We start from the raw sequence: 72089 nt of genomic DNA, 5'->3' as shown, positions 1-72089 counted from the left end.
ATATACCTATAAAACTTGGAAAGATTCCATGGCACAGCTATTTGAGGACTCTGAAAAGTAAACATGGAGATCTGAGAGCAACATTAGAATTCCAAGTACCATAGTAGTGGTTTACCTTTTCTGTTTTCATTGTTCTGGTCTTCCCTGGCCTGAAAGCAGCAGCTCAAAATGCAGAGTTAAGCAGTGTAGTGTAGAGATCCAGGAGATGCTTGGCTCTGCAGCAGGAAAGGCCTTGCTAGAGTTCAGAGAGGGGGAAATGTCACATTTTCTCCTCTCCTTTTTCTACATTTTTCATGCTATGGCACTTAAGTAATCCTATGGCCACCAAATGGAGCCAGCAGGAACAAAACATCTGAGGGAAGACTTCATTTCCATTTGGTAGAGCTGCAGCATCAAGAGGATGGGTCCAAATTTACTTGCTTTTTATCTTCTCTGCCTCCTGCCAGTTGGGCCAGGGCATGGCTCACATAGAGGAATGGGCTATTTCTGGCTGGAGGGAGGACCAAAAAAGGGAAGCTCCAAGGCACAAGAAAGTGCTGGAGACATAGTAGAAAAGGAATAACTCAGAAAAGTGCCCCCATAAAGTCATATATGTATTCTGGTTTTACCCTCCGCATCCACACCTGGCTCCCATCTGGAGCTGATCATAATTAGCATACTAAAGACTATGAGAACTGAGCTAACATGTAGACCTCCAACCAGTCTGAAACTGACCACAAGATAGTGCACAGGTGGGACAGAACCAAGTAGCACTGCAAAGGCTTTATAAGCAACTGACATTGGAACTAACATGTTACACATTAGGTGGAACTTGTGGTCTTAACCTAACCAGATCAATTACCTATTAAAACAAAAGTATCACCATTCTCCATAGGATTTAAAGATAAGTCTGGATCTCATAATGTCTAAACACTGTTCTAATTAATAAGCATATGAAGAACTACTGAATAATGGGAAAAGACAATCAACAGATGCCATCACTGTGATGACCAATGTTGGAGTTATCTGACACATACTTTAAGTAGCTGTAATAGAAATGTTCAAAAGAGCAATCACACTCTGAAAACATATAAATAAAATTATCAATAAAGAAATGAATGATTTGAAGGAAAGCCTACTCAAAGATTTAGAACTGAGAAATACTGTAACAAGATATCACTGGTTGGGCTCAATAGCAGAACAGAGATGACAAAAGAAAGAGATGAATAGAAATCATTCTGTCTGAACAGGAGAGAAAAAGATTGGTAAAAATAGAGTCTTGAAAAACTGTTGACACAATAACAAATGTTGTCATATGTCACAGGATAATACAAGACAGGGCAGTGCTTAAAAAAATACTTGAAGAAATAATATAAGAACTTCCTGAGTGAGATTGAAGACATAAACCTAGACTCAAGAAGCTGAGTGAAACCCAGGCAGGATAAACACAAAGAGATCCATGCCCAAACACATCACAATCAAATTGATGAAAACTAAAAGACATCTTGAAAGATGCCATCACTGTGATGACCAATGTTGGAGTTATCTGACACATACTTTAAGTAGCTGTAATAGAAATGTTACACATTACATTATATTACACATTAATTATAAGCAAATATCTCAAACAATGGGGGGGGGTTATCATCAGAAAGCATCAAGTCCTGAGAAAGTGACCAACATTTGCTAAAGTTCTGAAAAAAAAATTTTCAACTCAGAATACTATATCCAGTGATATAGCCTCAGGAATTAAGGTGAAACAAAGACTTCTCATATGAAGGAAAACTAAGAGTATTCATAGCCAGCAGACTTGCTCTGAAAGAATTGCTAGAGAAAGTTCTTTAGAGAGAACAGAAATAATACCAGAAGGAAACCATTTAGGCAATTTGATGGAGGGAAAAGAAAAGCCTGACAAGAAATGTGTAAGATCTTTTTGATTAAAACTGTAAAACTTTACTGAAATAAATGTAAGAGCAACCTAAATTTAGACATGCTTTGGAGATAAAAAGAATCAACATCACAAATGTGTTAGTCTTTCACAAACTAGTCAGTAAATTAAATGCAGTCTAATAAAAGACTCAAACAATTCTTAGATATGATTTACCAATCTTATTCTGTAGTTTATATGAAAAAGGAAATGTGCCAGTTTGTATACATTTTGTCCCCCCAAAAAAGCCATATTCTTTAATGCATTCTTGTGGGAGCAGACATATTAGTGTTGATTAAGTTGGAACATTTGGATTATGTTCTATCCATGGAGATGTGACCCACCCAACTGCAGGTGATAACTCTGATTAATTTCCATGGACTTGTGGCCTTGCCTACTCAGAATGAGCCTTGATTGGCTTGCTAGAACACTATATAAACTCAGACAGAAGGAGCTAGCTTGCTACAGCCAAGAGGGACACATTGAAGAATGCACAGAGGCTGAGAGAGAAGATGCAGCTTACACAGACATTTTGGAGAACCCAACCTGGGAGCAAGCAGATGCCATCCATGTGCCTTTCCAGCTAACAGAGGTTCTCTGGATGCCAGTGGTCTTTCTCCAGTGAAAATGCCCTAGTTTTGATGCTTTACTTGGACACTTTATGGCCTTAAGACTGTAACTGTGTAACCAAATAAACCCCTTTTATAAAAGCCAATCCCTCCAGAAAGGACAAGGGAAGGGGACCCCCAGCCACCTTCCTAACTGGGCCTTCCCATTTAGGCCTTCTCAGCCATCCCAGAGCCAATAACGGTGCTTGGTCTTGGTGGAATTGCACCTGGTGGTGGCTTGTTGCCAGCCAGGGTTCGGTCCCCTGCTTCTTTCCCTTTATCTAGTGTATGGATGAATGAGTAGAAAAATGGGGACAAAAACTAAATGAAAAGTAGTTTGGCATGGGGGATGGTTTGGGTCTTCATTTATACTTTTAGTTTTTATTCTTATTCTGATTTTTTCTGATGTAAGGAAAATGTTCAAAAATAGATTGTGGTGGTGAATGTATAACTATATGATGGTATTGTGAACAGTTGATTGCACACCATGGATGATTGTATGGTATGTGAATATATTTCAATAAAACTGAATTCAATGTAAAGAAAAAGCATCATGAAGGCCCACCAAGGGTGATGATGCAATTTGATTTCTGCTGTCTCTGAATGCCAAAGTGAAGAAAGTCAATGAAGTGCAGGTAAACAGTGGGAGAAACTACAACTCTTAAGGTTGCCAATGCCTTATCATCTAATTAGTGATATGCATGAATGAATGAAGATTCCCACTGTCCCTATCTGTTATCCAGGAAACCACAGCCAAAGGAATGTGATTGGTGGAATCTGCAGGGAAAGAAGACCCTGTTGAGCTTAACTCTAGTCTGGCACAGTGAAGAGGCAGGAGAGGTGTAGAGTAAGTGGGAGGCCCCTGTGTCCCTCTTCCCCCATTACTTGGGCCTTGTGGGCTGCCAGTGAATTGACACTAGTCTTATAATTTATACACTGACCTGGTGAGGTGGGGGTGGAGGTGTCAATCCCCAAGTAGCTCTCACTTTTGGTGGCAATAGCCTGACCTCACCAGTGGGGCATGAACCCCTCTGGGGGAATAATGCCAGGTGAGAAGTTTGACTGGGGTGGTACCCTTGTCAAAAGGTAATGCAGGTGTCCTCATATGAGCTCAAGAAGGACAGAAACCTCCTGTGGAGGAAAGAGTCAAAACTCCTTTGATCTTGATTTTCAGTATGAATACACACTGTGAAAGTGGGGCCTCACAATCCTTCTGACCTTTTGGGTTTTAAGCAGGAGGTGTCAGAAAAGTTACCACAGGGATAACTTGCTTGTGGCAGCCAAGTGTTCGTAGCAACAATGCTTTTTGATCCTTTGATGTCGGCTCTTCCTATCATTGTGAAGCAGCATTCACCAACTTTGGATTGCTTACCCACTAATAGGGAACTTGCTGGATTTAGAGGATCATGGGACAGGTTGGTTTTACCCTACTGATGATGTGTGGTTGCCATGGTAATCCTGCTCAGTATGAGAGGAACTGCAGGTTCAGACATTTGGTATATATGCTTGCCTAAGGAGCTAATGGAGAGAAGATACCATCTGTGACTGCAGGCCTCTAATTCAGAAACTCACCTAGGCTGAATGCTTCTGTTGGTCTGGGATAGCCAGTTCCACACCTTCTCAGCTGGCCAGTCATCCTGTCATGCTCTGCACAAAGGTGGCATCCCCCACCCCCACCGAGTGTGTAGGGACCAGGATCTGGTGCAGAGAGCCCCAACTCCCAGGAAACAGGGTGCATAGTGAAAGGAGGTCACCCTCTTGCCAGTCACCCACTGCAAGTTTGTGGGGAACCTGGGACTAAAGCATTAGTAGATGACCTGCTTCTGGATTGGGGTTTCATATGTAGCAATGGAGCTCCATCACTGCAGTCTATTGAATGTCAGCTCTCAACACAAGGGTTTCTCCTGAGTGGCGGTGGGGGGTGGCTTGTCTACCTCACTCTTCTTCCTCCTCCAGCTTGGTCTTGGGTCCCCCCTGCTCCAGCATAGTTCAGAGCAGTGGAGTGTCATGCACACCCACCAGCTGCCATTGGGAGGCACCCTTCCCACCCAGGGCCTTTCTTCCACTGGGCCAAGCCACATGCTTCCCTGGGCTGGTGCCTCACCCACTAGCCTTCCTCTCATTTCTACCAGGGTCCTTGACCTGGAGTAGAATTGAGCCGGGGAACTACCAGTAGGGGATGATGCCAGGTGCCAGGATGGTAGACCACAGCCCCTTTCACAGTGGGGGTCATGGACCTGGGGATGGAGGCCACGCATAGAGCCTCTGTCCTGGAACTCACCTTCATGCCTGGTCATGGGTTGACCAGATGCCCATTGCAAATGTGGACTTGAGTTCTGGCATAGTGTGCTTGGTTTGACTAGTATTCTGTGACCCCAGTGTCCAGGGTTCAACCAGATGTCCTGAGGAATGTGGTGCTGCCCAAGCTCCTCATGTGATGATTGAACTAACATCAGAGTCTGTTCTTTTTTCCTTTTCTTACCTCCCATCCCCCTTCCCCCGCTTTTGACACAGATCTCTGAGGTACATCCATTGGGAAGAAAGCAAGGCCCCTGTTAGCTGCACATGAGGAAGCCTGCGAAAGACTCAGACAAGCCTTGTCTGAGGATGACCATAACCCAGCAGTGAGATCCTTCCCACTGTCTTCCATTGGGGTGGATGACAAGATGTCCACTGAAATGGCAAGGGAGGGAGGGGCTGTCAGGAGGTGGGTAGACCCTAATGTGGGGGGAGGGCTTCAGTTCTAAATGGGCAGGGCTCTCCCTCCCCATCGGGATTAGGAGTCAGTACTATTGTGTCATCAATGAATGAATGAATAAGTTTGTGTTCTTTTGTTGTCATCATCCTCATCCTCAACTGACCTTGCAGTTGGTCATTCATCCCATCACCATGGTTGTTAAGAATATCATTCATGACCTGATAGGACTGACTCCTAACATTGCAGTTGTGCTTCTGACAAACAGAATAAAGTTGGTATTTACCATCATCACCATTGTTTGGCCTGAGACCCTGAATCTAATCTTCTTCGATCTGTGGGCAGGGTGTGATTTTGCAGAGAGGATGATCAAGGGCTCCCCTCCTTAAGCACATCTCCCTCTAGCCATGCCTCCCCTGCCTTCAAGGGACTTTGGGAGCTTGCCCACAGGGCTGGTTTGTTTCATTTGTGCAACCTGCCTGTCAGTTGGATGTGGTTCCAGAATGGATAATAATCTTCCTTTCCAAAAGAGGAAATACAGCAATAACACATGCATCCTCACTAGCCCCGAATGTGTTCCTCCCCAGAAAGGCTTCCAAGTCCCTCTCCCATGCCCCAACACCAACTCTACCCTGAAACAGACCTGAGCTGACCAGGAAGGCCTGACAGGGAATCTGTCTCCCAAAGCCATTTTATAAGCCTCCCTCCCCTACCTGATACCACCAACTCCAGTGGTGAACACAGATGATCAAGTTGGGGGCCAGACCTTCCTGCTGCCTGTGTATGCCAGTTGCCAGGCACCACACAGTGGCTGCTTTTATCTGGTCCTGCAAGGCCAACCTTCTGGGGTGTCCAGGCAGGGGTGGGTGTGGCCCTGTCAGGGAGGGGTTGAGGTTTGGTTTGTTGCATGGGTGGGGCTCTGGCATGCCAGGTCTGGGGGAGGGATGGGGCAGTGGAGGTCTCATCTCCTTAGCCTAGGGGTGGGGCTTTCAGGGGTGAGGCAGGAGGAAATATCAGAATGTGTCTCTCTTGAGAGAGGGAGGCAGAGCCAGAGCGGGTCTTCCAAGAACCTGGGTTGGGGTCAGCCACCTGGTGGGAGTTGCACAGGACAAGGGCAGGACCCTGGCAGGGCGGGACTGCTAGTGGCCTTCTGGAAGGTGCCACCCACCAGGTCATTCAGTCTTGGCTTACCTGACACAGACTTGTCTCCCTTCTCCCTCTTGATTCAGAGTTTCCAATATTTCACGATTTGTGAGTGAGGGTGTGTGTGTGTGTGTGTGTGTGTGTGTGTGTGTGTGTGTCTGTGTGTGCACGCATGTGTGTGTGTTGGTTTTGCAAGCCTGGCTTGTTTTTCAAACTTGGTATGCATTTTGATCTACGTGGTTGATTTCATAGAATGCATAGTGGCTGGTTGGGGTCTGCTGGCTCTGTAGAGAAGGAGCCTGCTTCAAGTCCTCATTTGGTTAATATTCTCTCCCTCATTGGTTGGATGAGTGGTTTCTGACTTTTATTCATTAACACAAATAAATAATTTTTGAAAAGGCTTGTGGTTTAGTTCATTTAATGCTTCTAGGGTGTGCTCATTTTTCCTTTCATGCACTTTGCCCCTTTGTATTGTTGCATTCTTTCTCTCTTGTGTGTGTTTTTTAAATCTTAAGAAAGAAGCAGAGATGAGTGACTTTCTTTTCCAGTCTTCAGTGGAGCTTTCTCAAAAGAACTGCCCCTCCAGATAAAGGGGAGGAAATTTTGTGGACAATACATCATTCCAGGACTGGGTCATACCAAGTAAAGGTGGCCATTGAAAAGCTTTAGTGGGGGGCAGGGAGGTGCTAGTTGGGAATAATTTTAATCAAAATTTTTTTAAAAAAGTAAATCAAGATAAAAAAAGGAAATGGCAGTTGATAGGCAAACAGGCCTCTTTTGGTCTGTGTGTTTGTTTGGGTTCTGGGCTATTTTTTCAGGATCATTTATTGACTGCTATATCCAAAACTATATTTTCATTCATTATATATTTCTTCAGATTATTTATTTCCTCTTTCTACAGTTTCAGTAATTTGTGTCTTTCTATGAATATCTCAATTTCATCTAAGTCATCTAATTGGCTGATATTAAGTTGCTTGTCACATTCCTTTGTGATCTTTTTTATTTCTCTAACCTTGATGGTGGTGGTGTGCCCTTTTTCATTTCTGACTGGTCATTTGAGTCATCTTCCTGTTTTTCTTGGTCAATGTAGATAAAGGTCTGTCCATTTCTTTTATCCTTTCTGATAAACACCCACAAGTTTCCTTTGTTTTTGGTGTTATTTTTCTGTGCGTAGTTTGTTCTACTTAGTTCTGTGCTTAGTTCAGGGTTTAGTTTGTTCTATTTATTACAGTGCCTTGGGGTTTAAGGTTGGGTCATTGAATTGAGCTTGATACCTTCTCAATCCAGGCATTGACATCCATAAATATCCCTCCAAATCCTCCTTTAGGTTCACCCCACCCATGCATTTTTGGAGGTTGTGACTTCATAGTCATACCTCTCAAGGTGTTTTCTGATAGTCCTTTGGATTTCTCATTTGACACATTGGTTATTTAGAGGTGTGCTGTTTCAAGTCTACTTGTTTGTCATTTTCTGAATTATAAAGACGGATTCCTGCTTTCATTGCATCATGATCAGAAAACACACCCTGTGTTGTTTCCCTCCTTGTAAGTGGATGGAGGTTTGTTTTCTGGCCTAGCTTCAGGTTGATCTTGGAGAATGTTTTCTATGCACCTCAGAAGAATGTATGTTCTGTCTTTGCTCAGTGGAGTATTCTCTAGTTGTCTCATAGTCCTAGTAATAGCTTTCTAGTGCTGTTCAAGACTTCTGTTTCCTTTTTTATCTTATTTCTAGTGTTTCCATCCATTATCAAAGGGGAGAGGGTGAAGTCTTCACACACTACTGTCAAATGGCATATTTTCTCCCTTTTTTACACCCTGAATTTTGATATTCTGTTTTTTTTTTTCATTTTTATCGAGATAGTTCAGATACCATACAATTTTCCAAAGATCCAAAGTGTACAATCACTTGCCCCTGTGTAGCCTCATACAGCTGTGCATCCATCACCACACTTAATTTTTGTTCAATTTTTAGAAACTTTTCATTACTCCAGACAAGGAATAAAGTGAAAGATGAAAAAACAAAAAAAGAAAAGGAAACTCTAATCCTCCCCTATCCCTAACCAACCCCCCTCGATTGTTGACTCATAGTATTGGTATAGTACATTTCTTACTATTTATGAAGAAATGTTGAAATACTACTAACTGTAGTATATAGTTTGCAATAGGTATATATTTCTTCCCTATATGCCCCTCTATTATTAACTTCTAATTGTATTGTCATACATTTGTTCTGGTTCATGGAAGCAATTTCTAATATTTGTACAGTTGATTTCCAAACATTTAAGTTCATCCTAATTGAACATTCTGCTCATACTAAGCAACCACTCCCCATTCTTAAGCCTCATCCTATATCTTGGTAACTTATATTTCATGTCTATGAGTTTACATATTGTAACTGGTTCCTATCAGTGAGACCCCGCAATAATTGTCCTTATGTGTCTGGCTTATTTCACTCAGTATATTGCCCTCGAGGTTTTGTCATCAACCCATTTTTTTTTAATATGGTTTTTTTCACTCACCATACATTCCATCCCAAGTAAATAATCAATGGTTCTCTGCATGGTCATACATTTATGTGTTCACCACCTTCACCACTATCTATTTAAGGGCATCTACATTTCTTCCACAAGGCAGGAGAGAGAGTCAGAGAAGGTAGAGAGGCAAAAGAAAGAGGAAAAAAAAATGACACCCAGGAAGCAACAAAAGGAAAAATAACCTTAAATCAAAGTAGAATAAAGAATCAGACAATACCACCAATGTCAAGTGTCTAAGATGCCTCCCCTATCCCCCCCTCTTATCTGCATTTACCTTGGTATATCACCTTTGTTACATTAAAGGAAGCATAATGCAATGATTCTATTAGTTACAATCTCTAGTTTATATTGATTGCATCCCTCCCCCAGTGCCTCCCCATTTTTAACACCTTGCAAGGCTGTCATTTGCTTGTTCTCCCTTGTAAAAGAACATATTTGTATATTTTATCACAATTGTTGAATGCTCTAGATTTCACCAAGTTACACAGTCCCAGTCTTTATCTTTCCTCCTTTCTTGTGGTGTCTCACATGCTTCCCACCTTCCTCTCTCAACCATATTCATAGTTACCTTTGTTCAGTGTACTTACATTGTTGTGCTACCATCTCCCAAAATTGTGTTCCAAACCATGCACTCCTGTCTTCTATCACTCTGTAGTGCTCCCTTTATTATTTCCTGTAGGGTGGGTGTCTTGTTCACAAAGTCTCTCATTGTCTGTTTGTCAGAAAATATTTTGAGCTCTCCCTCATATTTGAAGGACAGCTTTGCTGGATATAGGATTCTTGGTTGGTGGTTTTTCTCTTTCAGTATCTTAAATATATCACAGCACTTCCTTCTTGCCTCTATGGTTTCTGCTGAGAGATCCACACATAGTCTTATTAAGCTTCCTTTGTATGTAATGGATCACTTTTCTCTTGCTGCTTTCAGGATTTTCTCTTTGTCTTTGACATTTGATAATCTGATTATTAAGTGTATTGGCATAGGCCTATTCATATCTCTTCTGTTTGGAGTACGCTGCGCTTCTTGGACCTGTAATTTTATGTCTTTCATAAGAGATGGGAAATTTTCATTAATTATTTCCTCTATTATTACTTCTTCCCCTTTTCCCTTCTCTTCTCCTTCTGGGACACCAATGATACGTACATTATTGTACTTTGTTTCATCCTTGAGTTCCCGGAGACATTGCTCATATTTTTTCATTCTTTTCTCCATCTGCTCCTTTCCATGTAGGCTTCCAGGTGTTTTGTTCTCCAGTTCCTGAGTGTTTCCTTCTGCCTCTTGAGCTCTGCTGTCATATGTTTCCATTGTGTCTTTCATCTCTTGTGTTCTGCCTTTCATTTCCATAGATTCTACTAGTTGTTTTTTTGAACTTTTGATTTCTGCCTTATATATGCCCAGTGTTTCCTTTTCAGCCTCTGTCTCTTTTGCAATATCTTCTCTAAACTTTTTGAATTGATTTAGCATTAGTTGTTTAAATTCCTGTATCTCAGTTGAAGTGTACATTTGTTCCTTTGGGCCATAACTCTGTTTTTCTTAGTGTAGGTTTTAATTTTCTGTTGTCTAGGCATGGTTTCCTTGGTTATCCAAATCAGGTTTTCCCAGACCAAAACAGGCTCAGGTCCCAGAGGGAAGAAATATTCAGTATCTGGTTTCCCTGTGGGTGTGTCTTAGAAAATTGCTCCACCCTGTGATGCCTCAGGTCACTGTGCTTTTCTGCCCAGCAGGTGATGCCTGTTAGCCTATAATTCTTGACTGGTGTGAGGAGGTATGGCTGTGTTCCCTCAGGCTCTGGGGTCTGGTTCTGAATGGAAAGGGCCCCACCTCTTTCCTCCTAGAGAAGACAGACCCTCCAAGCAGAGGTCATTAGCATTTCAATGGTCTCTCTCTCTGCTTGTGCTGTCTCCACCCTTACCCGTGTCACAGCCCTGGAAACTGAAAATGACTGGGGCTTTCTCCACTGAGCCAAAAAAGAAACAGATAGTCCCCTTCAGACCCAGTCCAAGGTGACCCTCCAGCTCTCCAAGGTCAGTCATCACCCAAATCCTCTGTCTGTTTTTTGGGGATTCGTACCTGTAGTGAGTAGTTCACACTCGCTACTTAAAACCCCAGTTGGAGCTCAGCTGAGCTATATTCACTTGCTGGGAGAGAGCTTCTCTCTGGCACCACGAGGCTTTGCAGCTCAGGCTATGGGGGAGGGGGTCTCACAGCTTGGATCCACAGGTTTTACTTACAGATTTTATGCTGTGTTCTCGGGCATTCCTCCCAATTCAGGTTGGTGTGTGATGAGTGGATGGTCTTGTTTGTCCCCTCACAGTTATTCTGGATTATTTACTAGTTGTTTCTGGTTTTTTGTAGTTGTTCCAGGGGGACTACTTAGCTTCCACTCCTCTCTATGCTGCCATCTTGCCCAACTCCCGGCATTCTGTTATTAAGTGCCTAGGTGATTATCTATATTTTAAATTTTATTTGCTTGCTATTGGAATCACTACTCCAGCTTTTCTGTGGTTGGTGTCTGCAATATTTTCCCTCCATCCTTTGACTGCAGTTCTGCAAGTCATTTTTATTCTAAAGGATGTCTTGTGCAGACACCATAAGCTTGGGAGTACAGAACTCCAGTCTGATTGTCTCTGACTTTGGCTTGGGTCATTTAATCCATTCCTTTTTATGCTATTATTGATAGATTAGACTACATCTTCCCTTCCCTGGTGTGTTTACTATTTGCCTCATATGGATTTTGTTCTTCTCTTCTTCCTTTCTGATCTCTTTGGCATTAAGTGAGTGCTTTAACAAACACGTTGAATCCCTTTCATGATTTTTAGATAGGTCTTTGAGTGTCTATTGAGTGGTGGCTCTAAGGTGTAACATAGACACCACAACTTATTAGGATCTGCTTCAGATTTATACTTAGACATTCTGGAGATACAGAAACCTTCCTCCTATGTAGCTCTGCCCCCCTTACCCCTTTTGGGTGTGATTGTTATACAGACTATGGTGACTAATGATAAGGATCTAAAGAACATTGTTGTGAGTAGTATTTTCCCAACCATAGTTGATTCCTTAGGACCACAGACCTCTGCTCACACCAACTTCTGATTTAATGTTTTGGCAGATATATTAAATTACTATTCCTTATGGAAGGAGTGAATAACATTCTGTAAAAATCAATTCATTAAATTTATTTTCAGTCAGTTAAGAGAAGGGTGGAGTCAAAGCAGAGACTCACACTTTGTGTTGTGTATTCAAATATACTTCCTGCAGTCACTGGCTTTCAACTGAAGATATTGTGTATTGCTTCTTGCAAGGAGGCAGGTCTGAAAGCCACACTTGATTGTTCAACTGAGAAAGTCTTTTTTTCCCCTTCAATGTTGAAAGCTAGCTTTCTGGATGAAAGATTATTCATGGACAGTTATTGTCTCCCTCTCCTGCCTTTGAACTCTTTGAACATGTATCATTTCCACTCATGTTCATGGTGTGGGGTCTGCTGGCTCTGTAAAGAAGGCGTCTGCTTCAAGTCCTCATCTAGTTAATATTCTTCACCTTATCAGTTGGATGGGTGGATTCTGATTTTTATTCATTAAAATAAATAATTTTTGAAAAGGCTTGTGGCTTAGTTAATTTGCTTCTAGTTGTGTGCTTATTTTCTCTTTCACACACTTCAGCCCTTTATAGTGTTGCTTTCTTTATGTTGTGTGTTTCTTTAGTCCTAAGAAAGAAGCAGAGTTGCCTGAGTTCCTTTTTCTAAAATTTTCAGTGGAGCATTGTCAAAAGAACTGTAATCCAGAGAGAGCAGAAGGAGCTTTGTGAACAGTATGATGGTTTGCCAACCAGGCCACACCAAGTAAAGGCAGCTGTTCCCAAAGCCTTCAGGGATCACTGAGAATGATTCATAGTCCAAAAAAATAAAATAAAATAAAATTTTCTTAAAAAGAAGGGAAGTGGTGGTTGTCAGGTGAGGTCTCTTTTCTAGCTGCCTATTAGAACATGGAGAGAGATAGAAGGAGATGCATCTGAAATGGATGGTTCCAAGCTTAGCTTTTGGTTAATGTGTTTGTTTGGGGTCCTGTTTCCTGCATGTCTCATTCCTGAAGTCTGATAATCATGGTATGGGGTTCCCCTTCCTTCCTTTTTGGGCCTCCTTTGCTGGGAGATAGTTTGCATCTGTCTAGACCTGAAGGTCCATATGGAGTTCCTTTCATGGTTATGAATTTCCTTCTGGGAACTGGTTTCTCTGTCAGCCTATAAGTGTGCATGGACTCTCTCTTCATTGAGTTCAAACTCTTTTCTAATTTTTTTGTTTCACTGCTTCCTTGACACCAAGAGAAACTTGATTCTCTACAGCTTGATGTTTCAGCATTGGGGTTTTTCTAGTGAGCCCCTTTCTGTCACTTTTCAGTTGCCTTCTGGGGTCTTCTGAGATCTTCTGAGAATGTATTCTAAGTGGCTCAAGTGATTTGAAATTACAATCTTTTTCATTTGTTTGTTTATTTGTTTAAACAGACAGATAGAAAGACAGACAGACAAACCAACAGCAACAAAGAAATCACAACTGCCTAACACTCAAGCAGCCTATTTCTATGTTGGTTCATTTTCATTCATACTTCTGAAAATGCCTGGGCTTCTACTTACAGTATGTAGTTGATTTGCTTTTCATACCATTGCTAATGTAGGGGAGTATTATTCCTTCCTTAAATGGAAGGTTTTTCTCAGTCTGGGACACTGACATTGGAAAGCTTAATTTTTGGCTGTTTTTTTTTTTTTTGGAGTTTTTAAAATAATGGCTTCAATTCATCTCACTAAATGTGTTTCCCACATTTCATGGTTTGTGTTAGCATGCATGTGTTTATGTGTGTGAGTCTAGGTTGTGCAAACTGGTTTTCAAACTTGGTGCATTTCAATATCCATGTTCCAATGGCAGCAGGCCTAAGGATTTCATAGAACCCCATGCGAACTGTTGCTGTCTGCAGGCCCTGTATGGAGTGTGTGTCTTTCAAGTCCTTTTTGGTTAAAATTCTCTCCTTCATTGTTTAGAGAAGAGGCTTATTACATTTATTCATTAAAAACAAATAAATAGCTTTTTTAAAAAAAGTATTGTGGCTTATTTCATTTGTTTCTGATATGTGCTGGTTTTCATTCATTCATTCATTCATTCATTCATTTTCCCATTTCTTAAATCTTAAGAAGGAAGCAGAAATGACTGGGTTTGTTTTCTAAAATCTTCAGTGGAGCTTTGTCAAAAGAACAATTACTCCAATGAGAGAGAGGAGGGAGCTTTGTGAACAGTGTAAGGATCTGAGAACTGGGCCAAGTGAAAGCTATTGCTCTGAAGCTTTCAGGGGGTTCCCTGGGTATTCATAATCAGAATAATAATTATTATTATAATAGTAATAATAATAATAAATTTACAAATAACAGAAAATGGTGGTTGTCAGGCAAAGTCTGCTCTAGCCCCAAATTGCAAGGTGGAGACAGAAGACTCATCAGAAACAGATTGTTCAGAGTTTAGGCCTCTTTTACTTGTTCACTTTGGATATAATTTCCTATAACTCTCATTCTCAGAGCTGTGCGCTCCTGAAGTCTGATTGCTGAGGTGTGGGGCACTGCTTTCTTCCTTTGTGAGCCTCCCTTGCTGGGAGGTATTTTGAATCCTGGGCCTGAATGTCAACCTGGATTTCCTTTCACTGGTTATGAATTTCCTTCTGAGCACTGATTCCTCTCGTGGCCTATAAGTGTTCAGGTTCTGTCTCTTCATTGAGTTCAAACACATTTCTAAATATTTCTGATGCAGCTTCCTTGATCCCATGGGTGATTCTGATCTGTATATACAGCTTGGTGTTTCAGCATTGGTGTTTTTATAGTGATTCCCTTCCTATCATTTTCCAATTGCCTTCTGTATTCTTTTGAAAATGTAGTCTAAGTGGTTTGAGTGATTCAAAATTAAAATCTTTTTTGATTTTTTTTTTTGTTTAAACAGACAGATGGACAAACAACAGAAAAACAACTGCCCACACCAAAGCAGCCTATTGCTGTATTGGTTTGTTTTCATTCATACTTCTGAAAATGCCTGGGCTTCTATTTACAGTATTTGGTCAATTTGCCTTTTGTGCCATTGCTAATATAGGTGGGCATTTTTCCTTCCTTAAGAGGAAGGTTTTTCTCAGTCTGGAAAGCTTAATTTTTATGCTGGTCATTTGGATTTTTTGAAAAAAATGGCTTCAGTTTCCCTCACTAATAGGAGTTTCCCACATTTCATTATTCGTGTGTGCATGCTTGTGCATGTGTGTGTCTGTGTGTGCATGCATGCATACAGGTGAGTCCTGGTTGTGCAAGCTGGATTTTCAAACTTGGTGCATTTCAATCTCTGTGTTCCAATGGCATCAGGCCTAAGGATTTCATAGAACCCTGACTGTTCCATTGCTCTCTGCAGGCCCTGTAGGGAATGTGTCTGCTTTGAGTCCTCATTTGCTTAATATTTTCACCCATGGAATGAGTAGTGGCTTATTGATTTTATGCATTAAATAGCTTTTTCTTGGATCATGGCTTTGTTCATTTGCTTCTGATAAGTGCTTATTTTCTATTTCATTCATTTCTGCCCTTTTAATTTTGCCCAGCAGGTCTCATGCATTGGACAGCCCACCCAACCCTGACTGGGTTCCCTTCTCCCTCTTTTGAAACATCCCTCCTTACACCTGGTAATGGATTGGCTTCCTGTTTAAATAGTCTCCCTTGTAGGATGTTACCAGAGCTGTCTCAGCTTTTTTTTGGCTTAGGGATCCCATGGTCGACCATGACCCAACATTTTTTTAAAACAACTTCTTGTGTTCTATCCTGCCTGACATTCAGGCAGCCTCTATCTGTTTTGGTTTTTGCTCATACTTCTGGCAATGTCCAGCCCTCTACTGACAGTTTTTAGTCACTATGCATTTCATGGCAGATTACTCTGGTTGTCATTCAACTAACTTGTTTTCATTTCACTTTCTCTATTTTTGTGCTTTCTTTCAGATTTGCTCTTTATGGATTGTTCTGTGTATAGAATATAATTATTCCATGTTTCACATGTATTTTCTTTGTTCTTATATTTGCCAACTTGTTGGTTTTCCCTCTCATCTTTTTCACTTTGGATAGATATCCCAGATATATGGGATATGTTGTGCATGGGACTGGTTCCTGTCTTGTCCACCTCATGGCTTTTTCTGCTTGTTATTTGAGACTGTGAGACCTCTGTACACTTGCGGTGCATCTTCTCTTCCATTGCATCCTGCAATGCTTGTGTGATTCCCTCCCACCTACACCCCCACTGGATGAATTTCGTCTTCCACCCATCTGGCCACTTGTCCTCTGCCTCTGTGGAACATGCTTCATTGTGCTTGCCCATCAGATCCATGGAAGCCAAGCCTGGTGGGCTTCCATGACGTCAGCTCATCTGTCCATGCATACCCTCAGACCCAGATAAACACAGATGATCTCCAGCTGGTGTGGCAGATTCTCCTTGGTCTGTGTCCCTCCTACCTGCCTGATGCTGAAGTGGCATCTCTGCTTTTGTGGACACATGGTTTCTCTTCCTGGGGGCACAGAGTCATTCCCTCCATGCAGTGACTGATCTCATTGCTTTATGCACTTTAGACCTGGTGCCTCATTCTTTCTTATTGAGTCCTCTGGTTTTAGTTTTGCTTTCTCCAACTGGATGCTTTCTATTAGGGGAATCTAATAGGATCTCTTTCCTGTGCCCTCCCCCTTCTCTGAAACTGTCATCTGCACATTCTCACAGTAGTCCTCCTGTGGATGACTTCTAGATCCAGTGAGCACTCCCACCTGACTGGTTTCTGTGTGGTCCACCACATTGTGGCCATGACTGCTTGGTAGAGTCCAGGGAGCCCTTTCTGTCTTTGTGCTCAGGGTGCATCTTCACAGACTTAAGAAATGGAGGGAGGGAAGCCCACCTGGTGTTCCATCAAGTGTCCCTTTCCTCCACCCCCTAGAAACCTCCAGTTTCCTTGACACTGAAGTCTCTGTCTCAAGGGTCCAATATCAGGGTTCCCATGGCTCTCTTGGTCTGAGTTGTCTCTTCTCTCAGGGTGGATTCTCTTTTCTACTCCTCTACTTCTGCTTGTCTTCATGTGAGGAGCTTGCATCAGAAAGATTCTCCTCTCTAAGAGGTGCCTGAGGATGTCTTGAGGGGAGACTTTTCCTTGCTCCCAGAGGGCCACTTGCTCCCGAGCACCCTCCTTGGGAGACCAGGAACTGCTCACTTGGACAACTGCTCTGGAGGCCCCGGAAGACCAGGGAACCATGGTTCCCAGTGGCCCAGGCCCAGGCAAAAGCTGTCTGGGTCCATTCAGGTGTCCTCATGCTACTGCCCATGACTCAAAAATTTTCCATTCCTGTCCACTGACTGAGCTGGGGATCAAGCCCAGAGACCACAAGGACCCCCAGAAAAGTGTCTCAAGTCACATTTGGTGAGCATGTGCGAGCCAGGCCAGGGATCCCAGCCCCCAGGGAGGTGGAAGGGAGAAGCCATGTGTCTGGCCAGGGTGAGCTCTGGCTGATCGGCCTGAGCTGATGAACTTGGAAATGGACCAGGACAGAGCACAGCATCTGGGTGACTGGCAGTGTGACCTCTGCAGCCTGCAACTCACATCTGTCCTGCTGTTGCTGGCACTGGTTCTCAGATGCCAGCTGCTGGCTGCTTTTATATCATTTCCTCTGGAGCTTTTGAGAAACTGGCATGGAAGGAGACCCAGCCACCATGATTGGGATGCAATTCCAGGTGGCTAGCAGCATTGGCTAGATTGTCCCGGGCTGTGGTTTTGTGATGACAGCAAGGTTGTCACCTAGAAATTTTACTTTCAGTTCTACAGGATGGTGACAGTAGCCACACTGCCCGCCAGGTTCTGGTGGCTGCCTGGGTGGGTTGACCAGCAATACACCAGGCTTTGCTGCCACCACCACTTCCGCCACCAACACACCCATCACCCTTCTGCCCACAGGCACTGATGCAGGCCATCAAGGGTGATCAGAGAGGCTGTCTTGCACTCAATCGCCATCCTGTCCACTTGTGTCACTGTCAGTGGACTGGTGTCCCAAAAATGTCAAAGTCCCACTAGGGAGGTAAGGATGGGACCCTGTCACCTGGAAGAGGCCCAGGGAGGACCCTTTGGGCCCAGTCTCAGTCCTGCATGGGTCAGGTCGGTGGGCAGGCCTCCTGTAAAATGTCCAAGTCCCACTCAGGTGTAAGGATTGGCCTCTGCTGCTTGGGAGAGGCCTGGAAAGATGCTTCAGGCCCAGATGCAGGCTCGCATTGGTCTTGGTTGGTGGACTGGCCACCTGGAACAAGTCTGTTCTGGAAGTGGGGATTGGACTGAGGCATCTGGAAAGCATGGTGGAGAGTTGGCGACCTGGCTGCTGCTGCTGCCTTGACCCAATCCACCCCATTCTGAGCAATGCAGTCTGAGGGTGGAGCAAGTTGGAGTGGCTGTCCCATGGGCTAGATCCCTCCTGGCACCTCCTGAGACCACTTTGGTGCACCCCATGGCAACCAGTTTGAGGCACCTCATGCCATGGCTCCCAAGCCTCCCACACAGATGGGAAATGGGACCCTGCCCTTCTTCACTCACATGGTTGTGGAGGGCCCAGCTAACCAGACATACATCCCTAACTTGATATCCACCCCCAAAGTCCAGTAGTTGACCAGATGTCCCTAAGAGTTCCTGAAGATGCAGCCATGGAAATGTCATTTGGGCAGGTGGCCATGTGGCTGTTCTAGGAGGTGGGCATGGTCTGTGGTTCACCCCCACTTCCAGGCATGGTACATTTGTTGCCAAAAATGGGCATTTTGGGCAACCAGATTGGTGCTGACATGCTCTCCCTCAGTGGTAGCCACCACTGGGAGGGTGCAGCTGGGGCTGTGGATGCCATGTGTTTGTAGGGCCCTGGACTACCAAAGGACCACTGCCCAGCCCATTCCTGCTCTTGAGCCACCAGGGTCAGGCACCAGATCTTGGGCCATCTGAGTCTAATGACTGAAACCATGCCACTTTTGGACTCTTGCACTTAAGGGCAGAAGGGGTAAGGCTGTGTAGGATCTTTTCTCCCATGTGCTGCCTGCTGTAGGTGCCAGGGTGGCCATGATATGATATCCCTGCTCCTTGGACTAGAGCCACATGTCATGCCTCTTGTTCCCAGGATTGTTGACGACCCTTTGCCCATGCTGTGCTGAAGTGGGCCCCCTGTGATCACTGACCTTGCCAGAGCACCCTGGACTGTGTGTCACAGGATTGAGGTATGGCATTGTGCTCTCCTGGGCCAGGCCTAAGCCATGCCAGATGGGGAAAGGGGCATCCATGGTGAATGGGACCCACTCTCCTCGCTCTGTCTGTGGTGCCTCACATCTTCCCCACCACCCATCAGCAGTGTGGCAGAGGCAGTGCTGCAGATTTGGTCAGACCTGGCTCCTGTGTGTGGTTCGTCCTTTTGCAGAGTATGGCATTGGTCTTCTGACAGAATGCTTATCCTTTGAATGCCTCACCTGTCTCTGTTTCCTGCTCAGTCATTCTCAGTATTGGGGATGGGCCTTTCTGCTGCCATGGCAGGTGAGCATGTCTCACCAACCCTTTGTGGTGCTCCTGGAGCATTCCAGGTCATCTCTCAGGCACCCGAGACTGAGCAGCAGTGTCCTTCTTGTTTCCACCATCCCATTTGGCTCTCTGCTAAAAGGGCTTTGGTGTGTGCAGAGGAACTGGGGGTCTTGGTGTTAACTGGAACTCCTCAGTGCAGGAGGATATCCATGTTCACTCTGGCCAGTCCTGGACTGCCTGCCAGGGATCCTACCATTTTGCCAAAGATTGAAGGAAGTGGCACAGAGACCCCTACCTAAATTATGTCACAGGAGTAAAAGGTCCCATAAGTGTAGTAACAGTGGGGAAAGACCAAGAGGCAATTGAGGGCAGGCCTCAAGCAGTATTGGGCACTTGAGATGAGGGCAGTGGATAATGGCTCTAGCTAGAGAATGCTCAGATGAAAAAAAAAAAATCCAGGCTTAGCAGTAAGCAGAACTTTCCCTACCCCACAGGATACACTGAATGAATAGCAGGGACACAAAGGAGGCAATTGATGGGGCAACATGCCCTCAGTGAGAAAGCCTAGTGATCCCCAAGGCTGTGTTGGGATAAGAGACTTCCAAGCCACAGGCCATCTTCTGCTTGTAGCCACTGAATATGATTCATGTCGCATGGGGGCAGGTGCCCTCTCCTTACCAACAAGGGTTAGCAAGGCCAACTAAGGGACAAGCACCACTTGTCAGCTAATTCTGCTGAGGATTCTCATATCTGAGTTACAGGATAAGAGCTGGATTTCAGGTTGGTTTCCACTTTGTGCTGCAGTTGATCTTCAGAGTAATAGATCAGTGCAGTTGCAGGGATGTGAAACAACTTCACACTTTTAAACTTTAAGGAGATGAGATGGTACAACCTTGATGGGTGCACATCCATCTTGAGGGATCAGTGGGAAAAGTGAAGAGAATAGGACAATGAGTTACACATCAATGAGGACATTACACTCAGGAAGTCTTGTTAGTACTCACAAGCATAAAACTAGAGAGAAAGGACACAGGTTAATTAGGCAGAGAGAAAAGCATTTGAGTCTAAGCTAATGGGCATAATATCAAATCTTGCATGGCTGTCTGGAGTAGGGGATGGCATTCTATGACAATCTACTCTGGGCATAGGGAAGATCTGATAGCAGAGAAGAACTGTTGTTTCAGACTGTTGTTGTAAATGCCTCTACTCATCACAACCATGTTAGTTTGATTTTTGCAGTGAAGAGCTTTCTTTATTCTAGATTTTTGACTATGTCTGATGCTGGAATTGGGGTAGTATTATCAGAGTATTCTATTCTTTCTACCAGTGTAGAAATGTTGTGATTATTTTCCTAGTGCTGTCTGTTAATTTAGAGCATCAGAGACTGCCAGAGCAGGCATTGAAAGGTGGTGATCTCAGTTCCACATTGATAAGTTGCAAGTTTTGATTGACCCAGTGTGCCAGTTTGGATATCTTATGTCCCCACAAAAAGCAAGCTTGTGGGGTGGATTTATTATGTGTGATGGTTAGGATCATGTGTCAACTTGGCCAGGTGATAGTACCCAGCTGTCTGGTCAACCAAACACTGGCCTAACAATTGCTGTGAGGATGTTTGAGGCTGGTTAATAAACTGACAGGCTGGTTTATTAAATCATCAGTCAATTGACTGCAGCTGTGACTGATGACTCACCAAAGGGCATGCCTTCCAAAATGAGACAATGCAATTGGCTGGATTTAATCCAATTAATCAATTGAAGACTTATAAGCAAGACAGATAGAGGACCTTCACTTCTTCAGCTGCCCAGTGAAGCATTTCCTGAGGAGTTCATCAATGTTGCCAGTTCATTTCCTGAGGAGTTCATTGAACACATTCATCAAAGATCCCAGTTCATTTCCTGAGGAGTTTGTTGAAGATGCTGGTTCATTTCCTGAGGAGTTCATCAAACATGTTCGTCGAAGATCCCAGTTCATTTCCTGAGGAGTTTGTTGAAGTTGCCAGTTCATTTCCTGAGTTCATCAGACATCTTCCTTGGAGTTGACAGTTAGCTGACTGCTCTACAGAATTTGGACTCATGCATATCCTTTTACAATTTGATAGTCAGAGACACCTGTCATTGATTTTGTTTCCCTAGAGAACCCTAACTAATACAACTTGGTACCAGGAGTGGTTCTGGAGAAACAGAATCTTAAAATGGGCTTTTACAATTTGTTTTCTACTCTGATTAGATTCAGAGGAACTAATGACTCTATTTTCAATAATCAAGAGGGCACTGACAGTCCATGGCAAGAGTTGGCAAAGGAGATACACAAAATAGCACCATTTGATTCTCCTAATCATGCTCTAGTACAAAGCAAAGCTCTGGGTGACAGTGTTTTTGACACCTTCACAGAGTTTTACAGAATTAAGAGGTATAATGATGTTGGCTGGCTGCTCTTAGACACTTTGGATAAAGTTGTAAGAGAAAGGGATGAGCTAAAGGCTTCAAATTCAAAACTTAAATGCTGTGTGACAGACGTGAAGGTTTCTATGTGTGCCCTGAAAGAAAATCTTATTTCCTGTTCCCACAGACTGGAAGTTTCTGAAAACCAGATGCAGACTTTCATTATGTGAGTAGCAGATTTACAACATAAACTAAAATCTCAACCTCTCATGTTGTCTGATGTTAAAGTAAAGGCATTGATTGGAAAAGAATGGGATCCAGAAACTTGGGATGGGGACATATGGATTGATAATAATGGCAGTGAGGACATTGGAACCCTGGATTCTGCTGAGTTGTTGTTAGATTCACCTGTAGAGAGCTGTCCTGAGGAAACAGCTTCCCCACCTCCAGTCAGCCCTAAGGAGCCTGCCATCCAACCCCCACTTAAGGAGATTAACCCTTCAGTGCCTTCTAATCCTGTAATCACCTCCCCTGAGGAAGCAGCCCCTGCTCCTCTGTCTGGAGAGATTAATCCTGTTTTAAGAGATGAAAATGCAACAGAATGTCCTGAGGTAAATGGCTTGAGGGATCATTCTAACTCTTTTCATGACCCACACCCACCACCAGTTTTTGCTTCAAGACATATAACTAGGCTAAAGCCCCAACAGGCCCCAAAGGGTGAGATACAAAGTGTGAACCATGAAGAGGTACACTATACTCCAAAGAAACTGTACGAGTTTTCCAACTTATACAGACAGAAACCAGGGGAATATGTATGGGAAAGGATATTAAGGGTGTGGGATAATGGTGGAAGGAATATAAGGTTGGATCAGGCAGAATTTACTGATATGGGTCCACTAATCAGAGATTCTGCATTCAATGTTGTAGCTTGAGAGATTAGAAAGGGTGTTCACAGTTTGTTTGGGTGGCTGGCTGAAACATGGATCAAAAGGTGACCAGCATTACCAGAGGCTGAAATGCCAGAACTGCCCTGGTACAATGTGGAGGAGGGGATTCAAAAGCTTAGAGAGATTGGAATGTTAAAGTGGATTTATCATGGAAGACCTGCTCACACTGCCCTAGAATGTCCAGAGGACACACCTTTTACCAGGACTGTAAGAAATAAATTTGTGAGACTAGCTCCATCATTCCTGAAGGGCTCTATAGTTGCCCTTCTCTGTAGGTCAGATATTACTGTAGGAACTGCTGTCACTGAGCTGGAATCCTTAAACACAATGGGAATAATTGGGTCCTGAGTTGGTAGAAGCCAAGTGGCTGCAGTTAATTGCCACAGAAAAGGTGGGCATGGCTACCATAATGGAAAACAGGCTCAAAGCAGCAATCAAAACAATATGACTCGCAGAGACTTATGGCATTGACTAGTGGATCATGGAGTACCAAATAGTAAAATAGATGGGCAATCGACTAAATTCTTCTTTGACCTATATAGGCAGAAGAATTCTAGGTCACATAAACAAAAGTCTCCCTCAAATTACAAAAACAGAGAGTCATGGCCCCTTAATAAATTACCAGACTTGAGACAGTTTACAGATCCAGAGCCACTTGAATGAAGGGAAGGCCAGGTACACTTGGGGAAGGACCCTGTTACACCACCACAAATTTATACTGTTAATCTTCCTCCCAGCCTTCCCCAGGGGGACTTATGGCCTTTTTCCAGGGTAACTGTGCATTGGGGAAAAGGAAATTATCAGATATTTCATGGATTATTAGACACTGGTTCAGAAGTGACATTAATACCCAGAGACCCAAAATGTCACTCTGGTCCACCAGTGAGAGTTGGGGCAGATGGAGGTCAGGTGATTGATGGAGTTTTAGCTCAGGTCCATCTCAGTGAGTCCAGTGGGTCTCGGTCCCATTCTGTGGTTATTTCCCCAGTGCCAGAATGCATAATTGGAATAGGCATACTCAGCAACTGGCAGAATCCTCACATTGGTTTCCTGACTCCTGGAGTGAGGGCTGTTATGGTGGGAAAGGCCAATTGGAAGCCACTAGAACTGCCCCAGTCTAGCAAAATAGTAAACCAGAAGCAATACTGAATTCCTGGAGGGATTGCAGAGATTAATGCCACTCTCAAGGACTTGAAGGATGCAGGGGTGGTGATTCCCACCACATCCCCATTCAACTCTCCTATTTGGCCTGTGAAGAAAACAGACAGAACTTGGAGGATGACTGTGGATTATCATAAGCTTAACCAGGTGGTGACTCCAATTGCAGCTGCTGTTCCAGATGTGGTATCATTGTTTGAGCAAATCAACACATCCCCTGGTACCTGGTATGCAGCTATTGATCTGGCAAATGCTTTTTTCTCAATTGCTGTCCGTACGGACCACCAGAAACAGTTTGCATTCAGCTGGCAAGGCCAGCAGTTTACATTCACTGTGCTACCTCAGGGTTATATCAACTCTCCAGCCCTATGTCATAATATTGTCTGCAGGGATCTTGATCATTTCTCCCTCCCACAAGACATCACACTGGTCCATTATATTGATGAGATCATGTTGATTGGACCTAGTGAGCAAGAAGTAGCAACTACTCTAGATTTGTTGGTAAAGTATTTGCATGGCAGAGGATGGGAGATAAATCCAACAAAAATGCAGAGGCCTTCCACCTCAGTAAAATTTCTAGGTGTCCAGTGGTGTGGGGCCTGTTGAGATATTCCTTCTAATGTGAAGGATAAATTATTGCATCTGGCCCCTCCTACAATGAAAAAAGAGGCACAATGCTTAGTTGGCCTCTTTGGGTTTTGGAGACAACATATTCCTCATTTAGGTGTGTTACTCCAGACCATTTACTGGATGACCAGAAAAGCTTCTAGTTTTGAGTGGGGACTGGAACAAGATGAGGCTCTGCAACAGGTCCAGGCTACTGTGCAAGCTGCTCTGCCACTTGGACCATATGATACAGCTGACCCAATGGTGCTGGAAGTGTCAGTGACAAATAGAGATGCTGTTTGGAGCCTTTGGCAGGCTTGTATAGGAGGATCACAACGCAGGCCCTTAGGATTTTGGAGTAAAGCTTTACCGTCCTCTGCAGATAACTACTCTCCATTTGAGAAATAGATGTTGGCCTACTACTGGGCCTTAGTAGAGACAGAATGCTTAACCATGGCTCACCAAGTTCCATGAGACCTGAGTTACCTATCATGAGCTGGCTACTGTCTGACTCACTAAGCCATAAAGTTGGGTGTGCACAGCAGCACTCCATCATAAAATGGAAATGGTATATATGAGATAGAGCTCAAGCAGGTCCTGAAGGTACAAGTAAGTTACATGAGGAAGTGGCCCAAATGCCCATGTCCCCACTCTTCCACCTTACCTTCTCTTTCCCAGCCCACAGCTATGGCATCTTGGGGAGTTCCTTACAGTCAGTTGACTGAGGAAGAGAAAACTCAGGCCTGGTTTGCAGATGGTTCTGCACTATATGCAGGCACCACCCAAAATTGGACAGCTGCAGCACTGCAGACCATTTCTGGGATGTCCCTGAAGGACAGTGGCGAGGGGAAATCCTCCCAGTGGGCAGAAATTTGAGCAGTGCACCTGGTTGTTCACTTTGCTTGGAAGGAGAACTGGTGAGAGGTGCATTTGTATACTGATTCATGAGCTGTTGCTAATGGTTTGGCTGGATGGTCAGGGACTTGGAAGGAACATGATTGGAAGATTGGTGACAAAGAAGTCTGGGGAAGGGGTATGTGGATAGAACTTTCTGAGTGGGCAAACAACATGAAGATGCTTGTGTCCCATGTGAATGCTCACCAGAGGGTGTCTTCAGCAGAAGAATATTTTAATAACCAAGTGGATAAAATGACCCATTTGGTGGATACCAATCAGCCTCTTTCCCCAGGAACTTTTGTCATTGCCCAATGGGCTCATGAACAAAGTGGTCATGGCAGTGGGGATGGAGGTTATCCATGGGCTCAGCAACATGGACTTTCACTCACCAAGGCTGGCTTGGCCACAGCCATGGCTGAGTGTCCAATATGCCAGCTGCAAAGACCCACACTCTGTCCCCGATATGACACCATTTCCCAAGGTGATCAGCCTGCTACCTGGTGGCAGGTTGATTACATTGGACCACTTCCATCATGGAAGGGGCAGCAATTTGTTCTAACTGGAATAGACACATACTCTAGATGTGGGTTTGCCTTCCCTGCATGACATGCTTCAGCCAAAACTACCATCTGTGGACTTATAGATGCCTTATCCACCATCATGGTATTCCACACAGCATTGCTTCAGACCAAGGAACCCACTTCACAGCAAATGAAGTGAGGGAAAGGGCACATGCTCATGGAATTCTCTGGTCTTACCATATCCCCTATCATCCAGAGGCAGCTGGGTTGATAGAATGGTGGAATGGCCTGTTGAAGTCTCAATTACAGTGCCAACTAGGTGGCAACACCTTGCAGGGTTGGGGCAGTGTTCTCCAGGAGTCTGTGTATGCTCTGAATCAGCATCCACTCTATGGTGCTGTTTCTCCCATAGCCAGGATTCATGGATCCAGGAATCAAAGGGTGGAAACAGGATTAGCACCACTCACTATCCCTCCCAGTGATCCACTAGATAAGTTTTTGTTTCCTGTCCCTGCAAGCTTAAGCTCTGCTGGTCTACAGGTCTTGGTTCCAAAAGGAGGAGTGCTTCCACCAGGAAACACAATAATCCCGTTGAACTGGAAGTTAAGACTGCCATCTGGTCACTCTGGGCTTCTTATGCTTCTGAATTAACAGGCAAGGAAGGGGATTACTGTACTGGCTGGGGTGATTGATCCTGACTATCAAGGGGAAATAGCACTGCAACTACACAATGGAAGTAAAGAAGAGTTTACCTGGAATACAGGAGATCCCCTAGAGCATCTCTTAGTACTACCATGCCCTGTGATTAAAGTCAATGGAGAACTGTAACAACCCAACCCAGGCAGAACTACCAATGGCCAAGAAACTTCAGGAATGGAGGTTTGGGTCACCCCACCAGGCAAAGAACCAAGGCCACTGAAGTGCTTGCTGAAGGTAAAGGGAACATGGAGTGGGTAGTGGAAGAAGGTAGTGATAAATATGAACTATGGCCACATGACCAGCTACAGAAACAAACACTATGATGATGTGAATATTTCCTCCTCATTTTGTTATGATTATGTTTGTATTTGTCTGTAAAGCAAATATCTTTGCTTTCTTTGCTGTCTTATCCCCTTATCATATGGCATAACCCATACTGCTCATTTTGCTGTACTTAAGCTAAAGGAAATCAATTTTAAGAGCTAATATCACCCAAGGACTTGCACCCTATTCTGGAGAGATTTAGTGCATTTCCAGATGTATGCTGCACAGCAGAGTATTGTTAGGCAAAATATATGTTATTGTTATCTACTTAGAGATAAACTATGGTTTTAGGTGAAGTGTGTAACTTCCAAGTTGACAAGGGGTGGACTGTGATGGTTAGGTTCATGTGCCAACTTGGCCAGGTGATAGTACCCAGCTGTCTAGTCAAACACTGGCCTAACAATTGCTCTGAGGATCTTTGAGGCTGGTTAATAAACCAACAGTCTGTTTTATTAAATCATCAATTGACTGCAGCTGTGACTGATGACTCACCAAAGGTCATGCCTTCCACAATGAGAGAATGCAGTTGGCTGGATTTAATCCGATTAATCAATTGAAGACTTATAAGCAAGACAGAGGACCTTCACTTCTTCAGCTGCCCAGTGAAGCATTTCCTGAGGAGTTCATCGATGTTGCCAGTTCATTTCCTGAGATCATTGAACATGTTTGTTGAAGATCCCAGTTCATTTCCTGAGGATTTCATCAAAGTTGCTGGTTCATTTCCTGAAGAGTTCATCAGACATCATCCTTGGAGTTGACAGTTTGCTGACTGCTCTACAGAATTTGGACTCGTGCATACCCGCAGTTGCATGAGTCACTTTTACAATTTGATAGTCAGAGACAACTCTCATTAATTCTGTTTCCCTAGAGAACCCTAACTAATACATTATGCTTTTGATTAGTCTGGAAAATGTTCTTGGAACTGTAAGTTTGCAGCCTAATCAACCCTATGTAAAAAAGGTAATCCATTTCTGGTATTTTGCTAAAGGCAGCACTAGCTCTCCAGAACACCTGAGATTCCATTAAGAGGGGAACTAATCATTGCAGCTGGTGTTCAGTGTCAGAGTAAGGGACATCACTTTCCAAGAAGAGCAGAACAAGGGATGTATTAACTCTTACCCACTGGGAAAATTGAGGGAGGTTTTCTGTATGTGCCATCTGCTGACTCACCATTTTTTCCTCTGCCCACAGGTAAAGTGCAAGGACTGTGGTGCTTTGGGGCACACCACAAGAAGCATACAGTACCCCAAGAAGTGCTGGGCTCAGACACTCAGCCTCCAGCTACTGGCTGCAAAGAGGAAAGACAAGGAAAACCTGGACCACACAAAGCTCTGGAACTGCAGACCACCACATCCGTGAAGAAAACAGAGAGGGGACAGACCAGGACAAAGGTGAGGCACTTGGAGGCTTGTGACACAACTTTGCACTTTTAAACTATAAAGAGATGGGGTGGGTCCACCTTGATGTGTGCACATCCATCATGAGGCATGGGCAGGAAAAGTGAAGAGAATAGGACAATAAGTTACACATCACCTGGGGCTCTACACTCAGGAGTGCTTTTTAGTCCTAACAAGCAGTAAAGTAGAGCAACAGGGCACAGGTTGCATGTGGCAGTGAGAAAAGCATTAGACTCTAAGCTAAATTGCATACTATCAAATCCTGCATGGTTGTGTGGAGTAGGGGGGATGGATCTCAGATGATGAGAGGAGCGGTTTGTCCAAACTCACAGGGGCTTCAGTGGCTCTTTCAACCCAGGCATCTGAAGAGGATTGGGTAAGGTGTATCCTTCCCAAGTGGGTGCAGGAAGTAGAGGACAGACCACATCAAACTATTTGTTTTGCAGGGATGAAGAGTTGCTTGGGCACCTTCAACTCTAGGAAATTCTTGGGATACACCAAAGGAAGAAGCAACAAACTTGGAAGGATTTGACAGAATCTTGTGACTATGGCAGGGTAAGGCTCATCCCTGGTTCCTGTCTCAACTTCTCTTCTGGGTACCCTGATTGGCTTCCCTCCCATCCCCATTCGGTTGAGGATTGCTGAAATTCCATCATGGGTGTTGGAATTCCAGTTAATTTGTGTACATTTCATATGCATCCCTTTGTCTTGATTCTTTGCTTCTCTGCAATTAAGAACCACATGTTAGTGGGGGCATTCCCTCAGATGTGTCCCCAAAGCTAGAATGTTATGTGCAAAAAGATGAATCTTTAGTTTGGGCTAGAAATGCTCAGTTGGCTTCTGAAATTGAATTAGCCTCCAAAGAGATTGCAAAGAAGCATGAGCCAGGCCAGTTCTATGGAAGACAGCATGAAAGAGCTTGTATTTACTTAATTGAATGAGAGGTAATATTCAGCAACTGTGTATTTTTGATTATGATAGGTAAAATATATCAACTTGATATAAACTTTAACTCTCTCTCTTCAATGCCATTGTGTGTGGTTGATTTTACATCCCATTAAGAGGGAACCCTAAGATATGTTCCATGATTTTGTGTCTTTCCCACAGAATCCTTGCAGGCCAATGCCTCTCCAAACTGCCAATGAGAGAGATGGACTGGACCCTTCTCCCACAAATTTGACTTCTCTTGAGGTGCCTGTCATGAGATCCATGGGCACTTCAGTGCCCTTCTCTCAAACAATTGGACTGAATATCTCTACCACTCATGATCCATATGAAGCATGGGAGGAGGACATACCAGCCTCCCACCAGCCAGCAACAAAGCACTTTTGCCAGGAACCTGCATTCATTGTCCAGCTGACAGACAAGAGGCCTGGAGTTTGCCACAGGGAGGATCTCCATCTGGCCTGTGAAACATTTAGACTGTCCCATGCCCTCAACCTCCATGCACAGACAAGGAATTGATGTGAACTCAATATGCAGCACACCACCTGTCACAAAGAGATTGGGCTGGTGATCCAAAATCGGCAACCTGGCCCCAGGCAAGAGACCTACCCAGTTCTCCAACCAGATTTGCCAGAATCCCCCAGAGAGACTGAGACCCAGCCAATTCCTTGGACCCCAGCAGAGCACTCAGTTGCCTGATCAGGAGAAAGCCCAGATTCTCAAGTTTCCCTGCATTACATCTGGACTATAACACAGAGAGGCACCCCAAGTGATCATGAGGACACCTGTACAGGAGTCGGGCATAGACCTCCAAGTTCCAATCAACAGAACTCAGCTGAGTGCTGTGCAGGCCTGAAGCACATCCCAAATTCCATCATCAAGCCAAGGCCTAGAGCAACCCCTCAGAATTGTCTTCCCCAGACTGGAAAATGGATGATGGAGCCCAGGTTTAGAACCTCCCCCACATCCCAACATCCTGAGTAGATTGGGGTTGCAATTAAAAATGTAATGAAGAAACTGTTTTATTTTGAACTGAATCCACATGAAAATGGAATGTGAATCCCTTGATGTGAATTTGTTCCATAATTCCTGTACAGTTGACTGAAGTTTGCAAAACCTTGGGTTAAGGACCGCCCATGTGATCTGCATCTTCTAACCATCCTTACCATGGAATGACAGATTCTGTGCCAATCATTAATGGCAAGATTTTCTTGGCTTTTGATTGTTCATTGACATTGAAATTCTGGATTGAACCATTCATTCAACATTAGTAAATTTTTCTCAATTATGATATGTTGTTCAGGTGTTCTGAAATCTGTGTACTTGGGATCATGTTACACATTTTTCATCAGATATCCTTTCCTTGATAATGAAGAAGAGCTTGGTAACACTTTGGTGCCAATGTTCCCGAGAATGTTAGGTACTCCAGCTCTCAGGGAATAACACCAGGGATCCATAAATAAGGCATCCCTGCAATAGCTCCAATGTATACTTATGCATATTATGAGGGAAGAGTAGCACTTTTGACCATTTCCCTGTTTGGCTGCCATTGGAATCACCTGATAGGCATTTAAGAATTCAAAATCCAGAGTCCAATTAACTGAGATACAAATGCATTATGTCTTATTTGAGGCTGGGGTATGGGGATGGTTTGGATGCTTCTGGATCATTCCATGCTTCAGCCTAATTTGCTAATGTCTGGAGGGTTGGGCCAAGATGTTGCAAGAAGTAGGCAATAGATATCCACAGGCAGATTTTTCAGAAGTAATAATTTCATGGAAAAGGCAAAGGGTGGAATGATCCAGCAATGATGCTTACATCCATACATGTTTTCAATTACACTCCTAAAATGTACACTGTAGAAGGACACACACGCTGTGTACACAAGTGCTTATAGTCTTGGATATGGTAAAGGAATATACTGTGTTGCAGTTTCAGGGTGTGATCCTAGGCAAGTTGAGTGGATTTGGTTGACTGGATTAGAGAGCATCCAATCACGTGACAGTCTTCAACATAAGGTTGGCCCCAGGAGGAAACTGACACCACTGACTTATACACACAGATCCTTGAAGTCACATCCATACAAGTTGGGTTTGCCCGTCACCTAACTGCCTGCACTGTAGCAGCAGACAGCAGAATTGCAGCTGGATTTCAGGTTGGTTTCCATTTTGGTCCTCAGTTCATCCCTCAGAGAAATAGTTCAGTGGGAGAAAAATGTCATGTTTGTTTCTACATATTTTGGGTAGCATTGGGGGTTGGATTTAGGATTCTTCAAGTCTTCAAACTACTATTCCTTAGTTGAGACATGGACCAAATATACAATTCTGAATGCCAGATAATCTGAGAAGATACAGATTTCAAAGACACCTGGCTTAATAAATTGGGTAGGACAAAGAATGTGAAGCAAAGGAAAGGATATTTGGTCCAAAGGACTTTAAAGAATAAACACTGGATTCCTTCCCCTTACTTCAACTCTCTTTATGATACTTATCAGAGAAACCAGTTAAATAATAGGTGATGTGTTTAAAGCCACCAGTGTCACAATCTCCTCCCTCCATTGGGAAGATCTTGTAGCAGAGAGAAGAATTGTTGTTTAGTCTGTTGTTGTAAATGCCTCTACTCATGTCAAGCATGTTAGTTTGAATTTTGCAGGGAAGAGCTTTCTTTATTCTAGATTTTTGACTATGTCTCAAGCTGGAGTTGGGGTGGCATTCTCAGAGAATTCTAATCTTTCTACCAGTGTAGAAATGTTGCCCTTATTTTCCTAGTGCTGTCTGTAAATTTAGAGCATCACAGAGACTGCCAGATTAGGTGTTGAAAGGTGGTGATCTCAGTTCCACATTGATAAGTTGCAAGTTTTGATTGACCCAGTGTGCCAGTTTGGAAATGTTATGCCCCCACAAAAAGCCATGTTCTTTAGTGCAAGCTTGTGGGGGTGGATTTGTTATGCGTTTGATTAATTTGGAAAACGTTCTTTGAATGATTCCCTGGAGATGTGACTCACCCAGCTGTGGGTGATGATTATGATTGCATAATTGACCTGGAAGTGTGTCCCCACCCATTCAGGGTGGGTCTTGATTAGTTCACTGGAGTGTTTCAGACAGAAGCTAAAGCTGACACAAATCCAGAGGCTTGCTGAGTATTAGAGATGCTTGCAGTTGTGGACAGAAAGGTATTTGGATATACTAAGCTAAGAGGTGAAACAGTGTTTGGGCACAAATGGCTAGTGCATGCAAGTCTTGGGCCTTCCCAGATGAGAGAGCTCTTCCAGATGCCATCAGGTTTTCCTCAGTGAAGGTATCTTCTCATTGATGCCTTAGCCAGTAACCTTTGAAACACTTGGAACTGTAAGTTTGCAACCTAATCAACCCCCTATAAAACAGCCAATCCATTTCTGGTATTTTGCCTAGTGGCAGCACTCGCTCTCCAGAACACCAGAGATTCCATTAAGAGGGGAGCTAATCATGGCAGTGGGAGGTCAGTGTTGTAGAAAGGGACATCAATTCCCAAGGAGAGCAGAACAGGGTATGTATTAACTCTTACCCTTTGGGAAAATTGAGGGAAGTTTTCTGTATGTCCATGAAATATCTTTTCCTTTTCTTTTTGTTCTGGAAATCCAGCAATGCATACTGGACAAAGACTGAGGTGAGGCCCAAACAGATTAGGCTAATGGCAGGCTGTCGGACAGAGTCTCACCTCCACAGTTGCCATGAAGCCCAGAACATGAAGAAACAACAGAAAGGACTAGTGCAGCAGATGGCTCCGCCACCAGTGGAGGAGGATCCCAGAGTAAATGGAGGCTTTGCCCTTTCAGGAATCAGGGCCCCAAGAGAGTGTGTTAGAACATTGAGACTCCTGTTGCCCAGAACCCACTTATCCCTGCTGACCCAATACTGGCCTGCCTTTTTGTCTCACCAGATAGACATAGTGATCCAGAGCATCTTGCAGGGCAGCCTCAGAGTCTATTTCCTTGTCCACCCAAGTGATAGTCTGAGACTTTAAAAGTGACCTACTACTCAAATGAAAGATGTTCCAATCCTACATATGGGCATCCATCTCCCACCTTGGCTGTGGTCAGGGGCAAAATATCTTGACACCCCTTTCACCTCACAGGTCAAATCTCTAGGTCTGCCCACACAAACCTATATTTGGCTCCCTAAATCGGTCCTTAGAGTGAAATTTTGAAGCTGCCTTTGCCTTCTGCTGACTCACCATATTTTTCCTCTGCCCACAGGTAAAGTGCAAGGACTGTGGTGCCACTGAGCACACCACAAGAAGCACATGGTGCCCCATGAAGTACTAGGATCAGAAACACTGCCTTCAGTCACAGGCTGCAAAGAGGAAAGACAAGGAAAACCTGGAACCACACAAATCCCTGGAACTGCAGACCCCCACATCCATGAAGAAAACTGAGAGGGGACAGACCAGGACAAAGATGAGGCACTTGGGGGCTTGCTACCCAACTGTTCACTTTTTTTTTTTTATCATCATTTTATTGAGATATATTCACATACCACGCAGTCATACAAAACAAATTGTACTTTTGATTGTTTACAGTACCATTACATAGTTGTACATTCATCACCTAAATCAATCCCTGACACCTTCATTAGCACACACACAAAAATAACAAGAATAATAATTAGAGTGAAAAAGAGCAATTGAAGTAAAAAAGAACACTGGGTACCTTTGTCTGTTTGTTTCCTTCCCCTACTTTTCTACACATCCATCCATAAACTAGACAAAGTGGAGTTTGGTCCTTATGGCTTTCCCAATCCAATTGTCACTCCTCATAAGCTACATTTTTATACAACTGTCTTCGAGATTCATGGGTTCTGGGTTGTAGTTTGATAGTTTCAGGTATCCACCACCAGCTACCCCAATTCTTTAGAACCTAAAAAGGGTTGTCTAAAGTGTGCGTAAGAGTGCCCACCAGAGTGATCTCTCGGCTCGTTTTGGAATCTCTCTGCCACTGATGCTTATTTCATTTCATTTCACATCCCCCTTTTGGTCAAGAAGATGTTCTCCGTCCCACGATGCCGGGTCTACATTCCTCCCCAGTAGTCATATTCCACTTTGCCAGGGAGATTCACTCCCCTGGGTGTCTGATCCCACGTAGGGGGGAGGGCAGTGATTTCACCTTTCAAGTTGGCTTAGCCAGAGAGAGAGGGCCACATCTGAGCAACAAAGAGGCATTCAGGAGGAGACTCTTATGCACAAATATAGGGAGGCCTAGCCTCTCCTTTGCAGCAACTGTCTTCCCAAGGGTAAAACTTATGGTAGAGGGCTCAACCCATCAAACCACCAGTCCCCTATGTCTGTGGTCATGTTAGCAACCATGGAGGTGGGGTAGGCGAATACCCCTGCATTCTCCACAGGCTTCTCAAGGGGGCCCTACATCTTTTTTTTTTTCTTGTTTTTCTTTTTTTCTTTTTAACTTTCCCTTCTTTTTTAAATCAACTGTATGAAAAAAAAAAGGTAAAAAGAAAACAAACATACAATAAAAGAACATTTCAAAGAGACCATATCAAGGGGGTAAGAAAAAGACAACTTACCTAAGATAACTGCTTAACTTCCAACATATTCCTACTTTACCCCAAGAAAGTTACATAATATAGCAACATTTCTGTGAACTTGTTCCTACTATATCCATCAGAAATTAACAGACCATAGTCATTCCTGGGCATCCCCAGAACGTTAAATAGCTTATCTGTTCTTCTTGGATTATTGTTCCCCCTTCCTTAATTGCTCTCTACTGCTAGTTCCCTACATTCTACATTATAAACCATTTGTTTTACATTTTTCAAAGTTCACATTAGTGGTAGCATATAATATTTCTCTTTTTGTGCCTGGCTTATTTCGCTCAGCATTATGTCTTCAAGGTTCATCCATGTTGTCATATGTTTCACGAGATCGTTCCTTCTTACTGCCGCGTAGTATTCCATCGTGTGTATATACCACATTTTATTTATCCACTCATCTGTTGAAGGACATTTGGGTTGTTTCCATCCCTTGGCAATTGTGAATAATGCTGCTATGAACATTGGCGTGCAGATATCTGTTCGTGTCACTGCTTTCCGATCTTCCGGGTATATACCGAGAAGTGCAATCGCTGGATCGAATGGTAGCTCTATATCTAGTTTTCTAAGGAACTGCCAGACTGACTTCCAGAGTGACTGAACCATTATACAGTCCCACCAACAATGAATAAGAGTTCCAATTTCTCCACATCCCCTCCAGCATTTGTAGTTTCCTGTTTGTTTAATGGCAGCCATTCTAACCGGTGTTAGATGGTATCTCATTGTGGTCTTAATTTGCATCTCTCTAATAGCTAGTGAAGCTGAACATTTTTTCATGTGTTTCTTGGCCATTTGTATTTCCTCTTCAGAGAACTGTCTTTTCATATCTTTTGCCCATTTTATAATTGGGCTGTCTGTACTATTGTCATTGAGTTGTAGGATTTCTTTGTATATGCAAGATATCAGTCTTTTGTCAGATTCATGGTTTCCAAAAATTTTTTCCCATTGAGTTGGCTGCCTCTTTACCTTTTTGAGAAATTCCTTTGAGGTGCAGAAACTTCTAAGCTTGAGGAGTTCCCATTTATCTACTTTCTCTTTTGTTGCTTGTGCTTTGGGTGTAAAGTCTAGGAAGTGGCCGCCTAATACAAGGTCTTGAAGATGTTTTCCTACATTATCTTCTAGGAGTTTTATGGTACTTTCTTTTATATTGAGATCTTTGGTCCATTTTGAGTTAATTTTTGTGTAGGGGGTGAGGTAGGGGTCCTCTTTCATTCTTTTGGATATGGATATCCAACTCTCCCAGCCCCATTTGTTGAAAAGACCATTATGGCTCAGTTCAGTGACTTTGGGGGCCTTATCAAACATCAGTCGGCCATAGATCTGAGGGTCTATCTCTGAATTCTCAATTCGATTCCATTGATGTATATGTCTATCTTTGTGCCAGTACCATGCTGTTTTGGCAACTGTGGCTTTATAATAAGCTTCAAAGTCAGGGAGTGTAAGTCCTCCCACTTCGTTTTTCTTTTTTAGAGTGTCTTTAGCAATTTGAGGCATCTTCCCTTTCCAAATAAATTTGATAACTAGCTTTTCCAAGTCTGCAAAGTAGGTTGTTGGAATTTTGATTGGGATTGCATTGAATCTGTAGATGAGTTTGGGTAGAATTGACATCTTAATGACATTTAGTCTTCCTATCCATGAACATGGAATATTTTTCCATCTTTTAAGGTCCCCTTCTATTTCTTTTAGTAGAGTTATGTAGTTTTCTTTGTATAGGTCTTTTACATCTTTGGTTAAGTTTATTCCTAGGTACTTGATTTTTTTAGTTGCTATTGAAAATGGTATCTTTTTCTTGAGTGTCTCTTCAGTTTGTTCATTTCTAGCATATAGAAACATTAGTGACTTATGTGCATTAATCTTGTATCCCGCTACTTTGCTAAATTTGTTTATTAGCTCTAGTAGCTGTATCGTCGATTTCTCAGAGTTTTCTAGATATAAGATCATATCATCTGCAAACAATGACAGTTTTACTTCTTCTTTTCCAATTTGGATGCCTTTTATTTCTTTGTCTTGCCGGATTGCCCTGGCTAGCACTTCCAGCACAATGTTGAATAACAGTGGTGACAGCGGGCATCCTTGTCTTGTTCCTGATCTTAGAGGGAAGGCTTTCAGTCTCTCACCATTGAGTACTATGCTGGCTGTGGGTTTTTCATATATGCTTTTTATCATGTTGAGGAAGTTTCCTTCAATTCCTACCTTTTGAAGTGTTTTTAACAAAAAGGGATGTTGGATTTTGTCAAATGCTTTTTCAGCATCTATTGAGATGATCAATTGATTTTTTCCTTTCGAGTTTTTAATGTGTTGTAATACATTGATTGTTTTTCTTATGTTGAACCATCCTTGCATGCCTGGAATGAACCCCACTTGGTCATGGTGTATGATTTTTTTAATGTGTCTTTGGATCCGACTTGCAAGTATTTTGTTGAGGATTTTTGCATCTATATTCATTAGGGAGATTGGCCGGTAGTTTTCCTTTTTTGTAGCATCTTTGCCTGGTTTTGGTATTAGATTGATGTTAGCTTCATAAAATGAGTTGGGTAGTGTTCCCTTTTCTTCAATGTTTTGAAAGAGTTTGAGTAAGATTGGTGTCAGTTCTTTCTGGAAAGTTTGGTAGAATTCCCCTGTGAAGCCATCTGGCCCTGGGCATTTTTTTGTGGGAAGATTTTTGATGACTGATTGGATCTCTTTGCTTATGATGGGTTGGTTGAGGTCTTCTATTTCTTCTCTGATAAGTCTACGTTGTTCATATGTTTCCAGGAAATTGTCCATTTCTTCTACATTGTCCAGTTTGTTGCCATACAGTTGTTCATAATATCCTCTTATAATTTTTTTAATTTCTTCAGGATCTGCAGTTATGTCACCTTTTTCATTCATTATTTTGTTTATATGGGTCTTCTCTCTTTTTGATTTTGTCAGTCTAGCTAGGGGCTTGTCAATCTTGTTGATCTTCTCAAAGAACCAACTTTTGGTGATATTTATCCTCTCTATTGTTTTTTTGTTCGCTATGTCATTTATTTCTGCTTTAATCCTTGTTATTTCTTTTCTTGTACTTGGTTTAGGATTGGTTTGCTGTTCATTTTCTAGCTTCTTCAGTTGATCCATTAGTTCTTTGATTTTGGCTCTTTCTTCCTTTTTAATATATGCGTTTAGTGCTATAAATTTCCCCCTTAGCACTGCTTTTGCTGCATCCCATAGGTTTTGGTATGTTGTGTTCTCATTTTCATTCGTCTCTATATATTTAGCAATTTCTCTTGCTATTTCTTCTTTAACCCACTGATTGTTTAGGAGTGTGTTGTTTAACCTCCAGGTATTTGTGAATTTTCTAAGTCTCTGATGGTTATTGACTTCTAATTGTATTCCATTGTGGTCAGAGAATGTGCTTTGAATAATGTCAGTCTTTTTAAATTTACTGAGGCTTGTTTTATGTCCCAGCATATGATCTATTCTGGAGAAAGTTCCGTGAGCACTAGAAAAGTATGTGTATCCTGGTGATTTGGGATGTAATGTCCTGTATATGTCTGTTAAATCTAATTCATTTATCAGATTGTTTAGGTTTTCAATTTCCTTATTGGTCTTCTGTCTGGTTGATCTGTCTATAGGAGAGAGTGATGTGTTGAAGTCTCCCACAATTGTTGTGGAAACATCAATTGCTTCCTTTAGTTTTGCCAGTGTTTCTCTCATGTATTTTGTGGCACCTTGATTGGGTGCATAGACATTTACGATTGTTATTTCTTCTTGCTGAATTGCCCCTTTTGTTAGTATGTAGTGGCCTTCTTTGTCTCTCAAAACATCCCTGCATTTGAAGTCTATTTTATCTGAGATTAATATTGCTACACCTGCTTTCTTTTGGCTGTAGCTTGCATGAAATATTTTTTTCCATCCTTTCACTTTCAGTTTCTTTGTGTCCCTGTGTCTAAGATGAGTCTCTTGCATGCAACATATTGATGGTTCATTTTTTCTGATCCATTCTGCGAATCTATATCTTTTAATTGGGGAGTTTAATCCATTTACATTCAACGTTAAAACCGTGAAGGCATTTCTTGAATCGGCCATCTTATCCTTTGGTTTATGTTTGCCATATTTTTCCCTCTCTCTATTAATATCCTTTATTGTACCCATACCGAATCTCTTTAGTACTGAACCTTTCTCCAAGTCTCTCTGTCCTGTCTTTGTTTCTCTGTCTGTAGGGCTCCCTTTAGTATCTCCAGTAGGGCAGGTCTCTTGTTAGCAAATTCTCTCAGCATTTCTTTGTCTGTGAAAAATTTAAGCTCTCCCTCAAATTTGAAGTAGAACTTTGCTGGATAAAGTATTCTTGGCTGGAAATTTTTCTCACTCAGAATTTTAAATATATCGTGCCACTGCCTTCTTGCCTCCATGGTGGCTGCTGAGTAGTCACTACTTAGTCTTATGCTGTTTCCTTTGTATGTGGTGAATTGCTTTTCTCTTGCTGCTTTCAGAACTTGCTCCTTCTCTTCTGTGTTTGACAGTGTGATCAGTATATGTCTCGGAGTGGGTTTATTCGGATTTATTCTATTTGGAGTTTGCTGAGCATTTATGATTTGTGTATTTATGTTGTTTAGAAGATTTGGGAAGTTTTCCCCAACAATTTCTTTGAATACTCTTCCTAGACCTTTACCCTTTTCTTCCCCTTCTGGGACACCAATGAGTCTTATGTTTGGACGTTTCATATTATCTATCATATCCCTGAGGTCCATTTAGATTTTTTCAATTTTTTTCCCCATTCTTTCTTTTATGCTTTCATTTTCCATTCTGTCATCTTCCAGGTCACTGATTCGTTGTTCAACTTCCTCTAGTCTTGTACTATGAGTGTCCAGAATCTTTTTAATTTGGTCAACAGTTTCTTTAATTTCCATAAGATCATCCATTTTTTTATTTAGTCTTGCAATGTCTTCTTTATGCTCTTCTAGAGTCTTCTTGATTTCCTTCATATCCCGTACTATGGTCTCATTGTTCATCTTTAGTTCTTTGAGTAGCTGCTCTAGGTGCTGTATCTCTTCTGGTCTTTTGATTTGGGTGCTTGGGCTTGGGTTATCCATATCGTCTGGTTTTTTCATATGCTTTATAATTTTCTGTTGTTTTTGGCCTCGTGGCATTTGCTGAACTTGATAGGGTTCTTTTAGGGTTTGTAGACCTATTGAAGTCCTTATCTCTCATTTATCAGATCTACAGCTTTGTGGAGTACACTTTCTCTAACTAACCAGCAGGTGGCGTCCACGAGCCCCCTGTTCTCCACAAGCCAGTTCTCTCCTGCTTAGCCTTTTTGGTGAGTGGGGGAGTGAGTCTTGTGGGGCCCAATTGGTGTACCAAGCTTGCGTGTGTAGTTGGTGTTGCCTGCCCTGTATGTGGGGCGTGTTTCTGGGCAGTCGGGGAGGGGGGGTGGCCCTAACAATCAAATCTCCCTGATGATCCTAGAGTTTTAAAGCTGCTGCAATAGTCTAATCCTTCAGTTCAGTCCTGCCACAGTTTGTCTCTGCCACTGACCCACAAGTCTTTGGTATTGGCGTATGGCTCCTGAGACTTGCAAGTGGGCCCCTCTTCCAGGCTGTGCACCCCGGGTCCTCTGTTGAGGGATGACTGTGCTGTGTCACAGGTGAGTGCCGTCCCCCCAGGGCAGTTCTGGGCTGCTGGGCTGTGTAGGGATGCTCCCAGTCTGCTGAAATGATGGCTGAATGGGGCTTTGTTAATTCACACTGCTCCACCTTCCCAGCTCTGGGACAATCAGCTGAGGTTGCAGGGAAGGCTAATGTCCATGCCCAGTTTTGTGGTGTGTGCCTGTTATTTGAAGCACTTCCGTCACACTGGGTTGTCTGGGGCAGTTCTGGGCTATGGGGCTGGCGATGGGCAGGAGTGTTTCCTGTCCACCAGGATGGTGGCTGTGAGCGGACACCCCCCTTTTCTTGGGAAGTTGTGGTGTTTAGTGAATTTTCTCAGCCACTGGATTATTGCCTTTTGTCTCAGAGCTCTCTTAATTCTGCTCTTGACTTGACGTGCCCAAATTGCAATTCTTTGAAGCTTTCTGTATTGGGCTTCTTAGAGTAATTGTTTTAGAAAAGGAAAAAAGGATAAAAAAAAAAAAAAAGGTCCCTCCTCAGAGATCTAATGGGTTATTGAAATGCTAATAGACAAAGCAACCAGGGCCATTAAGGAAAGGTCCACAGGGCAGAGAGATCAGCTTTTCTTCGGGATTTGCATATGCGCCTCAAGGCCTGAGCTCCGCCCTTCCCCTTTCTGTGTTCACCAGAACTCCAAAAATCCTCTGCTTTTATTTTGGAGTTTTTCGTGTTATTTTTTTTTTCTATGCCTGTCTCCTCTCTGCTGGGCTGGCAGCTCTCAGATTCTCTGGTGTCTGGTCTCAGTCTATCTATGGTTGGAGTCTGGATCAGTAGAATGAGTTTCCGAGAAGGGCTACCACTGCAGTTCTCCCTTCTCCTTCCCAGAGCTGGCAGCCCCTCCTCCCATGGGACTGAGCCTGGCAGGGAGGGGCGCGGGTCCCCTGGCCGCAAAAACTTACAGATTTCGCTGATCTCAGCAGTTCGACATTTTCATGAGTGTTGTATGAAGTATGCCCAAAGACAGATTGCTCTGTGGTGTCCAGTCCACGCAGTTCCTGGCTTTTTACCAACTTTCCTGGAGGAGTAACTAAAACTTACAGCTCACCAGTCTGCCATCTTGCCCCGCCTCCCCCAACTGTTCACTTTTAAACCATAAGGAGATGGAGTGGATACACCTCAATGTATGCTCATCAATCTTGAGGCACCTGTGGGAAAACTGCAGAGAATAGGACAATGACTTACACATCACCCAGGGCTCTAGAGTCAGGAGTGCTTTTTAGTCCTGACAAGCAGTAAAGTAGAGTGACAGGGAACAGTTTGCATGTGACAGTGAGAAAAGCATTTGACTCTAAGCTAAAGTGCATACTATCAAATCCTGCATGGTTGTGTGGAGTAGGGGGGATGGATCTCAGATGATGAGAGGAGCAGTATGTCCAAACTGACAAGGGTTTCAGTGGCTCTTTCAACCCAGGCATCTGAAGAGGATTGGGTAAGGGGTATTCTACCCAAGTGGGTGCAGGAAATAGAGGACAGACCACATCACACTATTTGTTTTGCAGGGACAAAGGGTTGCATGGGCATGTTCTACTCCAGGAAATTCCTGGGATACACCAAAGGAAGAAGCAACAAACTTGGAAGGATTTGACAGAATCTTGTGACTATGTCAGGGTAAGGCTCATCCCAGGTTCCCATCTCAATTTCTCTACTGGGTTCACTGATTGGCTTCCCTCCCATCCCCATTCAGTTGAGGATGTGCTAAAATTCCATCTTGGATGAGGGAATTCCAGTTAATCTGTGTACACTTCATATGCATCCCTTTGTCTTGATTCTTTGCTTCTCTGCAAATTAAGAACAGCATGTTAGCAGGGGCATTCTGATACCCAGGTGGCGGTGATTCCCTCAGATATGCTCCCAAAGCCACATTATGTGCAAGAAGATGAATCTTTAGTTTGTGCTAGAAATGCTTGGTTGGCTTCTGAAATTGGATTAGACTCCAAAGAGGTTGCAAAGAAGCATGAGCCAGGCCAGGTCTGTGGAAGACAGCATGAAAGAGCTTGTGTTTACTTAATTGAATGAGAGGCAATATTCAGCAACTGTATTTTTGATTATGATAGGTAAAATATATCAACTTGATATATACTTTATCTCTGTCTCTTCCATGCCTTTGTTTGTTGTTGATTTTACATCCCATTGATTAAGAGGGAACCCTAACATATTTTCCATGGTTTCATGTCTTTCCCACAGAATCCTTGCAGGATGATGCCTGTCCACACCACTGATGAGAGAGATGGACTGGACTCTGCTCCCACAAATTTGACTTCTCTTGAGGGGCCTGTCATGAGATCCATGGGCACTTCAGTACCCCTCACTCAAACAACTGTACTGAATATCTCTACCACTCATGATCCGTACGAAGCATGGGAAGTAGAAACCCTGGCCTCCCACCAGCCAGCATTAAAGCACTGTTGCCAGGGCCCTGCATTCATTGTCCAGTTGACAGACAAGAGGCCTGGAGTTTGCCACGGGGAGCATCCCTATCTGGCCTGTGAAACTTTTAGACTGTCCCATGCCCTCAACCTCCATGCACAAAGGGAACTGATGTGAACTCAATATGTAGCCACCACCTGTCACAAATAGATTGGGCAGGGAATCCAATATCAGCTTCCTGGCCCCAGGCAAGATGTCCTCCCAGTTCTATAACCAGATTTGCCAGAATCCCCCAAAGAGTCTGAGGCCCAGCCCTTACCATGGGCCCCAGCAGAGCACTCAGTTGCCCGATCAGGAGAAAGCCCAGATTCCCAAGTCTCCCTGCATTACATCTTTACTAGAACACAGAGAAGCACCCCAAGTGATCATGACCTCCAAGTGGGCATAGACCTCCAAGTTCCAATCAACAGAACTCAGCTGAGTACTGTCCAGGCCTGAAGGGCATCCCAAATTGCACCACCAAGCCATGGCCTATAGCAGCCCCTCAGAATTGTCTTCACCAGACTGGAAAATGGATGGTGGAGCTCCAGGTTTAGAACCTCCCCTACATCTCAACATCCTGAGAAGACTTCATTAGCTGGGCAGAACCCTCCTGTCTTAGAAGGGACCCAGGCACACTGTCCCCAGTGCTCCCTTGAGTATCCCATATAAGGAAGTTATGGTTTCCTCTTCTGAGGAGAGTGACTGTGAGTGAGACTGCACAGGGCATGGTAGACTAGCCTCTCCCATCACATGACTTGGTGGCCACTGAAGGCCTGAGGAGGGAAAGGATGCAGGGGGCAGCTGTGTCCGGAGAATCAGACTTCCCCAGATGTTTTTGGTATGCCCTTTCTGGAACCACAGATCATATTCTGGATGGACACACAGGCACTGCCGAATTTAACTTTGTTGACTGGAGTTGCATTTAAAAAGTAATGAAGAAACTGTTTTATTTTGAACTGAATCCACACAAAAATGGAATGAGATTCCCTTGAAGTGAATTTGTAGTATATTTGGTCTGCTGTTCACTGAAGTTTGCAAAACGTTGGGTTAAGGACCACCCATGTGATCTGCATCTTCTAACCATCCTTACCTCGGGATGACAGATTCTGTGCCAATGATTAATGGCAAGATCCTCTTAGCCTCTGATTGTTAATTGACATTGAAAATCTGGATTGAACCATACATTCAACATTAGTACAGTTTCCTCAATTATGATATGTTGTTCAGGTGTTCTGAATTCTGCATATCTGGGATCATGTTAAATGTTTTTCATCAGGTATCCTTTCCTTGATAATAAAGAAGTGCTTGGTAACACTTTGGTGCCAATGCTTCTTAGAGTGTTAGGTATTCCAGCTCTTGGGGAAAACCACCTGGGGTCCATAAATTAGGCATCTCTGCAATAGCTCCCATGAACAATTATGCATATTAGGAGGGAGGAGTAGCACTTTTGACCATTTCCCTGTTTGGCTGCCATTGGAATCACCTGGTGCACATTTAAGAATGCGGAAGACAGAGTCCAATTAACTGAGATACAAATGCATTATGTCTTATTTGAGTCTGGGGTATTTGATTGTTTGGATGTTTCTGTATCATTCCACGCTGCAGCCAATTTTGCTAATGCCTAGAGGGTTGAGCCAAGATGTTGCATGAAGTAGGCAATAGACACCCACAGGCTCATTTTTCAGAAGTAATTTCATGGAAAAGGCAAAGGGTGGAATGATCCAGCGATGATGTTTGCATCCATACACATTTTAAATTACTTTCCTAAAATGTACACTTTAGAAGGACACACACACTGTACACAAGTGCATAAAATCTCAGATATGGTAAAGAAAGGTATTGTGTTGCAGCTTCAGGGTGTGATCCTATCCAAGTTGAGTGGATTCAGTCAAATGGATTTGAGAGCACCCAGTCATGTGACAGTCACCAGCATAAGGTTGGCCCAAGGAGGAAACCAACACCACTGACTTTTACACACAGAACCTTGAAGTCAGGTCCATTCAAGTGGGGTTTGCCCACCACCTAACTGCCTGTGCTCTAGCAGCAGACAGCAGGATTGCAGTTGGATTTCAGGTTGGTTTCCCTTTTGTTCCTCAGTTCATCCCTCAGAGAAATAGTTCAGTGGGAGAAAAACATCGTTTGTTTCTACATATTTTGGGTAGCTTTGGGGGTTGGATTTAGGATTCTTCAAGTCTTCAAACTACTATTTCTTAGTTGAGCGATGGACCAAATATACAATTCTGAATGCCAGATAATCTGAGAACATACAGATTTCAAAGACACCTGGCTTAGTAAATTGGGCAGGACAAAGGATGTGCAGTAAAGGAAAGGATATTTGGTCCAAAGTACTTTAAAGAATAAACACTTGGTTCCTTCCCCTTACTTCAACTCTCTTCATGATACTTATCAGAGAAACCAGTTAAATAATAGGTAGACATGTTTAAAGCTGGCAGTGCAGCAGTCTCCTCCTGCTGTTGGGAAGATCTCGTAGAAGAGAGAAGAATTGTTGTTTTAGTCTGTTGTTTTAAATGCCTCTACTCATGTCAAGCATGTTAGTCTGAATTTTGCAGGGAAGAGCTTTATTTATTCTAGATTCTTGACTATGTCTCATGCTGGAGTTGGGGTGGCATTCTCAGAGAATTTTATTCTTTCTACAGGTGTAGACATGTTACCCTTATTTTCCTAGTGCTGTCGATTAATTTACAGCATCACAGAGACAGCCACGGAAGTCATTGAAAGGTGATCTCAGTTCCACATTGATAATTTGCAAGTTTTGATTGACCCAGTGTGCCAGTTTGGATATGTTATGTCCCCACAAAAAGCCAAGTTCTTTAATGCAAGCTTGTGGGGGTGGATTTGTTATGCTTTTGATTAATTTGGAAAATGTTCTTTTGGTGATTCCCTGGAGTTGTGACTCATCCAGCTGTGGGTGATGATTATGATTGCATAATAGACCTGGATGTGTGGCCCCACCCATTCAGGGAGGGTCTTGATTATTTCACTGGAGTATTGCAGACAGAGGCTAAAGCTGACACAAATCCAGAGGCTTGCTGAGTCTTAGATATGATTGGTGCTGTGGTCAGAAAGGTGCTTGGATGTACTAAGCTAACAGATGAAACCCAGGATTTGGGCACAAGTGGCCAGTGAATGCAAGTCATGGGCCTTCCCAGCTGAGAGAGCTCTTCCAAATGCCATCAGGTTTTATTAGTGGAGGTATCTTCTCATTGATGCCTTAGCTGGGAACCTTTGAAACCCTAGGAACAGTAAGTTTTTAACCTAATCAACCCCCTGTAAAATCTCCAATCCATTTCTGATATTTTGCCTAATGGCAGGACTAGCTATCCAGAACACCCAAGATTCCATTACATGGGGAGCTAATCATGGCAGAGGGTGGTCAGTGGAGGACAAAGGGACATTGCTTCCCAAAGAGAGCAGAACAAGGGATGCATTAACGCTTACCCACTGGGAAAAATGAGGGAGGTTTTCTGTATGTGCATGAAATACCTTTTCCTTTCCTTTTGGTTCTGGATATCCAGCAATGCATACTGGACAAAGACTGACATGAAGCCCAAAGAGATTAGGTTGATGGCAGGCCATGGCACATACGCTGTCCTCCACAGATGCCATGAAGCCCAGAACATGAAGAAATGACAGAAAGGGTCAGTGCAGCAAATGGCTCCCCCACCAGCGGAGGAGGATCCCAGGGTAAGTGGAGGATTTGCCCTTTCAGGAATCAGGGACCCAAGAGAGTGAGAATATGGAAACTCCTGTTGCCCAGAACCCACTTCTCCCTGTGCATCCAATACTGGCCTGCCTTTTTTGTCTCACCAGGTAGACACAGTGAATCAGAGCATCCTGTGGGACAGCCTCAGATTCTATTTCTTTGTTCACCCAGGTGTTAGTCTGAGACTTTAAAACTGGCCTATTACTCAAATGAAAGATGTTCCAATTCTTCATATGGGTATCCCTCTCCTGCCCTGGTTGTGGTCAGGGTCAAACTATCTTGACCATCCTTTCACCTCATGGGACAACTATCTAGGTCTGCAAACCCAAACCTATATTTGGTTCCCCAAATCAGTCCTTAGAGTGAAATTTTGAAGCTTCCCGTACCTTCTGCTGGCTCACCATTTTTTTTCCTCTGGCCACAAGTAAATTGCAAGGACTGTGGTGCCTTCAGGCACACCGTAAAAACAAGAGGTGCCCCATGAAGTGCTAGTCTCAGACCCTCAGCCTCCATCCACTGGCTGCAAAGAAGAAAGAAAAGGAAAACATGGAAGCACCCAAAATTTTGGAAATGCAGACCCCTGCATCCATGAAGAAAACAGAGAGGGGACAGACCAGGACAAAGCTGAGGCATTTGGAGGCTTGTGACCCAAGCTTGCACTTTTAAACTAAAAGGAGATGGAGTGGGTCCACCTTGATGTGGGCACATCCATCTTGAGGCATGGGCAGGAAAACTATAGAGAACAGGACAATGAGTTATATATAACCCGGGGCTCTACACTCAGGAGTGCTTTTTAGTCCTGACAAGCACTAAAGTAGAGCAACTGGGCACAGGTTGCATGTGGCAGCGAGAAAAGCATTAGACTCTAATCTAAAGTGCATAATATCAAATCCTGCATGGCTGTGTGGAGTAGGGGGGATGGATCTCAGATAATGAGAGGAGCAGTTTGTCAAAACTGACAAGGGTTTCAGTGGCTCTTTCAACCCAGGCATCTGAAGAGGATTGGGTAAGGGTTATTCTACCCAAGTGGGTGCAGGGAATATAGGACAGACCACATCATGCTGTTTGTTTTGCAGAGACAAAGAATGGGTGCTTTCTACTCCAGGAATTTCCCAGGATGCAAGAAAGGAAGAAGCAACAAACTTGGAAGGATTTGATAGAATCTTGTGACTATGTCAGGGTAAGGCTCATCCCTATTTCCTGTCTCAACTTCTCTTCTGGGTACCCTGATTGGCTTCCCTCCCATCCCTGTTTAGTTGAGGATCTGCTAAAATTCCATCTTGGATGATGGAATTCCAGTTAATTTGTGTACATTTCAGATGCATCCCTTTGCCTTGATTCTTTGTTTGTCTGCAACTAAGAACAGCATGTTAGCGGGGGCATTCTGACACCTGGGTGGTGGTGGTTCCCTCAGATGTGCTTCCAAAGCCAGAACATTATGTGCAAGAAGATGAATTTTTAGTTTGTGGTAGAAATGCTTGGTTGGCTTCTCAAATTGAGTTAGCTTCCAAAGAGATTGCAAAGAAACACGAGCCAGGCCAGTGCTGCTAAAGAGAAAATGAAAGAGCTTGTGTTTACTTAATTGAGTGAAAGGCAATATTCAGCAACTGTGTATTTTTGATTATGATAGGTAAAATATATCAACTTGATATAAACTTTAACTCTCTCTGTTTCATGCCCCTGTGTGTGGTTGATTTTACATCCCATTGATTAAGAGGGATCCCTAACATGTATTCCATGGTTTTGTGTTTTTCTCACAGCATCCTTGCTGACTGATGCCTGTCCACACTGCCAAGGAGTGAGCTGGACTGGAACCTTCTCCCACAAATTTAACTTCTCTTGAGGTACCAATCATGAGATCCATGGGCACTTCAGTGCCCCTCACTCAACCAACTGGACTGAATATCTCTCCCACTCATGACCCATATGAAGCTTGGGAAGAGGACACACTGGTCTCCCACCAGCCAGCAACAAAACACTTTTGCCAGGAACCTGCATTCATTGTCCAGCTGACAGACAAGAGGCCTGGAGTTTGCCACAGGGAGGATCCCCATCTGGCCTATGAAACATTTAGACTCTCCTATGCTCTCAACCTCCATACACAGACAAAGGGAACAGATGTGAAATCAATATACAGCACACTGCCTGTCACAATGGGATTGGGCAGGGAATCCAAAATCAGCATCCTGGCCCCAGGCAAGAGACCCGCCCAGTTCTCCAACCAGATTTGCCAGAATCTCCCAAAGAGACTGAGACCCAGCCCGTTCCTTAGACTCCAGCAGAGCACTCAGTTGCCCAATCAGGAGAAAGCCCAGATTCTCAAGCCTCCCTGCATTACATCTGGACTAGAACACAGAGAGGCACCCCAAGTGATGATGAGGACACTGGTACAGGAGGTGGGCATAGACCTCCAAGTTCCAATCAACAGAACTCAGCTGAATACCATCCTGGCCTGAAGGGTATCCCAAATTCCACCATAAAGTCACAGCCTACAGCAGCCATTCAGAATTGTCTTCACCAGACTGGAAAATGGTTGGTGGAGCTCCAGGTTTAGAACCTCCCCCACATCCCAAAATCCTGAGGAGACTTCATTTGCTGGGCAGAACACTCCTGTCTTAGAAGGGACCCAGGCACACTGTTCCCAGTCCTCCCTTGAGGTTCCCATATGAGGAAGTTATGTTTTCCTCTTCTGAGGAAAGTGTGAGTGAGACTGCACAGGGCATGGTAGACTAGCCTCTCCCATCACAAGACTTGGTGGTCACTGAAGCTCTAAGGAGGGAAAGGATGAAGGGGGCAGCTGTGTCTGGAGAATGAGGCTTCCCCAGCTGTTTTCAGTGTGCCCTTTCTGGAACCACAGATCACATTGTGGATGGACACACAGGCACTGCCGAATTTAACTTGGTAGACTGCAACTGCAATTAAAAATGTAATGTAGAGAAACTGTTTTGTTTTGAACTAAATCCACAAGAAAATGGAATACAAATCTCTTGATGTGAATTTGTTCTATTTTGGTGTGCAGTTTACTGAAGTTCACAGAAACTTGGATAAAGGACCGCCCATGTGATCTGCACCTTCTAACCATCCTTACCCCGGAATGACAGATTCTGTACCAATGATTAACAGCAAGATCCTCTGAGCCTTTGATTGTTCATTGACATTGAAAATCTGGATTGAACCATTCATTCAACATTAGTAAAGTTTTATCAGTTTTGATATGTTGTTCAGGTGTTCTGAATTCTGCATACTTGGGATCATGTTAAACTTTTTTCATCAGATATCCTTTCCTTGATAACAAAGAAGAGCTTGGTAACACTTTGGTGCCAATGCTTCTGAGAGTGTTAGATATTCCAGCTCTCAGGGAAAATCACCCAGGATCCATAAATTAGGCATCTCTGCAATAGCTCCAATGAATACTTATGCATATTAGGAGGGAGGAGTAGCACTTTTGACCATTTCCCTGTTTGGTTGCCATTGGAATCACCTGGTGCACATTTAAGAATGCAGAAGCCATAGTTCAATTAACCAAGATACAAATGCATTATGTCATATTTGAGGCTGGCATATGGGGATGGTCTGGATATTACTGGATCATTCCATGCTGCAGCCAATTTTGCCAATGCCAGGAGGGTTGGGCCAAGATGTTGCATAAAGTAGGCAATAGACATCCACAGGCAGATTTTTCAGAAGTAATAATTTCATGGAAAAGGCAAAGGGTGGAATGATCCAGTGATGATGTTTATATCCATACACATTTTTGATTACTTTCCTAAAATATACACTGTAGAAGGACACACACACTGTGTACACAAGTGCTTAAAGTCTCAGATATGGTAAATGACTGTACTGTGTTGTGATTTCAGGGTGGGATTCTATCCAAGCTGAGTGTGTTCAGTCGATTGGATTAGAGAGCATCAAATCACGAGAGAGTCATCAGCATAAGATTGGCCCCAGGAGGAAACTGACACCACTGACCTTTACACATGGATCCTTGAAGTCACGTCTATTCAAGTGGGGTTTCCCAACACCTAACTGCCTGTGCTCTAGTGGCAGTCAGCAGGATTGCAGCTGGATTTCAGATTGGTTTCCATTTTGGTCCTCAGTTCATCCCTCAGAGAAATAGTTCAATGGGAGAAAAACATCGTGTTTTTTCTTACATATTTTGGGTAGCTTTGGGGGTTGGATTTAGGATTATTCAAGTCTTCAAACTACTATTCCTTAGTTGAGTGACAGACCAAATATGAAATTCTGAATGCCAGAAAATCTGAGAGATTCAGATGTCAAAGACACTTGGCTTAGTAAACTGGGTAGGACAAAGAATGTGCAGCAAAGGAAAGGATATTTGGTCCAAAGGACTTTAAAGAATAAACACTGGGTTCCTTCCCCCTTACTTCAACTCTCTTCATGACACTTATTAGAGAAACCACTTAAATAATAGATGATGTGTTAAAATGTGTCAGTCTCCAATCTCCTCCTGCCATTGAGAAGAATCTCATAGAAGAGAGAATTGTTGTTTTAGTCTATTTTGTAAATGCCTCTACTCATGTCAAGCATGTTAGTTTGAATTTTGAAGGGAAGAGCTTTCTTTATTCTGGATTCTTGACTATGTCTCATGCTGGAGTTGGGGTGGCATTCTCAGAGAATTCTATTCTTTCTACCAGTGTAGAAATGTTGCCCTTATTTTCCTAGTGCTGTCAGTTAATTTAGAGCATCATAGAAACTGCCAGAGGAGGCATTGAAAGGTGGTGATCTCAGTTCCACATTGATAAGTTGCAAGTTTTGATTGACCCAGTGTGCCAGTTTGGATATGTTATACCCCATACAAAGCCATGTCCTTTAGTGCTAACTTGTGGGGGTGGATTTATTATGCTTTTCATTAATTTGGAAAATGTTCTTTGGGTGATTCCCTGGAGATGTGACTCACCCAGCTGTGGGTGATGATTATGATTGCATAATTGACCTGGAAGTGTGGCCCCAATTCAGGGAGAGTCTTGATTTGTTCACTGGAGTATTGCAGACAGAACCTAAAGCTGACACAAATCCAGAGGCTTCCTGAGTCTTAAATACAATTTGTGTTGTGATGAAAAAGGTGCTTGGATATACTAAGCTAAGAGACAAAACCCAGGATTTGGGCACAAATGGCCACTGAATGCAAGTCATGAGCCTTCCCAGCTGAGAGAGCGCTTCCAAATGCCATCAGGTTTTCCTCAGTGAAGGTATCTTCTCTTTGATGCCTTAGCCATGAACCTTTGAAACCCTTGGAACTATAGGTTTTCAACCTAATCAACCCCCTGTAAAAATGCCAATCCATTTCTGGTATGTTGCCTAATGGCAGCACTAGCTATCCAGAACACCCAAGATTCCATTAAGTGGGGAGCTAATCATGGCATAGGGGGTCAGTGGGGGAGAAAGGGACATCACTTCCCAAGGAGAGCAGAACAGGTGATGTATTAACTCATCCATTGTGAAAATTGAGGGAGGTTTTCTGTATGTGTATGAAATACCTTTTTCATTTCTTTTGGTTCTGGAAATCCAGCAATGCATACTGGACAAAGACTGACATGAAGCCCAAAGAGATTAGGTTGATGGCAGGCTGTGGCACACAGCCTTGCCTCCACATTTTCCATGAAGCCCAGAAAATGAAGAAATGACAGAAAGGGCCAGTGCAGCAGATGGCTCCCCCAGCAGTGGAGGAGGATCCCAGGGTAAGAGGAGGCTTTGCCATTTCAGGAATCAGAGCCCCAAGAGAGTGAGTTAGAACACGGAAACTCCTGTAGCCCAGAAATCACTTCTTCCTGCCCATGAAATACTGGCCTGCCTTTTTGTATCACCAGGTATACATAGTGATTCAGAGCATCCTGTGGGACAGCCTCAGAATCTATTTCCTTGTCCACCCATGTGTTAGTCTGAGACTTTAAAACTGGCCTATTATGCAAATGAAATATTTTCCATTCCTTCGTATGGGCATCCCTCTCCTGCCTTGGCTGTGGTAAGGGGCAAAATATCTTGACCTCCCTTTCACCTCATGGGACAACTCTTTAAGTCTGCCCTCCCAAACCTATATTTGGCTCCCCAAATCCATCCTTAGAGTGAAATTTTGTAGCTGCCTGTGCCTTCTGCTGACTCACCATTATTTCCTTTGTCCACAGGTAAAGTGCAAGGAATATGGTGCCTTCAGGCTTATCACAAGAAGCATGCAGTGCCCCATGAAGTGCTGGGCTCAGACCCTCAGCCTCCTGCAACTGGCTGCAAAGAGGAAAGACAGGGAAAACCAGGAACAACACAAAACCCTGGAACTGTAGACTCCTGCATCCATGAAGAAAACTGAGAGAGGGGACAGACTGGGACAAAGGTGAGGCACTTGGAGGCTTGTGACACCACTTTACACTTTTAAACTATAAGGAGATGGAGTGGGTCCACCTTGATGTGTGCACATCCATCTTGAGACATGGGCAGGAAAAGTGCAGAGAATTGGAGAATGAGTTACACATTACCCAAGGCTCTAAACTCAGGAGCACTTTTTACTCCTGGCAAGCAGTAAAGTAGAGCAACAGGGAACATGTTGCATGTGGCAGTGAGAAAAGTATTTGACTCTAAGCTCAAGTGCATAATATCAAATCCTGCATGGCGGTGTGGAGTGGGAGTATGGATCTCAGATGAGGAGAGGAGCAGTTTGTCCAAACTGACAGGGGCTTCAGTGGCTCTTTCAACCCAGGCATTTGAAGAGGATTGGGTAAGGGTATCCTTCCCAATTTGGCACAGGAAGTAGAGGACAGACCACATCACACTGTTCGTTTTCTAGGGATGAAGAGTTGCATGGGCACCTTCTACTCCAGGAATTTCCTGGGTACACCAAAGAAGAAGCAACAAACTTGGTAGGATTTGACAGAATCTTCTTTGTCAGGGTAAGGCTCATCCCTGGTTCCCATCACAACTTCTCTTCTGGTACCCTGATTGGCTTCCCTCCTATCCCTGTTTAGTTGAGGATCTGCTAAAATTCCATCTTGGATGATGGAATTCCAGTTAATTTTTGTATGTTTCAGATGCATCCCTTTGCATTGATTCTTTGCTTCTCTGCAACTAGAACAGCATATTAGTGGGGCATTCCGATACCTGGTTGGTGGTGGTTCCCTCAGATGTACTCCCAAAGCCAGAACATTATGTGCAAGAATAAATCTTTAGTTTGTGCCAGAAATGCTTGGTTGACTTCTCAAATTGAATTAGACCCCAAAGAGATTGCAAAGAAACATGAGCCAGGCCAGTTCTGTGAAAGACAGCATGAAAGAGCTTGTGTTTACTTAATTGAATGAGAGGCAATATTCAGCAACTGTGTATTTTTGACTATGATAGGTAAAACTTGATATAAACTTTAACTCTCACTCTTCCATAACTTTTTGTGTGGTTGATTTTACACCCCATTGATTAAGAGGGAACACTAACATATATTCCATGGTTTCATGTCTTTCCCACAGCATCCTTGCAGGCTGATGCCTCCACTCTGCCAACAAGAGAGCTGGACTGGACCCTTCTATCACAAATTTGACTTCTCTTGGGTGCCTGTCATGAGGTCCATGGGCACTTCAGTACCCCTCACTCAAACAACTGGACTGAATATCTCTACCACTCATGATCCATATGAAGTTGGGAAGAGGACACACCAGCCTCCCACCAGCCAGCAACAAAGCACTTTTGCCAGGACCCTGCATTCATTGTCCAGCTGACAGACAAGAGGCATGGAGTTAGTGAGAGGGAGGATCCCCATCTGGCCTGTGAAACATTTAGACTGTCCCTTGCCTTCAACCTCCAAGCACAGACAAAAGGAACTGTTGTGAAATCAATATGCAACCTACTGCCTGTCACAAAGAGATTGGGCATGGAATCCAAAATCAGCATCCTGGCCCCAGGCAAGAGACCCACCCAGTTCTCCAACCAGATTTGCCAGAATCCCCCAAAGAGACTGAGACCCAGCCCATTCCATGGACCCCAGCAGAGCATTCAGGTGCCCGATCAGGAGAAAGCCCAGATTCTCAAGTCTCCCTGCATTACATCTGGACTAGAACACAGAGAGGCACCATAAGTGATCATGAGGACACCTGTACAGGAGGTGGGCATAGACCTCCAAGTTCCAATCAACAGAACTCAGCTGAGTACCATCCAGGCCTGCAGTGCATCACAAATTCCACCACCAAGCCATGGCCTAGAGCAGCCCCTCAAAATTGTCTTCACCAGACTGGAGAATGGATGGTGGAGCTCCAGGTTTAGAACCTCCCCCACATCCAAACATCCTGAGAAGACTTTATTTGCTGGGCAGAACCCTGTTGTCTTAGAAGGGTCCCAGGCACACTGTCCCCAGTGCTCCCATGAGAATCCCATGTAAGGAAGTTATGGTTTCCTCTTCTGAGGAGAGTGACTGTGAGTGAGCCTGTGCAAGGCATGGTAGACTAGGCTCTCCCATCACATGATTTGGTGGCCACTGAATGCATGAGGAGGGAAAGGATGCAGGGGGCAGCTGTGTTTGGAGAATCAGGCTTACCCAGTTGTTTTCAATGTGCCCTTTCTGGAACCACAGATCACATTCTGAATGGACACACAGGCACTGCTGGGTTTAACTTTGTAGATTGGAGTTGCAATTAAAAAGGTAATGAAGACACTGTTTTATTTTGAACTGAATCCACCAAAAAATGGAATGCAAATCCCTTGATGTGAATTTGTTCTATATTTGTTGTACAGTTGACTGAAGTTCACAAAACCTTGGGTTAAGGAACATCTGTATGATCTGCATCTTCTAACCATCCTTACCATGGAATGGCAGATTCTGTGCCAATGATTAATGGCAAGATCCTCTTGGCCTTTGATTGTTCATTGATATTAAAAATCTGGATTGAATGATACATTCAATATTAGTACAGTTTTCTCAATAATGATATGTTGTCCAGGTGTTCTGAATTCTGTGTACCTGGGATCATGTTAAATGTTTTTCATCAGATATCCTTTCCTTGATAATAAAGAGCTTGGTAACACTTTGGTGCCAATGCTTCTTAGAGTGTTAGGTATTCCAGCTCTCAGGGAAAACCAACTGAGCTTCATAAATTAGGCATCTCTGCAATAGCTCCAGTGTATATTTATGCATATAAGGAGGGAGGTGTAGTTCTTTTGACCATTTTGCTGTTTGGCTGCCATTGGAATCACCTGGTGTGCATTTAAGAATGCAGAAGCCACAGTCCAATTAACTGAGACACAAATGCATTATGTCTTATTTGAGGCTGGGTTATGGGGATGGTCTGGATGATTCTGTATCATTCCATGCTGCAGCCAATTTTGCTAATGCCTGGAGGGTTGGGCCAAGATGTTGTATGAAGTAGGCAATAGACATCCACAGGCAGATTTTTCAGAAACAATAATTTCATGGAAAAGGCAAAGGGTGGAATGATCCAGCAATGATGTTTACATCCATACACATTTTCAATTACTTTCCTAAAATGTACACTGTAGAACGACACACACACTGTGTACACAAGTGCTTAAAGTCTTGAATATGGTAAAGGAAGGTACTGTGTTGTGGTATCCGGGTGTGATCCTATCTGAGTGGGTTTGGTCAACTGGATTAGAGAGCATCCAATCACATGACAGTCATCAGCATAAGGTTGGCCCAAGGAGAAAACCAACACCACTGACTTTTACACACAGATCCTTCAAGTCACATCCATACAAGTTGGGTTTGCCCAGCACCTAACTGCCTGCACTCTAGCAGCAGACAGCAGGATTGCAGCTGGATTTCAGATTGGTTTCCATTTTGGTCCTCAGTTCATCCCTCAGAGAAATAGTTCAGTGGGAGAAAAACATCATGTTTTTTCTACATATTTTGGGTAGCTTTGGGGTTTGGATTTAGGATTCTTCAAGTTTTCAAACTACTATTCCTTAGTTGAGTGATAGACCAAATATACAATTCTGAATGCCAGATAATCTGAGAAGATTCAGATTTCAAGGACACCTGGCTTAGTAAATTGGGTGGGACAAAGAATGAGCAGCAAAGGAAAGAATACTTGGTCCAAAGGGTTTTAAAAAATAAACCCTTGGTTCCTTCACCTTACTTCAACTCTCTTCATGACAGGTATCAGAGAAACCAGTTAAATAATAGGTGACTTGCTTAAGGCCACCAGTGTGGCAATCTCCTCCTGCCATCGGGAAGATCTTGTAGCGGAGAGAAGAATTGTTGTTTTAGTCTGTTGTAAATGCCTCTACTCATGTCAACCATGTTAGTTTGAATTTTGTAGCGAAGAGCTTTCTTTATTCTAGATTTTTGACTATGTCTCATTTCTTCATTCTAGATTTTGACTATGGAGTTGGGGTGGCATTCTCAGAGAATTCTATTCTTTCTATTGGTGTAGAAATGTTGCCCTTATTTTCCTAGTGCTGTTTGTTAATTTACAGCATCACAGAGACTGCTACAGCAGCCATTGAGAGGTGGTAATCTCAGTTCCACATTGATAAGTTGCAAGTTTTGATTGACCCAGTGAGCCAGTTTGGATGTTATGCCCCCACAAAAAGCCATGTTCTTTAGTGCAAGCTTGTGGGGGTGGATTTGTTATGCGTTTGATTAATTTGGAAAATGTTCTTTGAGTGTTTCCTTGGAGATGTGACTCTGTCAGCTGCGGGTGATGATTATGATTGCATAATTGACCTGGAGGTGTGTCCCCACCCATTCAGGGTGGGTCTTGATTAGTTCACTGGAGTGTTTCAGACAGAAGCTAAAGCTGACACAAATCCAGAGGCTTGCTGAGTATTAGAGATGCTTGCAGTTGTGGACAGAAAGGTATTTGGATATACTAAGCTAAGAGGTGAAACAGTGTTTGGGCACAAATGGCTAGTGCATGCAAGTCTTGGGCCTTCCCAGATGAGAGAGCTCTTCCAGATGCCATCAGGTTTTCCTCAGTGAAGGTATCTTCTCATTGATGCCTTAGCCAGTAACCTTTGAAACACTTGGAACTGTAAGTTTGCAACCTAATCAACCCCCTATAAAACAGCCAATCCATTTCTGGTATTTTGCCTAGTGGCAGCACTCGCTCTCCAGAACACCAGAGATTCCATTAAGAGGGGAGCTAATCATGGCAGTGGGAGGTCAGTGTTGTAGAAAGGGACATCAATTCCCAAGGAGAGCAGAACAGGGTATGTATTAACTCTTACCCTTTGGGAAAATTGAGGGAAGTTTTCTGTATGTCCATGAAATATCTTTTCCTTTTCTTTTTGTTCTGGAAATCCAGCAATGCATACTGGACAAAGACTGAGGTGAGGCCCAAAGAGATTAAGCTGATGGCAGGCCATGGCACTCAGCCTCACCTCCACAGTTGCCACAAATCCCAGAACATGAAGAAACAACAGGAAGGGCCAGTGCAGCAGATTGTTCCCCCAGCAGTGGAGGAGGATCCCAGTGTAAGTGGATGCTTTGCCCTTTCAGGATTCGGGGCCCCAAGAGAGTGAGTTAGAACATGGAAACTCTTGTTCCCAGAACTCACTTCTCCCTGCCCATCCAATGCTGGCCTGCCTTTTTGTCTCACCAGGTAAACACAGTGATTCAGAGCATCCTGTGGGGCAGCCTGAGACTCTATTTCCTACCAATATATATTCCATGGTTTCTTGTCTTTCCCACAGCATACTTGCATGTTGATGCCTGTCCACACTGCCAAGAAGAGAGCTGGACTGGACACTTCCATGTTTCTTATTTAAATACTAAAAAAATGCAAAAATATCAATTTCACATCCTTTATACAGATATATAACAATCTGGATAGTTACCTTCCAAAGTGGTTTATAATTTCATGATTGAATGTAAGTGCAGCACATGGGTGATAGTGTTCAATAACAAAGCCATTACCCTTCAGAGAGCACACATACTTTTCTAGATCATTTTACTGCTCTTTGCACCATATGGTAAATGTAGGATTGAAATGATAAATAAGTTCTCTTTGTGTTTTTAAAGATATCATGCAACTTTGATTTTATGAATACAAGAAATTCTAGGGAGAGCTGTACATTAGCTCAATCTCTAGAAATTGTGATGGGAAGTGAGAAGAACCTTGAAGTGGAATTAATTTACCTATAAAACATATCTGTTCTTTATTTTCTTCCTGGTTTTTATCTTTTATAATCTACAATTGCCTTTCATGTCTTGGTTTTTAATTTTGATTTTTCTTGTTTATTTTTGTATCTATTCTTGTGATGCATAACTGTGTAAAGGAGCATGGGATGAATAAATAATTATATAGTCATATATAAGGAAATAAGTGGGATCAAATCATCACAATTGTTATAGGAAGCTGCTTCTTCATGTTTAAATCTCAGAAAAGTATTCTACTTTTTGTAGGAATTATTTAATGAAATTATTACATCAGAAAAATAATATACATAATCTTTTCAAATATAAACACTTGTTTATCAGCTCTCTGAATTGGGGAACCTCAGGCTGAACTCAGAATTACCACAATCTGCTATTTTTCATCTTTCCATTTCTCTCTTCATATATTAAGGGTCAGTGAATGATTAAGATGTAGAATAGCACAGTTTTTTTTAAATGCATATATGTAATAGGCCATACATTTACAATATATTATGATACACTAGAATGACTTGTCTGTTTAAAATTTGGACAATCTTAAAGCACTACTACTTTTTAAAAAAACAGTAAAATGTGGCCCAATTTAATTAATTAAACACCAGGCACTATATTTTAGATCTGAATTTAAGTGGCTATGTTTGATAGTTTAATGGTTTAATAGTCAAGAGCAGTCTAACTGGAAGTAGAGTGCCTAGTTTTTCATCCAGTTTCTACCATTTATCAGGACCACTGTTTTTTCATTGCAGGTCACTCTTCCTCTGTTCCTTTATCTGTAGTTCAAGGCAGAGTTTACTTGCATTGACACAATGCTGCATTCTATAATGATGTATAGTGAAAATCTGTTTCACACAATGAGGTCCCAACCAACAACTTTCATAGAGTTTCTTGGCTTTTCCAGTCTACAGATCTTTTAGATAATTTCCTGCCACATGTCTGGTGTAAAACAAACCCTGGGATCTGGATCACTTCTGTCTTCTTGAAATAAGTAAGGACCCATGTGTTTTAATGGAAAGCAAGCTTCTCCCATAGGAACTGAATATACAGAGAAGTTCTTCCCAGTACCTGATTCCTCCACCTAAAATAAGTATTATATATTAGATTTTCAAGCTATTTACAATATTTAATCTGGTCATGGAAATTTTTACTATCAACCATATTGTTGCTTGCTTTGCTTCATCAGGATGATTGTTTCATATATCTTTCAATATTTTGTAAGTCTTAAAACTGAATAACTCTATTTCAGAGTAAACAAAGGAAGGGTGATATTTCTATTCGGTTTAACATATTCATGATTATGATACAAGGAATATAATAGATGCTATATCATCACTGTAATATTTAGAAAAATGTAGTTTAATATGGCAGTACCATTTTCCATAAAAATATATGTAAAATGCAATATTAAATTAGTTTTTAAACCAAAAATCAGTATAATTTTTTATAATGGTTAACTAAACCAAATAAAACATTTATTTCAATTATGGAACTCATACTCAATGTAAAAGTGTGTCTTTAGTAAAGGAAATATTCTTATATGCATCTATATAATTATGGCATATTATTTTACAAATCTAATTATTTTAAATAATTCTACCCAATGGCTAAACAACTCATCACTAAGAAACCCACAATCACTGGAAACTCACTCATTTGGCAGAATCTCTGTTCTTGATTACATTAACATTAGCAAAGTTTGGGAAATGTAAATTTATATATTTTGGGTTTCTAATTGATACTCACTCAAAAGGAAAACAGGTTTTGAATATGACTTAAAGCTGGAAAAACTTCCATTTAAAAATTGCCATAAACAGAATAATATTTTTATTACCATGTTTTTTAATTTACGTTCTTCTTTAGGGAAAAAGAAAAAAATTGTAATAGAAATTCTGATAAAGCAAATACCCCATTTCAGATATGGAGTAGATGGAAAGAGTTGGGACATAGATTTCTGTCCATGATTATTATCATCATGAAGTTTTGTGTTCTTTTTGGTTTTGTTTTGCTTTGTTTTTCATAGAGAATGCCCAGAGCTTATAAATTTAATTTAGGAAAACTGTCTCTCCTGATTTCTGGAGTCCCTCAAAGGAGTGGGGATTTGTAACTCTCCCTCTGTGGGAAATAAACTATAGGGCCTTGAAATAGGAGGTAGAGTGAGATTGGCCAAAGAAAGAGATGTCTAGTGCATATTATTGTTGGGTGTGGGCTATGAATTCATCTCATATACTCCACTAAAATATTTTATTACAGTGTAATTCATTTCTATATACTCAAGGCTTTAAGAAACTTGTTAAATATGAAAAGCAAATTTTAGCTACAGTATGTGGAGAATCAAGATGCAGGGCTGTTTCCAGGTTTGATATGAAGTATAATAAAAGTGAACTAAAGCCACCTGGGAAAGCTAGTATCAAGATCTCCAGAGGGAAATGCAGAATTGCCAAGGAGTGGCAAAAAATCATCCTGAGGCTATGGGAGCAAGACAGAGCTAGGAAGGAATTGTGGACCATGTTACTATTCTTTAGGAATGGGCAGACAAGCAAATTAATAATGAAGGGATTCATAACCACCCATGTTACATAACTCAGAGTGTGGGCACGAGTTAAAGTAGGGCTACTTAGCAAGTCTCTTTGCTGAGTCAATGCAGAGACTCAGGAAAGTTATAAAGTTGTTAAAGAAGGACTAGTTCAGAAGGAAGTGGAGGGCTGCCCATGCTTCCTCTCTCCAGTCATCCTGCATTGGTGTCTCTTTCTCCTCAGCCCTTCTATTCATTTAAAACAAAAAGCACCCCCCTTTCTAAGACCAAGTACTAGCATGAGTACAGTTATCCTCTTTCTAAACATACTATCTTTATGACTTTCAGTATATTACTTTTTCAGATATTTAGATTTAAAAAATGTTTTCAGATTCTCTGGAAGTAAAAGCTGATGGCAACTAAATAAGGAGTTTAAAGGAGTGAGTACGTATGAAAATATTCAAAAATTGTGAGCTTTTCCTAGGTGAAAACTAAATGAAGTTGATCCATCTCTCTGAGGATTAATTTTAATTCTTTCCAGAAGTCGTCAGAAATAAGCAATCCAATTTGCAGGTAACAGTCATATCTACAGCAGAGATTTCTCCTTCCTTTACCTTTCTTGAAATTACTGACCAGTTATTTTAAAACTTACTGCAAATAAGTCACAGCAAGGAAGAGGCCAGAAAAGAGTCCTACTCCCATGGAATATGCATTCTAATTTTGAAAATAAAAAAAAACAATAAAAAATTAGCAAAACACAAATTCAGATAGAAATGGATGTTGTTAAGAAACAGAAATAAGGAAATTTCTGAATGACCTGTGGGTGGGAGGGAAGAGTGGATGAAATGTTACTAAATATTGGAAGATCTCAAGTCTACCTACCATAAATGCTTCTATGATAAGGTGATGCTTCAACTAAAACATTAAAAAACAAAGGAGAAAGCCATGTTGAGATCTGAGAGAATTAATGTCCTACAGAACAAACATTGGTGCAAAACCCTGAGGCAAAAAGGAGTTGCTCATCAAACAGAATGGTTGGAGAGAGGATAAGAAATAGTCAGGAACCCAGATACAGAGGGCCTTGTGGTCTTGATATACCATTTATCCTGTGTAAGATGAGAAGCTCCTGATATGAATAAAACATTTATACTTGGTAAATACACATCCATAAACATTATTACATTTGTACATTTACAGGAGAGTATATGGTCAACCATTCACTATTAACTTAATCTAATATATAAATATTCTAAATATATTCCATAAAATATTTCACACACTCACATAAACACACATATGAATGTAATATTTTCTATAGCATATACCTGAGGACATAATGAGCATGCCAAGTTGTTAAATCTGAGGAAATAATGAGGGTGCCAAGTTGTTAAATCCAACATATTTTAGATATTTGGCTAATTTTTTGTTGACGTGTATTTTGTAAGAATTCTGAATATTTATCATGGATTATGTGAATCCTTTTCATCATCTGGATTATTATGCTTGTATATTTGGACTCTGTTTCTGTTGAAGTAAAACATTTGTGTGCATAACTGAAGTTAGGCAAGATATTTATAACAAAACCCCCCAAACTGATTTAATTTATCATTTTGTCACAGGGAGAAAAATTCTGTTCATAAGAATCATTCACAATAATGAAGGAATTCATAACCACCCATGCATATTACATAGTAACTCAGAGTGTGGGCATTTGAGTTAAAGTAGGGCTATTTAGCAAATAAAAATGTGGGATGCCTAGTTTTGGAAAGATACTGCATGGCACCTACTTAAACTAAAAAAGACATTTATTGTTTATCTGAAACATAAATTTAACTTGCCTGTGCTGGGTTAAGAATCATGGAAAGTTATCTAAGTCTCATTTTTTAAGATCTATAACAGGGGTACCAATGTTAGTTCTTACCTCAGAGGATTATTATAAGGATTAAACAGAATTATCCATATAAAAATAGTACAATAATGACAATAATTATTGATCATAATAACTAATATGAAGTCTGGGCTGAATTGAGATTCTTAAAACAGATGGCCATCCCTTATTTACTCATTTACTATTTACATTCCTCTGACTACAATTAAGAGAAAAACATCTTTTATCTTCCCTTCAATCAGAAACATTAATTCTCTGACCCTTATCCATAACACTGAAATTGCTTCCCAATTTAATTTGTCCCAATTTAATTTAATTTTGGAGTAGAGTGTCTATTAAAATCCTGCTATGTCACTGACATTTGGGCACATAATTGCTTTTCCCAGATCCTCTATTTTTTATGTATGTATAATATTGAGGTAATGGAAGCTATGTCAAAAGTTTGAGAGAATTTAAAGGGACTATAAGCATACACACACACACACACACACACACACACACACACACACACACACACATATATTCTAGAATATAGCAAATAGTCATTAAATATTAATTGCTATTTATGCTTCAGTTGTGGTTATTTTATTATTTTTCATATACTTGAGCATGTGCCCAAGTCCCTTGAGAGAATCTTAAGATTAGGGATCACACACTTCTCTTCAGACTTCTCATTGGCACCTAACTCAGCTCATGGCTAGATCTGAAAAAAATGTTTGCTGAATTGAATTTCAGACTGAATCTACCCACCAATACCTAACACATACAACAACTTTGACATTACTGGTTCAAACCAAAGGAAATCCTCTTAGATATCAGAAAGGGATCTGGAAGACATTACATGACAGGAGAACCAGAATATTTGGCCAATCACAATTCTTTTGCTTTGTCCTCAACAATCTTTATTTCAGGAAATTTATAAAATTCATATATTTATATACCTCATTTTAGACAGTGTTCTATACATTGTTTGAAAAAGACATCCAATCCTACCATTTCTACAATAAATTTTACAGATTTAGCAGTGCATATTGGGGAAAATCTAGACTTTTATTCCAGAATTAGGATTGTCTTTAATTTCCTTATCAAATGATGGGGATAAGATATTCCATCCTTATTCCTCATTTTTTTCCACTTTAGCTAATTGTCTCTTTAGATTTTCTTCAATAAATTTATCTGCCTTCTTCTAAAAAGCAAAGAAATAGAAAAAAATAACTAAAAATGTAAAGGTTTCCAAGTAGTATATTTGATACTTTCAAAGGGAATATTTAGTATCTCAGGTCATTAGTTTACCATCCAGGGCACTTAACTAGAATGTCAAATAAAACTTTAGGAATCACAGATAAATGCAAACTTCATTCTTTATACAAGCATGATAATTTGTCATTCCCTTTCTCAGTTTTCTCACTATTTCCTTTAATCCATTATGCCAGAAACCAGTGTTTTGGATATCCCAATCTGTGGATTGTGCCTAAGTAAAGCCATTTAAAACTAATGTCCAATTGAGAGAAATATACTTTCTAAAATCAGACCAAATGTGATCTAATCACAAAATTTCCCTGGAGTATGGCACACTGCATAGGCAAATATGACTTTTGCCCAGTGATTTGCAGAATTGTAACAAGCCTGAATGGAGTACAATGGATAGACATAAATATTGGCAAAATCATATCTAATATACTGTAAGATCTTTATTGCATGAAATAGATAATGCTGTCATATTTGATTTAGCCAAACTCTGTGAGAAAATTTTTGTCTAGTACTCAGGGCATGTCTTGATTTAGCTTTCCTTCACCCTACCCCTTCTCAGTATGAGAACACTGGACTATCTCAAGGACTCCTGATCTCCAATTAAGTGGTGCTTAGAGCCTCATGGAGGTGCTCAGGTGAACCATGGGTAGAAAGATATCTCCAAAGATGTGGTTTTTAGGGATAACATCCAGAAATATAAACTTCCTTAAGCACAAATATAGAGAATGGAGATTAGGAAAATTACTTCAATGTATGGGATAAAGAATATTATGCATTAAATATAAAAGACTCATAACAATAAGCAAAAGGAAAATATTATAGCAAATAGTAGATAAAAGATATGAAATGGAAATTCACAGAACAAGAAACACAAATGGACTTTAAATGTTGAATAGATTCTCACATCATTAGCAGTCAAAGAAATTGAGATTAAAATGTATTGGTAGGAATGCAAACAAAAATCACACACACACAAAAACAGGCAAATCATATACTGGTGATGGTAGCCATTAGAGCTAAGTGATCAAAAGGGAAGCCTCCAGTGTTGCTCCTGTTCTGCCACCCAATGACTGTGTCATTTAGTGTAGTGTTTTTCACCTAAGATCTCAGTAAATAACATATATTAAATTTGTATTGTTATAATAAGAATGGAAGTTAGTATAACCTTCTTAAATGAGAATATATCTGTGTATATCAAAAACCCTAAAATCTTTCATATTTTTTGTCAAGTAGTTACTTTTCTAAGTAATTAGAAGACAGTGGAAAGTTTCTGAATAAATGATGTTTATCACAGGACAAATACTGCTTAAATAATGGAAACAAATTAAATATTCAACAATAAAAGAAGGAAAATAAATAATATATTATGGAATGTTATGCAAACAATAAAAGGAAAAGTACATACCTAATTCCTTTAAATAGAAAGTTCTCCAAACAAGATTGTTCATTGAGGAAAAAAAATGTCATAAACCCTATGTAATTTTAAAAACTCTGTGTGGTTGGATAAAAGTGCATATATTGAAATATTTAAAATATTTAGCAAACCAGAACAGATTTTGGTACCGGAGAAGTGGGGTGCTGGTGCTGCTGAGCTTGCAAATACCAAACCTGTTGGAATAGCTTTTTAAATGGATACGGGGAAGATTCTGGAAGAATTGTGAGAAGCTTGATAGAAAAGGCCTAAATGGCTTTGAAGAGACTGTAGAAATGTGGACTCTAAAGATAATTCTGATAAGGCCTTGAGGAGAAATGATGAATGAGCATCATCTTGATGCTCAGGAGGAGTGCTGCCACCCCAGGCACCAGAGAGGGTGGAGCACATTACCCAGGGTTTGGGGACATCCTGGCTTCCACCCCCCTGTTCAGAGAGGGGAGAGCCTTTGCCCCAGAGAGGCAGATCTGGGTGGCACCCCAAAGTTTGAGTAGGGTGGGGCCTAGAAGAAGGTGGTCTCTCCAATGAATGGATATGTTGAAGCACTCACCCAGCATTTGGGAGAGAAAAGTAGTGCTGTGTGAGCATTTGGAAAGGGTGGGACTGCCACTCTATTAAGACCCAAGGATAAAACATAATTTGGTAAATTATTCTCAGACTTTAAAATCTAACAGAACTTGTACTGCAGGTTTTAGGAATGCTTTGGTCCCTTAAACCCTGTTTTCCTTAATGTTTCTCTTTATGGCAATGGGAATGTTTATCCTAAGAATGTCCCTCCTTTGTATATTGAAAGCAGATAACTTGTTCTAAGTTTCATGGGACAACAGCCAGAGCAGAAATTTGCTTTGGGCAAGATAATGCCTGTAACTGATTTTGATGAGATCTTGTACTTACCTATTGTTACTGAAATGATGTAAGTTTCTGTGATATTGTGATGGGATGAGTGTATTTGAATTTGGAAATAAGATGTTTTTCTGGGGTCCAGGGGGTGGAATGTGCCTGTTTATATACATTCTGTACCCCAGAAAAAAAAAAAACATATTCTTTAAGGCAGTCATGGAGGGGCAGAGGTATTAATGATTAGATTGGTAACTTCTGATTGAGTGTTGCCATGGAGATGTGACCCACCCAACTGTAGGTGATAACACTGATTAGATAGTTCCCATAGAGGTGTGGTCCCACACATTCAATCTGGGCCTTGATTAATTTAACAGGGCCCTATATAAGAGCTCAGACAGAAGGAGCTTGCTGTTGCAGCTGAGACAGACATTTTGAAGATGGCCATTGAAAGGTGACACTGACATTTTGGAGAATGCCATTTTGAAACACAACCTGGGAACAAGCAAATGCCAGCCACATGCCTTCCCAGCTAACAGAGGTTTTTCATATGCCAATGGCCTTTCTCCAGTGAAGGTACCCTATTGTTGATGCCTTATTTTGGACACTTTATGGCCTTAAGACTGTAACTTTGTAACCAGATAAACTCTCTTTATAAAAGCCAAAACATTACTTGTATTTTGCATAAATTGCAGCATTAGCAAACTGGAACATTCACTAACAAGTTAATAGAGGTAACCTGGGTGGAGGGGGTGAAGTTTTAGTGATTTTTCACCATTTAAAATATTTTTCTAGATAACCTAAAATTTCTGTATGTATTTGGCCTTTATAACCTGTTTTTAAATGCTGTTTAAAATTTGAAAAACAATATTTTATTATGGAAGTGTACTTATTGACACAGAAAGAAGTCCATTATATATTAGTAAGTTAGGAAAATAGTTTAAAATATAGAAAATCTTTTAAGAAAACTATATGAATAAAAGAGACTGAAAGGATCTATGCCAAAATCTTAACGGTTACCTGCAAAAAATGTGAGATTATGGATTTTATTCTTTTGTCCTTCTCCTTTTTAGTTTCTTACCAATTTTTCTATATTCAAACAAGGAAATACTAAACAAATAATACTATGGCCATCTTATGGATGACTATACATTCCAGAAATTGGGTTTCAAAAGATTTTTAATATTAAAGAGAAAAATTTCTATGAAAGAATGCCTCAATGTGCTAATTATGCTTAGCTCTGTGTGAAAGTCCTATTAGGATTTTGTTTTCTTCATCACACTTTTCTTCATTATATATGTATTCTAAAGGAGATTGAATTGCTTTATCTTTTGTACTTATGGCTCTTATTCAGAATATACTTAACCTGTTATTCTTTTTTAAAAAGCATATTTTTTCTTCTCTAATATATGAGATTACCAATATGTGCAATCCTGGATACTGTAAATGAAAGTCTCATGTGGAAAGAGTAGAACCTCAGGAATGCACATCACTGAGCCCTATTGGACCAAGAATATACCTGGCATTTGCTTTCCTTTGGCAAAGAAGAATTTGCTGGAGGTGGCAGAGTTTTCTCTAATTATTTTTACTGATCTGTTGCTTCCTATAAAAGATTTTCCAAAGAGGTGATTAAAATGATATAACTTCTGTATATATTTTCTTCATTTGTCATCTTTGCACTTAACAGTAAGAAATAAATTAGTAAATAAATTAGTAAAATGTGCTAACATTTCCATCTACAGATAAGAATTCCATTCTTAGAGCATTCATGATAAGGCCCTTGACTAATAACCTTAAAAACTCACATCAATCTAATTGTTAGCGAGATAGAAAAACACAAAGCAAACTTGTTTAATGCATTTAAATTATTTAAGCCATATTTATATATCATAGCAGGACTTAAATCAATGTCTATTCACCTATTCACATTATTATAAACCTGCTAGGCATATGGGTATACCAAAAGCTAATGGCTGAGTTATGACCTGCTTTTCTTTCACTGTGTCAAAACCATAAAAGTAAACACAAGCTCTTTGGCATTGTTGATGGCACCAGACATAGGGTCAAGAGCAAAGCTCATGAGCACTCTTCACCAGCATCAGACTTGGCAACAGAAACTCTGAGAACTTTCCCCAAATTAGGTCAGAAACACTTGGCTATGGCAACTTAGTCAAATTCCCAGTAGTGTAATTAAATGGGCTCTGGAAACAAGGTACTAACAATTTGTAGACTATTCGTAGTCTGAAGCAGTGCTGGACACAATTTAGAGGAAGATATCACTGCTAAGACAAAGTGTTCAATGTGAGCTTCTGCAATTTATCTATCTACCCAACAGTTCCACACTTATATCCATGTCCTAAAAACAAAAATAACTAAACATAAGTCAGACAAGGTCCTATTCACTCATTCTGACACTAATTTCCCTGACAACTTTTTGGACCATCTGGGAATTGCTTGAGTATTTCCCAACTCAACAATGAGATAAGAAAATACCAGAAGCTTGGAATACAATTCAGGATGCCAAAGCACCAAATGGCCAGTCCACCACCAAATGCACTAAAATGGCTGAGCTAGATCCTTCCCAGTGCCACAGCTGCATATACCAGGAACTCTGTCTCTCCCACCAGCAAAACTCTCTGGAGCCAGAGCACAGCCTAACTGCAATCTCTAAAATAAGGATTGGCCACACACTATGGGCAAGTCACCACAACTTGCTCTTAAATAAGTAGGTCCCAACTCTGATAACAAATTACAAAGCTACTGCTGTCTTCCATTAGTGCCCCCCAAAGACAAAACTTCAATATCTTGGCTTCTATGCATCTTCACTGTGCCCATCTCACACTTTCCTTTCTCCATGCTGTTGCCAAATGATCTTTCTAAAATGTAAACATGTCATGTCAGTCTCACTTTAAATATTTCAGTAACTTCCCATTACTCTCCTGTTACTCAAAGTCCTCACTAAGGGCTATGGAGACTTGCATAATCCAGAGTTTTCTTACATCACTATACTCTAAGCTCTCTTGTCTCTCTGGTCATGGTCCTTCTCACTTTAGGCATGATATCCTCCTACTGGTCCCCACCATTACAATACAACATCACCTTCACCCAAATAAGTCTTCTTATCCTTCAGGCCTTGGATTGAAAATTCCTCAGTCCCTCCTGGAGACTGTAATCACACCCTTTGCTACTGATTGTAGCACTCACCATGATTTTAAATAAGCATCTCTGCAATGTTAAACCAATGTTAAACAAACACATGCTTTCTCTGCTCTGACTGTGAGCATTACAAGAGCAGGAACCATATCATTTGTGTTGCCTTCTGTATTCCCAGAGCCTAGCATACTGCAGGGCCCATAGTGGATCTCAATTAATAGGACAGATGCTGAATAAATGTATCAGAGATCAGCAATAACAATTTGACTGCATATCCCAAACCATAAGGAATCTTAATGGTGTGCAACTGTCTTCAGTTTTTCTATATCAATTTTACTGTGCCAGTTTGAAATACAAGAAGATGACAAGATTCAAAGATATATTAGACTATAATCTCAGTGACAAAATAACAATTTAAATATTTAAATATGTGGGATTCATTTTGCTTAATTAGTATAGTTAGCAAGAATTATAGGGAGTTATTAATATAGCTATTAATTTGAACAATTACAATATAATATAATTTTCAGATGCATTGAGTCCTTTAACAGTATAAAACAGGAATTTTTAACCAAAAAGCTAAAGGAAGGTTAATAATAACATGTAATTTGTTGTAGCCATCTAAGAAAAATAAAGGCTCAAGATCCTGTCTGGAAAAAAATGGGCACTTTTCCTCCAGCAGTGTAATTGAAGTCCAATTTTTCATACTATGGAAACTAACTTTTCTCCATCCTCTTCTGAAAGGTGATGGAAATTTGCAAGGTGGCAGAAAGGGGATAATCTAAATTAGACTTCATTAACCTTTTCAGATGAGTCATTTCTTTTCTTATATATATAATGCAATTATTTAATAAAAATGCTGAAAATATTTTATAGATCTTAGTTACATTTACCATCACTGTTGCACCTAGTCCTTTCAAAATCATCACTGAGAGGTCCAGAAGAATGCCAGTGTGTGAGTTCATCAGTTTTTTTCCTCTTATAAAGGGATGTAACAACAGGGTTATTACTGGGGAAAAAACTGTACAGTATCAAATATATGTGATTTATTTTTAAGCTCCTACTCTAAACTATGAATTTATTCAAAGGATCTCTGCCATTCATGTTTATAATTGAAAATGCACAAAATTTGTTTTGAACACAATGGATATCATGAAGAAATCATCAAAAGGTAGGCAAGAATATCTGCAGCATCATCACCTCTATCAAAATGAATGTTCATGTTAAGAATTTATTTCTAGATGCTATTGAATTAGGTATCAAAATGATAGCTAAGGGCACACGACCTCACGTATGCAGGATGAGATTTTTGAGGTTGAGAAACCCTTCTGAATTATTTTAGCTTGTTTGTTTGTGTTTATGTGTGTGTGAAATACTTCACATATTCAGAAAATATTAGAGAATGATGTGACCCCACCAAACCACTATTCATTCCAGAGTTATGTACTCTATGCCTACCACATGCTAGGTACTCTTCTAGATGCTAAGGAAACCTTAAAGAACAAGACAGATAAAAAGCATTGTTACTGTGGAGTTCATATACTGACAGAGGATTACAGAAAACAAAAAAAGGTAAAGGTAAACTATATAGCATAGTACATGGTGGAACACATGTTGAAGAAAAAGCAGAGAAAGTGTCTTGTGAGTATTAGTTAACACATGTAAAAATGCAAAGAACAGTGTTTAACATGTCATACTACATTAATATTAACTAGCATTGTTATCTCAACTTCTTTTTTTCTCATAATTCAACATCCAGTAAGCAAGCCCTGCAGGTTCTACATCTACATAACATCTGTTAATCCATCTTTTCCTCTCTGTTCCAGCAGTGTCTCTTCAAGTTTCATCCCTGCTTCTACTTAGTGATCTAGCATACTTCTAACTTACACTTATAAATTATACATATAACTTATAACCCTCCCCATATTTTCTCAAAATGTTTAGAATTAATGTCATAGTGCTTTGCTTACCTTGCAAAGGAGCTTAGCTCACAAAACCCTGCAGAATATCCTTTGCTACCTCTCCAGCCTTGTCTTTCACCACTCTCAGTCAATGGCATAAAACTTTCTCAGTTTGTCCTGAAATATCTGTGGGTCTCCAAATTACATCTAAAGTCTCTCTTCTCCAATAGATTTGCTCAAACACCTTTCTTATTCCTATACCCTCACTCTGTACTAGTAAACGTATCTATTACAGTCTTTATTCCAAACTGTAAATATTGATATTATTGTCTTCTTCA

The sequence above is a fragment of the Choloepus didactylus genome (assembly GCF_015220235.1).
Source record: "Choloepus didactylus isolate mChoDid1 chromosome 11 unlocalized genomic scaffold, mChoDid1.pri SUPER_11_unloc4, whole genome shotgun sequence".
Taxonomy (NCBI): Eukaryota; Metazoa; Chordata; class Mammalia; order Pilosa; family Megalonychidae; genus Choloepus; species Choloepus didactylus.
Note: the sequence above shows the minus strand (reverse complement) of the source record.